At 37.2% G+C, this 64,317-nt stretch overlaps 2 protein-coding genes across 2 annotated transcripts; one reads left to right on the top strand and one right to left on the bottom strand.

The window, feature by feature from the left end:
• The first annotated feature begins 9,516 nt into the window (after window positions 1-9,516).
• LOC134755819 (uncharacterized) lies at window positions 9,517-30,590 on the top strand. The gene is made up of 5 exons (XM_063692425.1): window positions 9,517-9,904; window positions 25,761-25,873; window positions 27,235-27,385; window positions 28,098-28,254; window positions 28,890-30,590. The coding sequence occupies exons 1-5, from the start codon at window positions 9,732-9,734 to the stop codon at window positions 29,811-29,813; spliced, it is 1,518 nt and encodes a 505-aa protein (XP_063548495.1). The 5' UTR covers window positions 9,517-9,731; the 3' UTR covers window positions 29,814-30,590.
• Window positions 30,515-36,831, bottom strand: LOC134755818 (HEAT repeat-containing protein 3). The gene is made up of 8 exons (XM_063692424.1): window positions 36,620-36,831; window positions 35,178-35,429; window positions 34,857-34,962; window positions 33,792-34,310; window positions 32,849-33,086; window positions 32,261-32,522; window positions 31,346-31,645; window positions 30,515-30,729 (listed from the first exon to the last, which is right to left on the bottom strand). Exons 1-8 carry the CDS (start codon window positions 36,749-36,751, stop codon window positions 30,619-30,621), a joined length of 1,920 nt encoding a protein of 639 aa, XP_063548494.1. The 5' UTR covers window positions 36,752-36,831; the 3' UTR covers window positions 30,515-30,618.
• Between the last annotated feature and the right edge of the window lie 27,486 nt (window positions 36,832-64,317).

Raw genomic sequence — 64,317 nt, 5'->3', positions numbered from 1 at the left:
CAGAGTTTTCTGTTATAATATCGTAAAAAAATTAGTGATTCCAGTGATGAAGATGATCTAGCGCCTGTGGATGTTGCACTTTCCTCGCTATAGTGAGGTGAAAAGTTTTGTGCAAATGTTTTTTACTTCTCGTGTGTTGAAACACTCGCTACGCTCAGGATTCTATTTTAGAACCACTCGCTTTGCTCATGGTTCAACTATAGAATCCTTTCGCTTGCTCGTGTTTCAATTCTACACTTGCGGGTAAAATACAACATTGCACCCTTGTATAACAAATAACTATTGTTTCTTCGATTATATATTTCAAAGAATCATACTTTTTAATTTAGAGCGCATAGGCGCAGAGGTCGTCAATTGCGGTTCAACGCGGAAACGCAGCGAGCGTGATGGGCACCTTTGCGTCGGGAACGACGCGGGGTGGGTTATTCGAGTAGTTTTTATAGGTTACTTTAGTTTTATTTATAGTTAAGGTTTTTTTTTATAGATTATTTTTAGTTCTTAGATATTTTTTAAGTATTGTGTAAGATTTAATTTGAAGTGATAAGGATTGAATAATAAATATTGTGTGAATTCAATAAATCATATTATTTAATTAAATACAATTCAGAATATGTATATATGTAAAGACTGACTGTAGAATTATTATTCGTTGAGTATTAATTTTGTACGACACTACAGTTCACAGAATATTATTTTAAATTATTATTATACTAAATTACCTTTCACCTAGTATTCATTTAGATTGCCAGAAAAGTGGGTTAGTTAGGTTAAAACGGAAGCCGACCCCCCAAAAACTAAGAATATTACTAGAAATTAAAGACTATACCTAAAATTCGACTAAATAACTGTTCTGTATTTTAAATGTTGGTAAACCTTATTTATTAGAAGTAACTTTTCTACATATCGATGATTCTGTGATATAAAATTACATGAACAAATTGTCCTTGAAGCGAAACTAATGTTTTTAATTTTTTTGGTGAAACATACATAACTAATCTGAACTAAAATTATTTGAAGTAAATATTCTATATAAAAATTATTTTGCAATATGAAACTACTTGAATTTTTTTCTGTGAAACTTAAATCTACAGAAAAATCGTCGACAAAACAAAGGTAAACCTACTCAACACACATAAGTATTTATGTGGTTTCTTAATAATTATACTAATTATAACATCCAAAAACTCCAATCTTCTTCTGCCGTGCCTTATCCCTTTATTTCGGGTCGGCCCTCCTCGTTTTACGGCGCAAAGGCAGTCGGTCTTGGGTTGTCTGCTTGTCTAGTTGAGCTTGTTCTAGATCATTAGCAATGGTTGTCCACCACGTGGCGCACGGTCGTCCTCTACCTCTTTTTTTATCCGGGCTTTCTTTACAGCGTTGTTCTCGTCCCGTCGTATTACATGGCCGTACCATCGCATACGACTTTCCACCATCTAATTCACGATGGGAGCAACTTTAAAAGAGCCTCGGATATATTCATTCCGCACTCTGTCCAATCTTGTTACTCCGGCTGCCCACCGTAGCATTTTCATTTCAGTCGTGTGCATCTTTTGGTCGTGCTGCTTTTTGACGGCCTAGCACTCGGTACCGTACATCATGGCTGGTCTTACTGCCGTTTTGTAGACTTTACCCTTCAGCTGAATCCAAAAACTCCAATCCAAAAAAAAATAGAGACAATTTAAATTATGCCCATAAGTTTTAGTTCTAATTAAAGACTATTACTTAAAGGCGTACAAACGTGACACATATAGCTGAACTAAAAGTACGTGGTCCATCAAAGGTCGAACAAAACGTTAACAATGCATACACTGGCTGGCTGCCCCTAATGGCTGCTCACAAGGAATCGATAATCCCAAGGCGTGGACCCCATTTCAGGGGGTATTTTTGGTAGACAGTGGGTGGGCGCTATGGTTTGCGTGTTTCAGGTGGTAGGCATGATATTAATTAATGACAGAGTTTACCAAGTAGGAATGGTACCATAATAGTTATTTGTGCAACAAGAGAGGAAAGTTGGTTTTTCTTGCGAGTGTTTATTTTGAGTCCCGAGAAAGCGAAAGATTCTATAATTGAATCACGAGCGAAGCGAGTGATTCTAAGGTAGAATCTTGAGCGTAGCGAGGGACATAAACACGAGATGTAAAATAACTTTGCTCTCGTGTTGCACACATAATTTTTCACCTCAGTAGTGAGAACATATTAAAGGTTAAAATGTATTTCGAATTACACAGAATAAACAGAAAAAAAAGTATTATAATATGTACGATACGATACGAGACCGGACCGTACCGTACCGTACCGTAGTATGAAGTTCATGGCCTTCACTAAATTAAAAAGCTACATTGTTTCACTCCCTGGAGTGAGGAAAGTCGCACTTTCCTCACTCCAGGGAGTGACGAAAGTAGGCTTGTTCGAGCTGCTGAGGTGAAAAGGAACATTTGTCAGTTAGGAATTAGGATATCCCCTATTTTACTTTTGTCAAATACTAGGTACTGCCCCGAATATTTAATCTACTCGTTACTAAATTAAGCCACAAAAAATTTTTGAATATGTCAACCTAAACGTCATCTTCAAAGTAAATTTTCCAATATTTACACGAGCACAAGTTCCTTGTGTTGTGGGTGACGCGAACGAGTCATGCTAGATGACGTCATCTTCCATCATCATGCAGATATAGACAGCTAGTTAAATACGTACTGCTGCTATTTCCATCGCCTATGCAATCTACAGGCCTACGGTTTTTACAGCTTCAATTATTCACTTATGATGAGCGAGAGACAGATATCTGTTAGATTGGGATTGAGACAGTAATACACAAAGCGTTTTTAATACCGGTCGTTATGACAAATCGAAACTCATTTCTTAAGGAGAACCAGCATATTTATCTTTGATCCTGTACAACTATTTGAATGGAGAAATTTACACTCGTTAGATGTCAATTAAATTGGTTTGGCTGCAGCGATCAGCGAAGTGTCTTGTCAATTTTACTCGCATACATTACTGTCGTTTCTTCTACTATCAGCTACTACCTAGCATTTGTTTACCATGAAAATGCCGCATCAACGTTGAAAATAGATTATTAGACCTGTACCAATAACTTCTGAGGTTATAAGAATATTAATGTTGCTTATTTTTTATATATAGTTTCCAGACCATATACTAAACCTAAAAATAATGTTTTGTGTCATCCTAGGTATTTGCTTAGGTAGAAATTTAGGTATTTCTTTTTTCAATCAGCATTCTGTAAAAAAAATATTCGAGACGAAATTCTTTGTTTCCCTGTAAAGGCAAAGTGGCTTCCGACGTACACACGCATTTTGTGTCATTTTCATCCACGGGTATAATGGCATTTAATAAATACCTAATATTGATCCTAAAACGCCTAAAAAAATATTAGAGTCGGTAAGTGAAGTGTTGTACTTTACAGAACATTGTTATATGTTATTCAAACAAATCTGTGTCAAATTCATCCACCGCTTTTATTTAAAAAAAAAAAAATTCTAATTAACACCCTGTATCTGCCACAAAAAAAAATTCATATTATTAAGTTTACGTCTACAATATTATAATACCACATTGAGACATCATTCATAATTTGGGTCATTTTGATCCACGGTTTTTTTGCTATCTGGCAAAATAAAACTCAATTGAGCAAGAAGGGCGTGCGCGGGGAAGGGTACCTACGCGGGTGGGGTTAGGTTAGGTTAGGTTAGGGGTGCTTATTATACTTGCCGCAATATCAGCTGGCGACTGAGATCTTAATACTATCTCCTTTACCCTTGTTAAGACCAACCAAGAGATGGCATTATGAGCTGTCTCGCCACTTAGTTTTGCGATACAGTGTATAGGTATTTATTTCATTCGGAGGCATAATTACATTGTCTTATCAATCTTACCGTAGTAGGTATATAAATATAATTAAAAATAAACTGTAGGCTGCACTCCTCATACTGACCAACATTTGTGACGTTCCTAATCAAAAGGTACCACTTTCTCTGACAGGTTATTTGTATAAAGATATAATCAAATTTCGTCTTTATGGTAAACGACAAAGTGGTACCTACCTTTTGATTGAGAATGTCACATCAGCGACTTAAAAATTACTTTTGTTTCGATTTTTAGTAGACTTTTTAAGTTTATTTTAAGACGCAATTTATTGTGATTTTTGTTATGTTTAAGCGTGGCAAGCAACATTAATTACATTGATGATGATGTTCATTAAATACAATATTTTTTCATACTATACTGAACTGTCACCCTATACATGAGAATGAACAGCGCCCTCTTGACAATGATCATATATTACTGGTCAGGCTTTAATATGTGTCATAATTTAGTAAAGTCCCCTTTGTGGATTCTAAGTTTCCGAGTTACAGCAGTTTAGTGAAAGCGTTTTTTTTAAATATAAATTAAGGGTTGAATAAAGGGGAACGAAAATTTAATTATTTTTGCGCTACGACGCACGGTTTAGGAGATACAGCCGTATATAGATTTTTTTCTTTTTCTTTTTACGTTTTTAAATCTTAATTAATGGCTTCTTAAGGGGAACGAAAATTTGATTATTTTTCGCTACCATGCACGGTTTAGGAGATACATCCCTAAAGGTTTTTTTGTTGTTTTTTTTTTCTTTTTTTTGTCATTGCGTTTTTTGTTATTACTTTGGGGTTTCATAAAAGGGAACGAAAATTTTATTATTTTTGCGCTACGACGCACGGTTTAGGAGATACAGCCCTAAAATGATTTTTTTCTCTTTTTCTTTTTTGCGTTTTTAAATCTTAATTAGGGGCTTCTTAAAGGGGAACGGATATTGATTATTTTTGCGCTACGATGCACGGTTTAGGAGATACTATAAAGTTTTTTTGTTATTATTTTTTTCTTTCTTTTTCTTGTGTTTTTGTATATTATTTTGGAGCTTCATAAAGGGGAACGAAAATTTTATTATTTTTGCGCTACGACGCATGGTTTAGGAGATACAGCCCTATAAAGTTTTTTTTTTTTAATTTTGCGTTTTTTTAAATATAAATTATGGGTTGCATAAAGGGGAACGAAAATTTTATTGTTTTTGCGGTACCACGCACGGTTTAGGAGATACAGCGCTATAAAGTTTTTTTTCCTGGTTTTAAATTATTTTTGCGCTACGACGCATGGTTTAAGAGATACAGCCCTATAATGTTTTTTTTAAAATTTTGCGTTTTTTTTTAAATATAAATTATGGGTTGCATAAAGGGGAACGAAAATTTTATTATTTTTGCGCTACTACGCATGGTTTAGGAGATACAGCCCTAAAATTTTTTTTTTTTAATTTTGCGTTTTTTTTAAATATAAATTATGGGTTGCATACAGGGGAACGAAAATTTTATTGTTTTTGCGGTACCACGCACGGTTTAGGAGATACAGCTCTATAAAGTTTTTTTTCCTGGTATTTTTTTGTTTTTTTTTTAGTATTAATTATTATTTGTATCTCCTTGGATATCACGGGCCTATAAATCCCGGTCTTTTGATAGGCTTGCGTGGGGATATAGATCCAACACGTAGAGGCCCCTTGGAGAGCTTTAATGTCATGTAGAACGCCTGCTGGAACCCGTTCACAGGCGCAACAATAGACACCCATGAACCGGTCGCAGCAGGCATTGGGACTATTGCAGAAAAAGTGAACAGTATACCGGTCTATGGATTGAAGTTTGGGTGGGCAATGAGACTGGGCTATTGTAAAGAACTCCGGACACCTGCCATAACAATGTTAATACACGTTATCGCGGCAGGTGGTGACTTGCCGCTGACTAGATGGGCCCCTGAAACTGCCGTCGTGAAGACGACCAGGAGCAACACCGGTGTGAGCGGCTCAGGGGTGTCGAGAGGTGTGCGCCGCTTTCTACCCAGTGACTGTTAACAGCCACTGTGCCAACTCGCGTCTTATGCATCTTTCACTTCCACCCCTGGAGCATATAGCTCTTACGACTCCCCTCTGGACGGCCAATGAAGGCAAGCCAGAGCTGAGAGTCCTGCGGGTCCCATTGGGGTCCACTCCGACCGACGAAGACACGCCGGAGACGGAGACCCTGACCGACTCTCTGGAGCACTCGGGTCCGTGGGGTCGTCACTCCCCAACAGCTCGCCACAAGCTGCCCTGCGGGCAATAATTAATATTATTATTACGGGTTTCTTAAAGGGTTTTTTTTTAATTATTTTTGCGCTACGACGCATGGTTTAGGAGATACAGCCCTATAATGATTTTTTTTTAAATTTTGCGTTTTTTTTTAAAATATAAATTATGGGTTGCATAAAGGGGAACGAAAATTTTATTATTTTTGCGCCACCACGCACGGTTTAGGAGATATTATATCTATATATATATATATATATATATATATATATATATAGCTATAATAGCTCTATAAAGTTTTTTTTCCTGGTTTTTTTTTTAAGTTTTAATTAAGAGTTTCTTAAAGGGGAACGAAAATTTGATTATTTTTGTGCTACGATGCACGGTTTAGGAGATGCAGCCCTATAAAGATTTTTTTTGTTGTTTTTTTTTTTTCATTGTGTTTTTTGTATATTATTTTGGGGTTCCGTAAAGGGGAACGAAAATTTTGTTCTTTTTGCGCTACCACGCACGGTTTAGGAGATATAGCTCTATAAAGATTTTTTCCTGTTTTTTTTTGTTTTTTTTTAAGTATTAATTAAGGGATCCTTAAAGGGGAACGAAAAATTGATTATTTTTGCGCTACGATGCACGATTTAGGAGATGCAGCCCTATAAAGATTTTTTTTTGTTTTTTTTTCATTGTGTTTTTTGTATATTAGTTTGGGGTTCCACAAAGGGGAACAAAAATTTGATTATTTTTGCGCTACGGCGGTTTAGGAGATACAGCCCTATAAAGTTTTTTTTGTTTTTTTTTTCATTGTGTTTTTTGTATATTACTTTGGGGTTCCGTAAGGGGGAACGAAAATTTTATTATTTTTGCGCTACGACGCACGGTTTAGGAGATACAGCCCTAAAATGATTTTATTTCCTCTTTTTCTTTTTTGCTTTTTTCAATCTTAATTAGGGGTTTCTTAAAGGGATTTTTTTAATTATTTTTGCGCTACGATGCACAGTGTAGGAGATACAGCCCTATAAAGTTTTTTTGTTATTTTTTTTCTTTTTTTTTCATTGTGTTTTTAGTATATTACTTTGGGGCTTCATAAAGGGGAACGAAATTTTTATTATTTTTGCGCCACCACGCACGGTTTAGGAGATATTATATCTATATATATAGCTATAATAGCTCTATAAAGTTTTTTTCCTGGTTTTTTTAAAAGTTTTAATTAAGGGTTTCTTAAGGGGAACGAAAATTTGATTATTTTTGTGCTACGATGCACGGTTTAGGAGATGCAGCCCTATAAAGATTTTTTCCTCTTTTTTTTCTTTTTTGCGTTTTTAAATCTTAATTAGGGGCTTCTTAAAGGGGAGCGAAAATTTGATTTTTTTTGCGCTACGATGCACGATATAGGCGATACAGCTAATACAGCCCTATAAAGATTTTGTTTCTTTTTTTTTTCATTGTATTTTTCATGTATTACTTTTGGGTTACATAAAGGGGAACGAAAATTTTATTATATTTGCGCTACGACGCATGGTTTAGGAGATACAGTCCTATATATTTTTTTACAATGCATGTGCTCGAAAAGTGCGTTTCCTACGGAGCCATATCGTGCGGAAAGTACTGCTTTTCCGCACTAGTGCTTTTTGTTTTCAATTTTTTTTTTACAGTACATATGGTGCTACTTTCTCGCACTAGTGCGGAAAAGAGCACTTACCGTGCATATGTCGAAAGTTTAAAGGGCCATAATTATGTACTGTAAAACGTACGATACACGTGCGAATAGGTAATTCGCAACTCGTGTCGATTTAAAACACTCCTTTTAATAATTAAACTTATTTGCCATGACATGTTTTTTTATTTACTCGCACAATGCATAGTAAAACATTGTATGATACACGTGCGTAAAGATGATTTCCGCACTTGTTGCATAAATAGCAATTTTTTTATCAAAGAATGAAAGAAAGTCACGGTATTAATAACCAAATTTTACTTTAGTGGTACCTTTTCCCTATCACTGTCACAAATGTATGTGGCGTTCACGTAAACGCGATATTTTTAAGATTTCCCTGCGCAATGTTGCCAGCTCGCTCGCAAATCAAACATGTACTTACAGTTCTTTTGCATAATGGTGACACTGTACAATATCTATGAGTTTTAAATAGGTAAAAGATAATTCGACGCATTCTTTGCTTGCTTGTTGCTTGTTGTTGTGTTGTTTGCGTAACTTCTTTGAATAAGTTGCGTTAATTTGGCGCACAGGCGAAGTAAACATGCGTTGCGTACGGCAAGGTCACGCCGCGGCCCCACCCTGCACGGCCTCCGTTGCTCATTCAGACCGCCCGCTAGCTTCGTTTGAACGCAAATAATATTTTTGTAATATTTGTTTATGCAGTGGATGCAAGTGACACAAATTCATACATCTTATTTATCCCGCATTTCAAATTAATAAGATGTAAACTCTAATATCTTTAATATTCTTTTGTAACGGTGACAGCCTGTTACAACAAAATCATCAAATATCTTATGAAGCTATGCCTTAATAAGACACAAAATCATTTAATGGACCTATTTAAACGATTAAATTCGACCTAAGTAATTTTTTTTAACTCTAATTTTTTTTTGTGTCATTTATAATATTATGACATAGTATCAGATTGCAGTGGACGTAATTGACACAAACTATGTTTTCACACTAAAAACACTATCCTAAATGCAACACAGTTACATGTTTTCTCTCGAATATTTTTTTCTCCAAGATAATTCAAAATAAAAAATAATTACCACAAAATAACAAATTACTAGAAAAGCAAATTATATATATGACACAAAACAAAATGTAAGATTTACATCTTAACAAAGTATTCAAAAGCGAAAACAGAATTGACTTTAATATTTTTATAACCTAGGGGTCAAAATATAGCCAGCGGTACAGGTCTATATATGTATAGTTATACGATACCAAGTTTCCTCCGAGTTAAACCATGTTCTCAAATAACGACCTCAGTAAGCAATTGGTCCGCATGCAACGCAATGACTTGGTAATTAACAGCGTAATTTGATATTGTTTAGTAATTACAAGTTATTATTTTTATTCACTCATACCATACTTAACTATACATACAGATATGGACTATCCAGTACTTTTTTTAATTAGTAGTTTTTTTAGATCTTTATCCTTTACGAAACAATAGTGTTCGGATATTTGAGAGGCGTGCTCGGAGGCGAAACCAACACGTAGAGGCCCTTTTGACACTCGGAAGTCGGAATCTTAGCGGTGAAGATACTTGTAAAGGTCGTTAAACAAAGACTCTCTCGTTCGTCAAATTAAATTAAGGTACACGTTTATTATGAAGGAGCGGCGCGCTGTGAACCATGCGCTAGGATGACGAAGTCGCATGTGATATCAGCAGGCCGTCCCAGGCTGGTGGTGGCGCGCTGGCGCGGCGTGGTAGTGTGCCTCCGTCCGCGACGCAGAGCGCCGCGACGCCCGCGCTCTCACGGCGTAAACAAACCTTAAACAATCACTTATCTCGCCGCGATTAAACGATACCACTATCAGACCGTGATAACTCAGTGTGATAACAGATAAGGACCCCGAGTGCTCTACCTTCACTTTTGTGTATTATGTAAAACAAGGATTTTGTGAACCATGGCAGCGACGACGGGCCGCAAGAGCTACTCCATTCACGACTACCCAGAACACCTGAATCCCTTTTATGAGGAAGACAACCATAACAAGGTCCGATTCTGGACTATCGGCCGAAAGCTCAGCAGAACGAATAGCATCAGTTTTTCTGGGATTAAGGACCTGAAAAATTCATGGTAAGTAAGTTTTTAGTATGTTATCAATAACAGGGGTGCGAAACTCCTCTCTTCGAGCAAACTCGGCTCCGTTCAGCTCAGCATTGCTCCGAGCAATAATTAGGGTTGGCACAACTTGACATCCCTTTGCGTGCACGAACACAGATAAGATAATGACTTGAATTTTGACAACCCTAAATAGCCGAAAGGGATAGTGCCATATATTAGAAAGTGATAGCATGATTCGACCCTGAACCGCTGTCAAACTTCGGTTTTGTAGGAAGTTTCCTTTCTGTACGGTAGTACTATTATTTATTCTGTGTCAATAAGGAATACATAAACACCTGTGTTACGGTCATGTAGAGGTGACGCTCTATGTTACTAACTTAGATAGCTACCATTATAAGTACCTAAAATAGCAAACAGCTATAGGTACCTTACACCTATTAAATTTAATGTTTGCAAGCCGGCTATCCGGACGTAGTCTTTGACCCTCATTGTTTGCTAGTTACGATAAATAACTTGCTATTGAAATTAGAAATTTATAATTCACGTCCTTGTCCCCTCGACTTTACTCCAAACTAGCTTGGCTATGACGAATCGATTCACGAAAATCCCTGTGATGGTCAAAGTTAGCTATTTAGCACCTACAGGGAAACGCCTCGGCTATGTAATATTACAAGACTTACCTACAACAAATCTTATCTAATGACTCCAAAGTAATATTGAAATGAAGTATTGATATCTGATTTCTAACTTCAGGTGTGTTAGGAACACGACTTTTCCTCGTTCCAAGGAGAAACTTGCTTGAACCGATGTGTGCACGCACTGCGGTTTTAATATCAATCGTATATTATTGATACGTTCTAGGTATAATTGTTTAAAATTAAAATTGCTCAAGACTGTAATACAGCCTTGATTAAACTTTCCTGGTTTATATTTTTTTATTGGGTGACATTTAAATGACGTATTTCTGTAGCCGCTATAACAACAAATACTAAAAACAGAATAAAATAAATATTTAAGTGGGGCTCCCATACAACAAACGTGATTTTTCCGCTGTCTGTCCGTCCGTCTGTCCCTATGTATGATTAAATCTTTAAAACTACGCAACGGATCTTGATGCGGTTTTTTTTAATAAATAGAGTGATTCAAGAGAAAGGTTAAGGTACCTATAGGACCAACCCCGAAATCGCCAAAAAAAATTGACTCCCATACAAAATATCAACATCAGACCAGCCAAAATACAAAATCATAAAACAGCCCATTTTTTTCGCGATTTCGGGGTTGATCCCATAGTAAAAGTAGTTCAGTATGACCTATAACATAATATTCACAGTTTACATCGTAAAGTATTGCAGGTGACTAAAAAAACTTCCTGTATATTCTCTTCATCTGCAGCATCCTTTGCATTTTGCACCATACCTAAATAGTCAAATAAAATATTTACTGTGTAGTAATAATAAAATTCGAGTAAAATAAACATTTAAGTAGAAGCAGTATTTAGTAAGTACCTAGGTACACTGAAGAGTGTTACGCATTCATAAAATTCGGTCGATATATATATTTACTGACTCGTAATTATATACCTACCTATTAGTATTATCAACAAACACTAGGGTCTGAATAATGCAAGTGTGATCGCCGATATTTATAGAACTGAAGTCATTCTCGGCAATTGTGATGTCTTATATAAGTACTTATGTACCTACTTACAATACTTTACTTTTGTTTTATGATACAAACAAAGGAGTTACTCAAACATGTTAATTGCCGACTTAATTATTAATATTTATTGTTACGTTCATTGATATAATGTTCGGAAACTTGAACAATACTTAATGCCTTTCTGAGTTGATATTTATTTTTTCAATCTAAGATACAGGATTTTTCTAGTTCAGGTAGAAGTCTTTAAAAGACGTATTTTATAAGATATTCTTTATGTCTTTCATAATAATAATAAGATTTATTATTATTATTTTTCATAGGCATTATTAGGTATTATACAATCGGCCTGACAATTAAGGCGGTTCCCTGAGCCAGAAGGCGAAAAATCTCCTTATATGATCATGTTTTTCTAAGAGGCGTTGATATTTGTAGACGTGGAAAAAATATATGTAGTTCTTGACTATATTATCTTTAACAACATAGCTTCCGATACGCGAATTATGACACTTCGCTCGATACAATTAATTCCCAAAGTAAACTCTAATTAGGACTTTTAATCCTACTTTACTCGGTTATTTATTATGTGATACTATAAACAAAAAAAAAAACAAAAAACAATCAACATAAATAGTAATTTCATAGCTTTAGAATTTCGATATTGTAAGGCAACGTTTTTAAAATAAATAAAAACCGACAAAATTCGATCAAAATTGACACTTGGCGCGTATGTTCTTTCCCGTTCTTTCTTGCGAAATGTGACAAAGACAGCGGCAAACCGATGGAACGGCCTTAAGTCGCTGCCGTCGCTGGACACTTTAGCACTGTTGATTTATCTAATTGACACCTGCCACCACAACAACCTGCTCAGTTTCAAATTCATTATCTGAGGCATTAGAGCGACATAGTACTAACTACTAAAGTATTCAGGGTTTTCTTCTCCATCGTACAGTTGCCATCAGATATATCGGAGCGGCCAAGGTGCTCACAAATATCGGAATTCGGAACCCGCCTCTATCGTCAAGGCGCAATAGAGTGTGTGTTCAAATATTTTTTAATACAGTTGCTCAAAAAGTGCTACTTTTCGTGGCTGTTTAGCGTGCGGAAAGTTGGTTTTCGCGAACTAGTGCTTTTTAATTTTCCAATTTTTTTAAATTTTAACTTGTTCCAATTCATGACTACTTATTGATGAGTGTTAATATTATAGTTTCCTTTAAACGTCGTAGTCAACATAAAAACCTACTGTTAATGTAAGAATACGAAAAATATGCATATTTCATATTTTATTACGTACCTCTTCATCATTATAAGTATTATAACACGTTAATTTTTTAATGTTGAAAAACCGTTGTTAATAAGTTGTCTGAATGGAACGGAACGCCTGTCAAAGAAGAGGCGTATTTTCTTACTGCAAGAATGTTTTAAGTTTCCAAAGGCAACATTCGATATTGTTTTTATAAATATACGATACACAAATAACCGTAAATAACGATATTTAGGTAATAATAGTACAATGTTTTAATATTTACAATTGTTTCTGTCTTATAGAAGATGCATTTGAAAAAAAAACTTTCATTGAAGTGGGTTTAATAATAATAACTAAATCTATTCTAGTCGAATAAAAGCTAGAAAAACACCTCTTCATAATGTCAATGTCAATGATGTCAGTGTCACAAAATTAATAATATAAAATTTTCTAATTCCATTCCTTACTTGTTGCTTTTCTTATTTTTTCGCAACTGTATTAAAAAACGTCGTTCGATACACGTGCGGATATGTCATTCTGTAATGACATACTTTCCGCACTAGCATCGAAATGTACTATTACAGTACATACGGTGCTACTTTCTCGCACTAGTGCGTAAAAGAGCACTTTTCGTGCATATGTCGAAAGTTTAATTTAAAGGGCCATATGTACTGTAAAACGTTGTACGATACACGTGCGATTCGTGCGAATAAGTAATTCGCAACTCGTGTCGATTTAAAACACTCCCTGCTGCGGTCGTGTTTTAATTTATCGCCAGTCGTTTCGAATTTCCTCTTTTTCGCACTTGTATCGTAAATAACTATTTGAGCACCTCGGCCGCTCCGATATATATATCCGATAATTAGGATTCAACTGCATAATCGTATTGACTATCTATTGTGTTGTGTCATATGTCCATCACTACATAGTATAAAAGCTGTCTGTCTGTCCCTATGTATGCTTAGATATTAAAACTACGCAACGGATTTTGATGCGGTTTTTTTTTAATAGATAGAGTGGAAGGTTTATATGTATAAAGTATAATACAGCATTGCACCCGTGCGAAGCCGGGGCGGGTCGCTATTACAGTGTAGTAGTATAGTATAGTAGTAGTGTAGTAGTACAGTGTAGTATAGTGTAGTAGTAGTGTAGTAGTATAGTGTAGTATAGTATAGTAGTAGTGTAGTAGTAGTAACGGTGTCTGTGGCGTTTATTAAAAATACCTTGTGCTTCGGATTTTGGGAAAGAGACCGACGAACGACAATATTCTTAAAATTAAAATTAGATCGTGTTAAAATTACGAGCATCCGCACTTTTTGGTGATCCCGTCCGCATGAATATATAGGGCCACATCTTATTTTATCAAATTTGAATCACGACACAAGTCTAACGTGATTGGTTTTATTATTATTAATTGCAATTGATGGTCCAGTTTCAATAAGGATGAATACACACATTACTAAAAATAATGTCAAGTATAAATTTTCAGCTCTTCCTTATTGAAATCTGTAACGTAAATTAATTTAATGATAAAATTATTTTCACCACACCTGCTGGTAAAGGCCATCTTGATTGTTCAAAAACTGATGAGAAAGTTGCATTTTATCCACACGTGTGGCCAAGTAATCAAATGCAAATTTTGAGTTGTTTCCTTATGTTGGCTGGTAGAATTGACTGTTAAATGATAAATATTTAATCACATTTATTTTGAATTGATTTGGTTTGATTTTGTTTGATATTTTACAATTACTATTTTCCCCGCCGGTAATGAAAACACTTAGGTAGGTTATTATTTTTATTGTTTAATTTGTTTTCCGGTTAAGGTATAGAAAATCAGTACCTCTATAATCATTATGATTTGTGTCCTAATTACTTAATTTCTCTAATCTAATAATACATAAGAAATTATCTATGACGCGTTTAAACAATTACAGTAATCCAATGATTAAACAATTTACTTAGTAAGTACGAAACATCAAACAAAGTAATATAATGTTTTTAGTACACCAGACGCACGCTGGCTCTGGGCCAAGCGCATAACATTAATTATAACCAGAGTTTACCTACGAGTATTGAAACAAATACTTTCAGATGGTTGTGTCTACCTCATTCATGAACAGTTGACCCATTTTATGGATATCAATTACGAGTGTCTTAAACAATTTTATTTATATAATATTTTTGTACTCATAGAGCCGCTCTATCGATATTATACAGAATGTGTCAAAAATAGTGGGGATCCGTTTAATTACGGGGCACAGATATTTGGTATCGTATTTATTAGAAAAAAGTAGAAGAAAAAAATTTTTGACGCGAAAAATTTATGACCTTTGTATAGAGGGTTGGCTGACTTTGAAGTCCTGAGTCCTGACCCATAGAAAAAAAAAATTAGCGTCAAAAATAATTTTCTTCTATTTTTTCCTAATCAGGACACGATACCGAATATGCGCTTAAACGGATCCCCACTATTTTTGTTACACCCTGTGCCGCGATGTAATACTATGTATGTATTGAAATAGGAAAAACGTAAAAAGACCACCGCGCCATGACCGCGCCGAATGAAGTAGAAACAAATGCGAATGGGGAATATTATAAAAGAATATTGCTGCAAATGCACTTAGTTGGCAGAACAATATGGCCCGGGCCAAAGATTCTAAGATCCATCCAGAGGGCCATCTATCCAAGCGCACTGTTTTTCAGGATATAGATACCTCAAGTACTTAAACCATTAGCGTGCCTAACCAATCGATAAAAAATATATTGAAGTCTACTCGACCAATCATATTGTCGCATTGCTCGTTCTGTCCCTCACGGGCTCACGCGTATTGTGGAAATAAAAGCTTCCAAGGCAGATAGATATATATCGTTTGGAAAAAGAAATGTTGGAATCAGTTGAAAACCGTGGGCTGGGCAGGTGCCCTTATCATTGAATGATTATCAGATTAGTTACCCCGAAGAGTGAGATTCGGCTTCGGCTATATTTCCGAAAGTTATAAAGATAGACGAAAGGCATTGATGTCAAAAGATGCAGGAGTTCCAGGGTATCGTATCTTACCAAATTTTTGAAAATCGATATAAAATATTTAATAGAATATCGAAATGGTGGGGAAAAACGACTAAATTTTCCGAATTTCCGTCCATGGTCTAGGGTCACGGGTCTAGGGTCCAGGGGCCGGGGTCTAGAGTCCAGGGTCTAGTGTTTAGGATCTCGGGTCTAGGGCTGGAACTCCTATTTAAATGGACGAGCAGATGGCTGAACTAGATATAAGTAGGTACTAACAAGTAGGTACTTTTTAGGGTTCCGTACCCAAAGGCTAAAAACGGGACCCTATTACTAAGACTCCGCTGTCCGCCTGTCCGTCTGTTCGTCTGTCTGTCACCAGGCTGTATCTCATGAACCGTGATAGCTAAACAGTTGAAATTTTCACAGATGATGTATTTCTGTTGCTCCTATAACACCAAATGAAGGGTACACGGAAAGAACAAAGACAAGAAAGTCACTTTTTACGGAAACTGAGATTTTCATCTCAAAATGTAGAGCTCTTAATGAACTATTAGTTATATCTTTTGCTACCACTGAATAATATATGTAACACAACTTTGTTTACAATCCATGTGCTCGAAAAGTGCGTTTCCTACGGAGCCATATCAAGCGGAAAGTACTACTTTTCCGCACTAGTGCGGAAAAGAGCACTTTTCCATTTACTCGCACAATGCATAGTAAAACATTGTATGATACACGTGCGTAAAGATGATTTCCGCACTTGTTGCATAAATAGCTCTTTTAGTTAAAAAAGACCTGGTCACGGAATTACCATACATTTTGACATTGTTCCAAATTTTAAAACTGCGATTACTCAAAATGTTACTAAAGTGACTAGACATGTTCTTTCCGTGAACCCTTCAAATACTAAAAAGTACGGAACCCTAGGTGCGCGAGTCCGACTTGCACTTGGCCGGTTTTTTGTTTATTTTTGATATTCATTTTCAATGTCATCCGATAGTTGCGAGTAGTGCGAAATCTGTAAAATTTTTAACCGACTTCAAGATTTCAAAAGGAGGAGGTTCTCAATTCGGTTGAATGTTTTTTTTATGTTTGTTACTCCATAACTCTTTTTTTTTATTGTAAGTATATATAGTTGGTCAAACCAAATTGGCAGTAAATAAGAGCAAATAAAACTATGCTCATCCTTTTCTTTCGGGTGCTAGTACTAGTTAAGATAAAGATAATATGATTCTCTCTGTCTATGTTTGAAATAAGACAGTCCTTTGACAAACTATACATACAGATTGGTCCCGTTTTTGTCAAAATGCAGTTCTGATGATGAGATCCATGAGGAATCGAGAGAACTCCTCAAACGTTAAAGGCATACATATAGTGATTTTAGTATTTTCATCAACAAATCAAGCATTTACATTTAAAAAGTGACATTTGATGAAGTGGTACTGCTGATGATGATCAGAACGGAACTCTTCAATGACGCATAGTTCACGTTTGGCGATTTGTCCTCTTCGTTGTTTGTTAAGCAAGTTAAGTTTTCAAGACACATTTTTGTCAAGCTCGAGTTCTGATGATGGGATCCATAAGGAACCGAGGGAACTCCTCAAATGTGAAAGGCATACATATAGTGATTTTTTGTATTTTCATCAACAAATCCAGCATTAACATAAAAAAGTGACATTTGATGAAGTGGAACTGCTGATGATGATCAGAATGGAACTCTTCAAGGACACATAGTTCACATTTGGTGATTTATTCTCTTCGTTATGGACCCAGACCCAAACTTGGACCTGGACTTTTTTTGAACTGCGATCCTCACAGAACCGAACTGCTATCAGAAAAGTGGGTTAGATTAGGTTAAAACTGTGACCCTTACAGAAACGAAATGCTATCAGAACATTGGGTTAGGTTAGGTTAGAACTGTGACCCTTACAGAAACGAAATGCTACTAGAAAAGTGGGTGGTTTTGCCTCCTTTTAGTTAGGCAAAAGATGCTGTCTTTTTCATTTCATTGTCTGGAGTGCACCATCAACAATAAGTAACCTTTCAACGGCATCCCCTATTGAAGTCGGTTTTTTTCTTAAAAATTATTTAATGCGTTAATAACATAAACCGACCAAGAGCGTATGACATACTTAGGTATTTACTACATTGTGAACTGTGTTTTAATAAATCCTAAATAATATTATGTATGTATGTATGTATATACTTTATTGTACATAAAAAATAACAAAACGAAAAACACAGTCACAGAAAAAATGAAACACAACAAGGCGAACTTATCCCTGTATGGGATCTCTTCCAGTTAACCTTTGAGGAAATGAGTTTAACCAAAAGTAACGACGAATAACAAACAAAAACAACAGTGTACAATCAAGTTTTGAATACACATTGCTACAAATAAACATAAATAGAAATATAATAATAATAGTATTTTAAAAAAAATGCATATATACATAAATAAATATATACCCTAAATAAAAATAAATAAATACTCAATATATAATATAAATAAATAGATATGAATTCGAACTAAAAAAGTAAAGATAAAAAAAGTACTAATCGAAGAAAAACAAAATTACCTATCTATCGGAAAGCCACAGTTTTTTAAGCCGCTCCTTGAGTGATGCTACAGATTGGGATTGCCTCACGGACATCGGTATCTCGTTCCATAGCTTAACGGCGAGGACAGTAAAAGTTTTTTGTATGTGCGCGTCATATTGGATGGGATTGCGAGTGAAAGATTGGCGCTTGATCGAAGACGGTGACCACTACCAGAAGCTAAGAAACTAAATCTTTCGGAAAGGTAAAGTGGCGAAGCAGGATTGAATAGAACATTGAAAAGCAATGACAGGACATGCACATCTCGTCGACGACGAATCGGAAGCCAGCCAAGCTGAGATCGGAACTGGGATACATGATCAAACTTACGCAGACCGTTTGTCCAGTAGCTCCTCATTAAGGTCCAAAAAAGCAGTATCAGCGTAGTCTAACAAAGGAAGTAAAAGTGAACAAGCAAGAGTTATTTTCGTTTGAAGAGGAAGAAAATTTTAAAGACGCTTCAGTGAGTGGAGAGACGCAAAAAGTTTATTGCTAATGCCTGAAATATGAGCTGACCAGGACAAGGTTCGATCAATGATGATACCCAAATTCTTAACTGTAGAAGAAAAAGGGATAATTGTTCCATCAAAAAGTATTTTGGGTACCACCATCTCCGACAATTTGGACACAAAGTAAGGACCACCAATGACAATCGCTTGCGATTTCTTTGCATTAACTTTGCATTCTGTTCTGTTTCCAATCGTTTATTTGATAGTTATTTAAAAATGACATAATTACGACGCCATGCGCCTAAAAATTAGTTACTACTTAATTCTATAAAGCAGGTTGAGGGAGAACTGGGATAACATGTCCAGAAGTCACAGAAGCGTCCTGACCACGCCATACCCATTTGGAAACAATAATAAGCATGCATCATTCCGCACCTATACCTACGTAGGTATCTACAGGCATGTTTTATGCATTTGCATAAATTAACAAACTTATATTCTTGCGTTATAGTGTTGCCAAACAATGGGGAGACTGATGATCCTTCAATACAACTATTATACAAGCAATTACTACACTTACATATATAGCCTTCATACATAGTTTACATAGACCTGTTTTGGATACGTATCTGTTCGGTTGTTTGAATGTCTAACGCCCATAGGTAAATTGTGAAACAGGGCCAACTAAATTAAAACTATTCTAATAAGATAACGTCAAGTGTGGGTATGACAACGAATTACAAATACCAGCCTGATCCAAACAACCCAGAAAAAAGGGGGACGCATGAATGGTCTCGAGATAAGAGGGTGATCGTGCCGAAATACCTCTTTTGACTGGATGCTGGAATATATTGTGTTGTGGTTGTATGGTAGGCCTACCCCGATTTAAAGTGCGGGGAGCGGGGAGACATTTGTGTAAAGTCTAGTCCCATTGCATTAAGAGGAAAGGGGACGGCCGTTTCTCCATACAAACGTAGTCCTCATTTTCCTCTCTGGATATTGACATTATGGAATTTTTTTTTATAACTTGATGTGTATTAACCATAGCTATGCCGCTACGATTGATTTTTTTGATTATTGTAGAAATTAGAAGCAAAAAACAGATTTCATACAAATTTTAAAATGCTCCTAAGCTCCTAACTCTTGTAATAATTAAAAATTCGAAAAAAATCGAACAAATTGTGTCAAAATATTTACAATAATATAGGACTACGTTTGTATGAAAAGAAAAGGTGATTTCGCGCCGATCCTCCACTTTCGTCTTAAGACACTTTGTCTTCTTCTTCCTCGGTTCCTCATGGCTGAGGGTCGCGACCACATGAGGTCGTTATTTTGTGCACCAAGGCTCTCCATTCTGCACGATTTCCCACCTTCCTGATAATAGGCGTCTGTGTAGATCCCTGGCAGGCCTTCTTGACAGTGGGTACCCAGCGGGTTGGTGGATGTCCACTACCCCGTCCTCCATCCACCATGCCAACCATAATGCGCTATCAGGCACTTGTACTTCTTCTGTTTTTCTTTGTTGAACGACTCGAAATCTTCAGTAAGTGGATAGATAATATTTGTTATGCAACGGGATGCAATGCAAACCGCGTGAGTCTTAAGTCACTCAAGTGGTCATCTGACCGGATCATACAGTTTCAATCATGTTCCATTTATTCGTTCGCACACTTTGTCACGATTTTATTAGGTACTCGCGTGATAACATTGATAACTATTAGGTAATGATCTAATTATGATGTGACAATCCTGACATCGTAGGTCACAAACTGAGCACGCTACTTAGGTGGTAAGTAAATTGTTTTCCTAGGACAACACATTCTGAGGATGCAAGGTATTGTCAAAAACGATTATCTTAATATTTATTATATATAGGTATACTTATGATCATGCAATATTGTTGGAAGTTCTTACCCGTATAAAATGTTACAAGTAGGATGTACCTACCTAAGGTATCAGGTGCTAGCTCCAAGAGACATCGTTTCGGATAATCCAAAAGGACTTGAAGAATAAAATCAATAAAGGAGTGTACAGGTTTGTACAGGTAACGCGCATGTATCACCCATGGAGTTGCAGGCATCTATAGGCGGTGACCGCTTTCCATAAGGATGGCCGTATGCTTATTTGCCACCGACGTGGTATTAAAAAACCGGCCAAGTGCGAGTCGGACTCGCGTTCCAAGGGTTCCGTATATTACACAATTTAAACAATGTATTTTTTGTGTGAAACGTGAGTGAAATGTCTTTACACAACCCGTAGGGGTCGGATCAAAAACTAAGTAATTAAGTCCGACTCACGCTTGACTGCAATTTCTAATAGGTTTTCCTGTAATATATAGGTAAAGGTCTATTATGCTTATTTTTTCAAAATTTTAGACCCAGTAGTTTCGGAGATAAAGGGGGGAATTGTCATTTTTTGCCTATTTTCTTGAATAACTTCTAAATTGTTTATCCTAAAATTATAAAAAAAATATATTTGAGATTCTCACAATGAGCTCTTTAATTTGATATGTAACACGATATAGTTTGAAAATCTATATTTTTTAATTTTCTCATTTACCCCCCAAAAGTGACCCCATGTTAAAAATTCATTTGTTTGCGTTACATGTCCGTCTTTGGGTCACAAATTTACATATGTATACCCAATTTCAACCTAATTGGTCCAGTAGTTTCGGAGAAAATAGGCTGTGACAGACAGACAGACAGGCAGACGCACGAGTGATCCTATAAGGGTTCCGTTTTTTCCTTTTAAGGTACGGAACCCTAAAAAATGCCGTCTATTCAGCCTGCCAACAGCTCGACTTCGATAACATTCAAGTACCTATTGAACAACTAACACGTAACTCTTAACCTGCATACAATGTTTAATTTTGTTCTGTTAGGAATTACTTGATAGCTCACACGATAATGATACGCGCCATTTGTTTAGTAGAATTCTGATAAAACACAATCGGCTCTCATATGAAAACTTTACGATATAGCGTAACTAATATTAAATATTTATAGTAGTAGATAACTAATATTATTATTTGTGGTAATTGACTGGATTTTTAAATTGTAGGAGTATAAAACTCACGACGAGATTGCATGACTTTTTTACGAGCCATAAGTAATTTTATAAACACCTCTAGTTCAAACCGTAGCTGCTTCATTACCAACACAGAGGTCGCGTGCTGCACACAATTAAGTTGCGAAATACATCGAAAAAAACCGAAGTACTGCATTAATGAGAGACAAAGTTTTTTTTTACTTTTTCTTTTTTTAAATTACTTAATTAGACGTACTGGTACCTTCCGGCTTATCTTATTTTTAATTAGGTACATTCAGCATCAATAGTAGCGAATAAAACAACGCGCCAAAATTATCTGCCATCCTAAGACTTTTCCGAATAGAGTTATACGTATATCTTTACAGTTCGCGTTTAACACGAACGTTTTTCAAATATATAGTTTTTCCATACAAACGTAGTCCTAACACAATTTAATGTATATCAACCACAGCGATGCCCCTTCCCTTCGTTTTTGTTTATCGAATTTATAAGTATTACAATAAGAGTTACATGCATTTAACAATTTTTATAAAATTTGTTTTGCGCTCCTTTGTATTTGATGGTAATTGTACCTACCTACAGTATTTTCTAGGATATCAAACGTAAATAAATGTAGATAATTTATATTCACAATACATGTTTTATTTAATTAGTTTTATTACATTGCCAAAAGCTGTTTATTTCCTTTACAAACAATCAATTTGAACTGATGATGACAAAATTCTCATACACATTAATTAGCTCATCAACAAGTGGAATAGTTATAGTTCAAGACCGGGTCAATCTGGCTATCTGCACGACCTAGCGGATTTATTAATGTCATGCAGTTGCAACGAATCTTATTCACAAATCACACTAAACAGCCAACCAATATAAGTTTGGTCTGCGATAAAACACGGTAGATACTGATCTCGAAGTCAAGTTATACGAGACTTGGCTCACAATAGTTAAATTGGTATGTGAATTAACAGTTTGTTTACAGAAACTGCACGGACGTGATTATGTCTCAGACGTTTATGCTATCAAGGTTTTATTGCCGGCGATGATGACTGATTATGATAACATAAATGTAAAATGGGGCATAATGGACATGTTATGTGGTTGCAGATCAATTCAAGAGATGGCGTGAGATATGGACTAATCCGTCTACGATATTTTTCTAGGCACAACAGGCAAGAGGCGCCAGCTTTTGTAACATAAAGTAGGTAGTTATACCTAGTTAACTAGGCACCAATGTTTAGGCAAATAAACTTAACTATGGGCATAGTTGGTCACGGTACAGGTGGTACAGGCGATAATAAACATGATTCTCCCTGCATAACCCGCCTTTCATATGTAAGTATTTGCAGAATTCTTACATGGATCCGAAGGTTACGGGATTTATTTTCTGATATGAGTTATATGACTATCAAGTTATTTTAAGAACACGTCATATTAACCAACTTTATTATTTTATCGCTTAGTACGGTACGGTCACGGTCATAACAAACATGCAAACTCTCTTCACTTCATTCGAACGGCAAGGGGTCGTCCATTAATTACATGTCGAACTTTTTCATAGGAAAAAGATAGGTCGTTAATACGTATTGTCACACTTGGTATGACATTTGCTGGCTTATTTTACAGGAAACTCTTAAAGTGCATAGATGTGACATGATATCTCTTATCTCATATTGTAATTATTTGTGTAATATTTGTTGTCAATTACTTATTTCATGACAGTAAAAAACTAAATGATTTATCTCATTGTTATAAATTTTGTAGTTTGTCTTTTTATTGATTTATGTAATTACTATTTATTATATTGTAATATGGATACCACATAAGTGCCTTGGTGTAATACTGTTAACCTATGTGTAAAGTTTAATAAATAAATAAAATCATGAGTATCATGAGTAACTTCAATAGTGTAGGTATGTCCTAAAAATCATCGCACTAGAAATTAATAGGGAATGGTGTGGACATATCCTAAACTCGTATTTAAAATGCGCAAATTTTTATATTAAAGTCAAATTAATTGGGAAAAATTTACTGAACCTTAAGGAAAACTTTACAGGAATTACAAAAAATCCTTTTCGGTAACCGCCAACACATTTCAATGTGAGAATTTGAGAAGTCTCGCAATTTTGAAAACTTTTCGTCGGCACATAAATCATACCAATATACCGTACCGATACAGCTAGGGCAATGCCCACTGAGGTAGGCATCCGTCACGGCACAATTGCGACCGCTCAAGTGGAATCAAGTGCACTAAACTCTGCTGTTGTGCCTGTTGTGCCTGCAGACATCCGCCACGCGGGTAACTGTCTAACTGTGTCATTCAATGTCATTGGGTCCTTCGCATGTACAGTCAGCTGCAGAGAGAGGTGACCCCCCCCCCCCTGCAAACAAATTTCTATACAGGGGGGGTCACCTCTCTCTGCAGCTGACTGTACATAAATAATACCAATGAAATCGCTTTGAGATCCTCACTTGGCGTTTGGTAGGTTTATACTTATTGAAATTTGTATTCCTAGTATTAGTTTCATGATTGTTCTACAATCGAGACCGAGGGTTATGATGAAGAAGAATCTAGACGAATAAAAACAGTGTGATTTGTTTATGTTGTAATATGGATATCATGTCCGAAATAAAAGCTTTTGAATTTTAAAATTTTTACAACCCTGAGCTCCCCCGTCAGTCCAACCAGGAGGAGGATTACTGTTTATTTTCGGTTTAAAAAAATAGAAAAGTCGGTTTTAATTAACGACATAGCGTCAATTGCACTATTGTGCCAGTAGTAGAGCCTTGTTAACAGTCGACAACGTCATACGGCAAAAATTGCCTGAAAACGGGACATTTTATTATTTTGCATTGGTAATAAAGTTTGTGTTGATTTATCCTTTTACACAAAAGCAAAGCACAGCAAAAAAAGTAAAAAAAAAAATTGTCCAATGGGGTACGTAGAATAGCAAAGGCCTGATACTAAATAGTCAATATAATAGACATCCGTAACTTAACATTGTGCAAAGACAATTTCTTAATAGGTAGCAGATTAATTCGAGACGTCACAATATCTCTGTGAAAGTTGGTAATTAGTGAGTCATAGTAGTGTTTACGAAGACTTATATAGATATGACAGCTTTAATAATGCCTTTGTTACAACAAGTAATTAAATATTTACCTCATCTTGCTAACTCAAGATGACGCGTGGCACTGCGAAAATTATTCTAAGCCTGAGTCACACATACTTTAAATAGGTAGCTAGGTAGTCTATAGGTGCTTTTTGTTATATATTACTTTCTAATAATGGCCGCCGTTATTAGACTATTCATTATTACTCGTTCTCGGACTGTCTCGGGGTGTCTCGACGAGTGTGTACAGCCGGCATTAAATCAATAATGGGTGCCATTATTAGACGATTTATGTATTAGAGTTAAGTAATATATAACAAAATAATGTACCCAATAGGTACTTATTTAAAGTGTGTGTGACTCAGGATCAGAATATGGCCCCAAGAGAACAAATAGGTCCCTACTCATATTTCCCGCAATACTCGTATGCACAAACAATTTCTGCATTATGATTGGATTCGGCGATACAGTAGTCTACTGAGTAGACTAATTGTTTTGCGGGTAATATTATAAGCCGTTACACACTTTGTTTTAAAAATGATTACTTATACCTAAGTCACACTAAATCATTAATTACACCTCCGTTTTGTTAAAAAAACTAAAGATAATTATACATATAGTAGGTAGCATAATACCTATATCATATATTATATACCTAGCCTTGTTCCTAACTGTAGGACGTAGGTACCTACACCTACAGGTTGACGGTGAAAAAATTGAATTAATATTCAAGACAAACTTATCTTCTTTCCAGGTCACTCCGCTCGTTTATGAGAAAGGACAAGAAGAAGCAGTCGCCAGACAGCAAGCTCAACCAGCAGGTGAACGGCGACAGCAGCCCCGTGGTCTACCGCCGCGCGCTGCAATGTAAGATGCACGTTCGGAAACTATGAACTGACAATAAAACTTGCACTAATACCGCTTGATCATTTTCATTACTAATTTACCCCATTAATAGATGAGCTTAGTATTAAACATGTTTAAGGGACGTAAATAAATCCCTACCGTTAGAAAGGACAAGTTAAAGCACTCGTAAGACAATACGCTTAAGTGAACGACTACAACAGTCGCTCGTTAAAATGGAAGATGCAAGTTTAGAAACTTTACGATCATTTTCATTTCTAATTTACCGTATAATTGCTTTGCTGAAGTAAGTAAATTCCCAATGTCAGAAAGGAGAAGTCGAACAAACACACTGAAGCAAGAGGTACCTATAACCGCGAAAATCAAAGTTCGTAAATTTCGAGCAACGCTCTCTCTGTCACTCTGATTACGCCTTAATTAGAGTAAAAGAGAAAGATGCCTGAAATTTGCGAACTCGGTGTTCGCGGTAGCTATGCAGTTCCTAAACTTTTAATGTTGCATTGAACCTTACACTAAACGTTGATACTAAATAAGTAGTAAATATCGCTCCTCATGAGAGTCATGAGCTGCACTTGCAAATGATAGTAAATACCTACCTGTGACTACAGTGAAGAATTAAATAATAGAGAAAATATTATTACCTACACAATACCATTCATTTCCAGTTATGTAGCTAAGTTAAGCTCATGCTTCTATACCTACTAGTATTACCCTTATCTAATAAAGTGGCGTCATTCTGAGCATACATAGCGTGTACTTGTGCAATGTAGGTGAGAGAACCGTGTCCTCGATTATTTAAGTACATACATCTGATTCTTTACCGGCTACTAAACTAAACAAGAAATTGCTAAATAACGTTAAGATGGCGATTCCCGGCTGCTCAGATAGGTACGGTGACGGTGCTGGTGTCGACCTCTCACCTCGAAGACAAAAAATAATGTGCTGTCACAACGAGGTCCACAGGAAAATAAACTAATAGCTGAATCAAAGACTTAACTACTGCAAAACTTAGATTAGACAGTATTGTTGTCCTTAAGTAAGAAAGGGAAACTTACGTACCTACCTATGCATCGCGGGTGTAGCGCAAAGAATAATTTAATACAAGTTTACGTAAATATTTAAATACCTGTTGAGGCGTGCAACAGCAGATGCCAAACAGAGCCAGTAGTCGTAACTTCTATAGAAAATGTTTTCAACGCTTTAAGTTAGTATACAGCCTTCTTTACCACTAGGGGGCGCAAGAATCTCTGCAAAACACACGGGGGTACAAAAAGTTTGATAACCCATCTTCAGAACAGGAGGCGGGGTCGTTACTCCTTTCACGTAACACGACGTATGTATTAGTAATTAGTTACGTTCTGCAGACACATCGACGTCGTCAGGGGCGCGCAGCACCGTCGGGTCCCCGGAGCACGCGGACCGCTACATCTACGGGGGCTCCATCACGCCGCTGCCGCGCTCGCGGTTTCAGGAGCGCCTGCGCAGCCCTAGCAACTATGAGGCCAACTCACTCAGGTAATCGCATCTTTCTTTATATATTCTTATACTTACTTTTATTTTTCAAAATTGTGGAATTTCCACATACCTAGAATAAATTCAAAAACTTCTCATACTTTTCTAAGGGGAACGAAATTTTCCATTTCCAGAATGGATACTTTATTTCTTGTAAAAATTTCCCGAATTTTTTTCGGGAAAGTTTCCGCGACTAGCACATCTGTATTTAGGTATAAGATTGTACTATATATACAGACGGACAGACGCGAAGGAGTTTTCATCTGAAATCAACCAACGCTACCGAATTTAGCGTAATGTTTAGTGTAATGTCCACTAAATTTTATTGAATGCGGGCACCTTCCTTGTACACTACACATAGTAGAACCAGATGTAAAAGTTATCTCAAATGTATTTGCTAATTGCTAGTTTACAGTAAACAGAAGTTTCACTGTGTGTATAATCTGGTGCCTTTCGGCTCTATATCTTTGTCAAGTGTGCGTCGCGGCAAATGGTCCCGCGCACTCACTGTACCTACTGTCGTACCCAGTGTGATATTATAACAGTGACTACAGTGAACGATTGTTCCGGTGAGTTTGTCTTACCTAACTGTGAATTACTTTATATAGGTAAGATTCACGACATACGTACCTAATTGAAGGCTTTGGGATTATTATGCTGGTCCCGTTGTAGGTCAAACTTGTAAAAACCTAACCGTCACCGCTATATTTTCCAGCACGACACCCCGCATGGCCCGCAGCGAGGTGTCGGGCTCCCGGCTAAGCGTGGAGAGCACGAACCCATTCGACGATGCCCCGATACCGCCCGTGCGCGCCTCCCGACGCAAGAAGAAACGCGCACCGATGCCGCCACAAGGCACGGCCGATACCTCCGTAAGTTAACAACCCACGCTATCTCCAAGTCCTATATAGTCATAATCCTTTTAGACGATTTTCTAAATCCTAGCGCCCGAAAATCCTTAGAATAGGAGATATTACTGCAATGTTCTGCCACCAGAGTGCAGCACTAGCCTTTTTAGTAAACCATAGAGTAACTTATACATACTGTACATTTAACATTGATGCATCAAGGCGGTTTGTTCACAGAGGACCTACCGGGAAACGCAAATCCGAAATTTCGCTATCTGCCTCTTTATCCCTCGAATAGCAAGACAGCAAGAGAGAGACAGAGATGTTAGATAACGAAATTTCGATTTTCTTGTTTGTAGTGGCGCCCCCCTGCGCAGAGTTTCGCGTAATATTCCCTATTTTAGCAATCTTGTATGTACATATGTGGGTGTTTGTGGGGTTATCCATCGTAGCATCAGAACTAAGTACTTTATTATTACTCGTACTTTTGTGAGTAGGTTACATTTTTAAACAGACTTCCAAAATAGAGAATGTTCTTGAAACAGAAAAAAATCTTAATCGTGAAAAATGTTAACACTTTTAGTCTGTTACTTAAATATGTACAATGGAATCGGAAGATAAATATTAACCACGATTAACCATGTAATTTCAAATTGCAGGCAAGCAGCATAAACACCACATTGAACATCAGCGAAGTTGAAGAAAAAGCTCCCAAGAAAGATCCGGATTTGGAAGCCGAAGATGTAAACTTAAACGTAGAACTTAAAATAGTTGAGGACGAGGAGATGAAAACCAAAGATAAGGAAACAGAGAAACCTCCAGATGTCGTTCAAGATACAATTGTAGAAGCTGTAAAGTATTCCACAACCGAAGCTGTCCTTAAAGATACAACGATAGACATTTCAAAAGAAACTACAGAAACAACACAAGTTTCAAATAATATCTCGGTCACGGCACCCGTTTTGACTCATCAGGATTCTGACGATGTCGTGGTTAGGAGCGCAGAAAACGGACTACACGAGACTAAATTGAGCAACGCGGATTCGGAAGGCGACATTCTTGATAAGGTATCGTTCCCCAAAGTTGACATTACCAAATATAGAAGAAATTCCAGCGTCAACGAAGACGAAATTCGACTCAGAAGAGGTAACTTAGAAGATTACCACACTCTTGCAAATAAGAGAAGCAAGAGTCTCACTAATACCTCGGATCCAGTTTACGTGGCATATGACGTCAATCTTAATGAAAGCAGATCTGACAGAGATCTAAATGGCAACGACGAGCCCCAAAAAGTAATTTGTAAGCTCTATAACGAAGCGGTGAGAAAACAAAGTGTCGATAATTCTATTTCCAGTACTGAAAAAGAATTTATCGAAATCGATAGAGCTACAAGGGAGCTTGAAAGGGAAATCAGTAAGTTGAACTCGGCTTTAATAGACGATGAAGACATACTGGGTGCGCCTCGGCTGTCTGTCACTGATATAAAGCGCAGATTTGACAACAATAATTCCTCGCCCCCTAATCCTATACCAAAGCCTAGAAGAAGTCATTATGGGGGTAACTCACCTGACCACGTCATCTAAGGTTAAGAGGACGTTTTAACAATGTAAAACGCAGGAGTTACCTGTGGCAACAATGCTAGTGGTATTTTTATTCCCAGTAGTAATTGACCAATATAATCCGAGAATGATATTGAAAATTAAACAACACGAGAGGCCGTTTTAAAAATTCTTGCAACGTGCCTACATAATACATGAGAGGGTCTCTTTCTACGCAAAGAAGTTGAAAAGACACTGTTGCGTTAATTAGATATTAGGTACATGCGTTTATTTTATTTATACAACTAACTACATTGGGGAAAGTAGTTACTATGTACTTTATAGACTTGCGATTATGAATTGTCATATATGTTCCATCAATTTTTTAAATGATTAATTTTGGATCTCACAAATCAACATTCAGAATGCAGTAGTTTGTACATATTTATTAGAAAGGTGTGAACTATATCATAAATAGTGAGAACTCGGGCTGATGGTAGAAGTTTTGCCATAAATAATTATAGTAATATATCAGTGTAGTGTAAGTTTTTCAATGTGATAATTTCATTTCCTTTCCATAATTTTATTTATGTTGATTTATTAATAATGGTAGGCTAGTAGAAACACTTATTCTAGAACGTAATACCTACATATATCAAAAGCAAACTGTTTCTAATGTTGCTCGTTGTTTAATAAATTATTATTTTAATAGTGGTGATATAATTATTTTTATTGAAACCAACAAATAAGATTTACTTAGATAACTTTAATAAAATTATACTACAAGTAGTAATTTTTGTAAAATATATTGGACTATGTGTACACATATTCTTCATTGTATATAAACATTTCATAACTTACTTATTCTTCCTTTCTTATACTTAATAAATCTTGGTAAATTTGAAGTGACAGTGCTGACGAGAACTTTATATTCCTTTGGTAGCTTCTTTTGCTGCCTTGCCTGAAATCACACGATATTCTATATTTTTCCTTATGATTATATTGCATTTTTTATTTATACTCTAAATTAATTTAGTCTGAAGTATTCAGTTTGGATCCCTTGCCAAATATATAACATCACTAACAAGGAGTGCAATAAATATTTTTATGATTACTTTCATAATTATTAAAACATAGCATAGCCAGCCCAACAGGGACCTTATATAATAGTAATAGTGTTCATAGTAATTTTAACCAGGGCGCGAGGTCCCCACAAAAAGGTGTAGTTTCTATTACAAAATACTTTGCCGCTAGCAGCACTACCTACTGAGTTGACTCCTACGCCATTTTATTCCACAACAGCCCATGTTTACCAACAATGTAAACGCAACTAAAATAAGCAAACACGCTCCCATACTAATTTAGTATGAGAGCGTCTATATTTGATATGCACCTTAAACGATCAATACACTAATAAACGATAGCATGTTTGGTTATATTGATGTTTGAATGTTTGTTCCTCAAACATACAAAAAACTGATTAAACAGATTAGACTGTGGTACCTATATAGATAGCCAGAGGTTATTCTTTTATTCTAATTGTAATAATGATTTTAATTCATAATATAATATCATACCTTATTCTTGAGTACTGGTGATAACGCATTCAATTTTTCTACAAGATTCAGTTTAGCAGCCAGCGCATCTGTTTCATCTTCTGAAAATAAATCAATGATAGTGTCCACTGCCTCCGCTAGCACCCAGACTTCGTTCTCTTTATGTGCTTGGTCTAATATGAAGTCTGTGATGGTGCATATTACGTTTACCGAAGCGTCGTTCAAGGTGTTCACCAGTAGGAGAGCCAGCAGGCCGATCATACGGATCAGATTGGATCGTATTTCGGGGGCAGTACATTCGCGGATGCCTGTTAACATCATCTGAAATTAAAGGATATTGGTTAGATGAATTAAATGTCCTCTCAAAAAATCGCTATGTGTGAATTAATGTTACTTGCTACACATTTTTTTATATATATTTATCGCAAACGACTTTAATGCACCTTGTGATAAAGCTTGAACTTGTGACGGGGAGAGATAGATTTAAAAAAGCAGTCAATATAAAGTCTGTCGTGTGTACCGTATAGTATAGTCGGAATAAGGTAAGAAGTAAATTTTGGCAATTATTATTCTTATTGTTATTTAATGTTATTTAGTGCTGTCTGTTTTTGTTTGTCTCTTTCTGTTTTTATTCCACTAACACTTAGTTTTTAATCTTAATTGTTACTAACCATTATGAGCCATTGTTGTCTTTTATATAAATAAATTGAAATTGAAATTATGAATTTACCCTCATGTATATGAAACTGAGGGTCAATTCATAACTGTCAAAATTTGCTTCTTGCGTTTCTCCGACTATAGCGTCAAAACTAATGAGTCGATTCGTTTTTATGACATGGAAACATAGACTACATTTTTAACCGACCTTGAGGGAGAATGAGTAATATAGAGGTCAGTTTTTATACGTTTCTAGGAAAATTTAAATAAGTAATATACCTCCAAATCAGAGACAGCCAAGTCACTGAATAGAACATTATCAGTGTTTCCATTCTCCCTCAGCTTTATTTTATCTAACGACGCTCTCATAACAGCAGTGGCTGACTCCAAAAGGACAGCGTCGGAGTTCTGTTTAAAAACCATCTTGCCCGCCTCCACCCAAAGCTTGTATACGCCGTTTACCCCTCCAAGGTTCTCTATGGGTAAACTTGATAACATGTTGTTCATGCATAGCAGAGATCGTGTTTGTAGATTTTGAAGTCTGGAAAACAAAACCACCGATTTTATTTTGATAGAGTTGAGCCAAGACAAGTTTACAGCGATTTTGATAGCCCAGACTGTGCAAGGTTATTGTAAACGTCAATTATGACGACGAAATTATGACGTATAAATAACACTTGCCTGTGGTGTCAAAATCGTTGAAGAGTTATCTTAGTCTAACTCTAGTACTTTCGCATGAGCTGTAAAAAGTCAACAGCAGCAGTGAGATCACTTTTATCACTAACAATAATTGTATCTCTTTAGTGGACCACTTTTAGAAAATTTCCAAGAAGATGGAAGAAGAAATTAAAGTCCTAAGGTACTTACTTTTTACAGAGCAATGCTGAGCCCTCATATTCTTTTAATATCATCAACACATTTTCCGCAGGTAACTGCGTTTTCGCCCACACCTTGTCAAATATTTCCAGTGACACCAGGGCCTCCAAAATTTCAGTCGGTAATTTATCTTCAGGCAACATAGTTTCATCACCATTACAATTCAGGTCATCATCAGGCAGGTCTTCACTGTCTGATGACTCCCCACCATCCACAGAGTCTTCTGCGTCTGAAATAAGAAAAACCGGCCAAGTGCGAGTCGGACTCGCGCACGAAGGGTTCCGTACCATTACGGAAAAAAACAGCAAAAAAATCACGTCTGTTGTATGGGCGCCCCATTTAAATATAAATATTATTCTTTTTTAGTATTTGTTGTTATAGCGGCAACAGAAATACATCATCTGTGAAAATTTTAGCTGTCTAGCTATCACGGTTCATGAGATACAGCCTGGTGACAGACAGACAGATGGACAGCGGAGTCTTAGTAATAGGGTCCCGTTTTTACCCTTTGGGTACGGAACCCTAAAAACAAATGAGAAATCTCTATGATCTTAAAGATTAGTGTGAGTAGTGTGACAATACTATGAATTAAATTAAATACTTCTACTATTGTCTAAGCAACTGACAGCACGCCGCCCGGTCGGGCGACCTAGGTACCGATGGGCGGATGTGGTGGACGCTGATCTGCGCGAGCTCCAGGTCCAAGACTGGCGAGAAACTACACAGGACCGGGATCAGTGGCGAACTGTCGTGTCGGAGGCCAAGACACACTTTGGGTCGCTGCGCCAGAGGAGTAGTAAGTAGTACTATTGTCTAAGCCTAAGAGCCTACAAATAACACATTTAAAACTAAACATCTTGCTAGATTGTAAACCTAGCAACGTTTTTATGATAAATTATTATGCTAAAATAAACTGTAACTACAGCAAGCTTACCTTCACTAGAACAAATATTGGCTACAATCTCCACAGCACTCTGCTGTGCATCCAACATTTGTGTGACAGATTTTATGTGATTTTCCAATGCTTGAGCCACTTTTCCTTTTGGCGCTGTAATCTTACCAGCTCCATCAGGCAATGGCACAATACTGGAAAGCTGATTACATGCTGTTCTATGATCTACAGAGAGAGTATTGGCCAGAATCGCCATAATCTGGTGAATAACATTGCCAGGCAGACTGGTTATATTTCCACCACATGTGTTAATGGTCACTCCGGCAGCAACAGTCTTCACTAAAAGCATTGCAGGCTCATTGCTCTCTAATGATAGTAACTCCTGTAACTGCTTTTCCGAGTTCGACTTTATTTTCTCCATAGCTTGGGGATTATCTTCTACAACCACTATAAGACATTGTAACACTGCAGTTACAATGTCATTACCAAAAGTTGTCAAATCCAGGTATCTGGGTAATATGTCTAATATTCTTGACTGTCCGAGGTACTTGATAGCTAGATCTGCAAGAAAGGCCAATTATTGTTTGTTATATAAATATAAATGATTGTTTGTCATCAAGATACAATCATATTGGAGCATTCCACGAATTTGTCTACCTTTGTCCTGTACAAATGTGCATTTTCAAGACAGCAGCAATGCAGGTATAGTTCTTTTTCTGTTACAATGGATGTTAAAAATGCTCAGTATAATAATCATCAACATGAAACATTGATAAAATGTAGGTAATATACGAAATAAAATGCTTTTGTATAGAACAGCTCATGCAGGGGTCGGAAACCGGTATTTGCTCCATACAAAAATACCGATATTATTACGTTCTTTTTCGTTCTTTTGTTTATAATTTCATTTTTAATGGGACGTTTTAATAATGCAAAATTGTTCCCTAAATACATGAGTCAGTCCTACGTAATGAGCATAAAAAAATTCAAAATATTCGGCTATTTTGGGGTTTTTAAAAAATACCGGTTCCGAGCCCTGGCTCATGGAATGCCCCACATACCCATTCAAAGAAATTGTAAATATTCTATAATAGGATTAATAGGTACCTGAGCTTTCACACAAGTTCCAAAGCAGGTTAATACACTGAATAATTGTATCCATATCCTCGTCTTTAGATGCAGAACTGGACTCTGGTGTAAAGGATTCTGTATGCTGAAAAATAAATCGGGTATGTGTAATGAATTGTAAGCTGTAACAAATAGGGTTCTCAAAGTGATTATTCTGAATATAACCAGATTTAGAACTGGTTTCTATTTGTGTGATTTGCATAAAAGTATGTTTTACCAAACACACTGTCCAAATGTTTTCTTAAGGCATTTAGTGTAATCACTGTTGAATCAAAGACACTAAATCTCAAAATTGTGTACCTCATGAAAGTAACATATTAGTGTGGTCATGGCATCTTGCTCAAGCAGTCCCTCACAGGCCTCATATCCCGCAGCAGAGAAGTTCCGCAGCGCTCCAGCAGCGGCATTCCTGACAGAACTGGCCTGATCTAGCAACAGTGGAGCTACCACTTTGATTAGACCTTTGTTTAGAACAAGTTCAATATTTTCCGGAGTTTCTATTAACATGGCAAAAGTTTGGAGACCGCAATATTTCTCCTCCACATTGGCAGCCTGTAATTTAATAACAATCCAATTAAAAAACATTGGAAAAAATTAAATTATTGTTAAATGTTTTGGTTTGTCAGCTGGAAATGCTGAAAAGGCCTAAGATAAATAAAATATTTGCTGAGCAATAATGTAATTTATTCATTAATATAAAACGATATAAATTTTTTAAATAGAAAGATTGTCATGGCTTATTTTAATAGAAAAGTATAGTAAACTTATAATAAAAAAATACAAACAGAGCAATATGTTGGTTAATGATGGGTTGCCATAATGAAAATTATTGTTTAGTTAGAAGTTAATATAAAATCAGTGAAAATTATGTTTACAAATAGCCCACTTTCTCATTGAATACTGCTATGATATTTTGAGTTAAAATGCAAATTGTATTCGAGTTCTCCTTGCTCTGCCTCTTCCAGTTACATCTTACAGGTTAACCTTTCGAGACCTGTCGGCTCCCTGGGCTAGCCATATTTACTAGAATATGGGTCTCGAAAGGTTAATCACACTTGTTATTCCATACACGCATACAGGGTGTAATAGCTGATAGTAATATTGAACCCACGGGAGTATTGGATTTTTTTTAATTCAAATTATAGCTAAATTTATATAGATTTATATAGGTATATAGATTTTGCTACAAAAATTCTAATTAAGTATGTTATTTAGTTATAGCTATATAATAAATAAATATTATAGGACATTCTAACACAGATTGACTGTCCCACGGTTAAGCCCAAGGAGGCTTGTGTTATGGGTACTCAGACAACGATATATATAATATATAAATACTTAAATACATAGAAAACACCCATGACTCAGGAACAAATATCTGTGCTCATCACACAAATAAATGCCCTTACCGGGATTCGAACCCAGGACCATCGGCTTCACAGGCAGGGTCACTACCCACTAGGCCAGACCGGTCGTCACTACCGTATCAATGTACTCACGTATATCAATATTAATATTTATCAAGTAATTTAACAGCTACTATTATTTAATTTTATTGTACAGTATTCTAACCTAGATAACCCTAGGATCAATGGAACAGCAAAAAATCTAGTAAAATATCACAAATACTTTTGAGTATTAAAAAAGGCGGCGCTATGTCTCCAAATTATAAGAATAACTATTGAATGGGCATATGAATTAATGTTGGAGATAAGAGAAGGTAAAATAATTTGGATTCTTACCTGTAACTGATCGAGGATAGTTTGAACTACGTTTTCTTTCGAATTCACCATCACTTCTTCTTCTTCATCGGAATTCTGAGCAACTACATTTTGCCTGACCTTCGTACGCTTGGGTTTTCTTATTTTACCCATGTTGTTAATTTAAAAAGCAGGAGTTTTAGTTGAACTGGAGGTTAGCTGGTTAGCAGTGTTGACACCAACCAAGCCATGCGTTTGCGTACTTTTGACAGTTTTGACTTTGACAACAATGATATGAATGACAATGACATCCCAGAGGCGTATTTTCTTTTATTGACACGTATGACAAATATTTTTCACGGGAACGGGTAAACATTTATAGTCTGTTAAGCCATTCCGTCAGTAGAAAAAAGCGGCAAAATTAAAAATGTAATAGGCGCAAAGGGTTATCGTCCCATATAAAATTTGAATTTCGCGCCTTATTCAGTGACAAAGTAGTTTTATTTATCATGCTAGAAATATCAAACTGTATTTGAAGTAAAATCAAGTCAGAAGTTTGAGTAATATATAGTTGGTCAAACCAATTTGTCAGTCAGTAACAACCAGGAAAATTATACTCATCCCTTTCTTTTGGGTGCTAGTACTAGTGTAAGACAAAGATAGTATGATTCTCTCTGTCTATGTTTGAAATGAGACAGTCCTTTGACAAACTATATTCTTCTTTCGAAAGTGAAAGTATACAACTATCCACACAGCAGGCCTATAACCGCGAACATCAAAGTTCGCAAATTGCGGGTTATATACCCGTAGGGGATATTACTGCAATGTTCTATCACCAGAGTGCAGCACTGTGCCGCCAGCACAAGCCTTTTTAGTAAACCTTAAGGGCCCTCCACACTCATGCGAGAATCACGGCGCGAATCGCGCATGTGTGGAGGGCCCTATAGAGTAACTTATACATACTGCCCCTTTAACAGGTTTTTGACAAGTTTTCAGAGATAATAAAATATGACATTGATGCATCAAGGCGGTTTTATGGATGGTATAGAATAGAAAGGATGTCAATCTCTTATGGCAGAATTGTTGCAAAAGTGACCAGCTTTCAGCTGTAAATAATAGTTCCTAATCTCTCCGGTGGCGCTAGGTAGGCTCTGAGACCAAAGAGTATTGTAATATATAGGAGACTCTAGGACATAAACCATAGAGGTATAATAATGTTTTTTTTTAAATTCTTTATTCATTTATAGAGGGTTTTAAAGTTTTAAACAAATGCCACCCTCAAGGTATAATAATGTAGAGATGAAATGGGGGAGGGGCAGCAAATAACCCGACCAAATTACGTAGGTTGTTTCTGGTATGTTGTCAGGAATGTTAAAACGTGTTTTTAATTTTGTCGCATTGCGTATGTTCTGTCCCTCACGGTCGCACGGGTGCACATCTATATAAAAAACCGGCCATGTGCGAGTCGGACTCGCGCGCCGAGGGTTCCGTGCTTTTTAGTATCTGTTGTTATAGCAGCAACAGAACTACATCAACGGGTTTAAATTTCAACTGTCTAGCTATGACGGTTCATGAGATACAGCCTGGTGACAGACAGACAGACGGACAGCGGAGTCTTAGTAATAGGGTCCCGTTTTTACCCTTTGGGTACGGAACCGTAATACTAGGTGCATGGTCTAGGTACTTCAGTGTATGGTGGCGCCGCCTATTTACTGTTTTTTATGGTCACTTTTTGTACATGAAGATTCGTTTCCATCTACCTTTCATAGGCGGTTTGCTTACAGAAGATCTACCAGGAAACGTGAATCCGAAATTTCGCTATCTGCCTCTTTATTGCTCGAATATGCAAGAGTGACAGAGATGTTAGATAACGAAATTTCGATTTTCTTGTATCCCGATAGACCCTCAGATTGTGGTAGCGGTGCCCCCTACGCAGAGTTTCGCGCAATATTCCCTGACCAGCTTTCATAAAAAAAATAGTTAGTTCCTATTCTCTCCGGTGGCGCTAGGTAGGCTTTGAGACCAAAGAGTTTAGGAGACTCTATGACATGAACTATGGTTATGGTGGTGCCTCTATGAGGCATAATAATGTAGAGATGAAAATGGGGGAGGGGCAGCAAATAACCCGACCAAATTACGTAGTTTGTTCCTGGTATGTCGTTAGGAATGTTACGTGTTTTTAATTTTGTCGCATTGCGTATGTTCGGTCGCGGGTGCACATCTATATAAAATACTAGGTGTATGGTACTTCAGTGTATGGTGGCGCCGCCTATTTACTGTTTTTTGATGGACACTTTTTATATACAGGATGGAATTTCTAAATGGGTCAGTGAGGGCAGCTACCAGATGCCGTGCTGCTACGCGTAAACGGTTTTAGAAGACCTTCCCTCGATTTCAAGTTAATGAAGATTGGCGTTTACAGATTTTGAAAAAAACATACAGGGGATGCGAGAAAGTTAATTTTTGACAACCTTTTTTTTATGGCAATCGATCCCATTCCTATCCTGGATCAAAAGCTTGTATGGGACCAAAAAAATAAACGGCTAGAAAAGCCACAAATCGAGGAAAATTGTTCCCATACAATTTGTATGAAAAGGAAACTTTTATTTTTCACATGCTTTTTTTTATGCCAATCGATTCCATTCCTATCCAGTATCAATAGTTTCCTAGGGGTCAACTTACGGTAAGTAATGTATTAAAAAGCCACAAATTAAAAAAAAAACTTTTTCCATACATTGACTACACATCAAGGAGAAAACGTGAAATTTTATTCACAGTTTTCTATCTCGCCCATCAGTCCTACAGTAATGTCTTCATACAGTATTATGGTCCTTAAACGTAACAGGACACCCCCCCCCCCCGTGGACTGCGCGATTGTAAAGCTCCCTCCACACCCACAGTATTCGTGCGCGAATCGCGGCGCGAAGCCCCGAACACGAGTGTGGAGTCGATTTCGCAATCCTGCGACGCCCGCTCCATGCTCGCGCATCTAATTGTACAATATATGATAAGTATAATAACATTTTATTTGTACCCATCTTATTGTGGTCTAAATACATATGATACGATCTCATCAAGTTGTTTATTCTACTTGACACACTTCTTGTGCCTTCTTTAAATTCATCATGTGTCAGGTAATTGCGTATGCGACATTGCAATGCATCTCATTTGAGTTTTATGGGATACAGTATTGTTATTATGTGGTTTTTTTTTCTCCTTAAGTAACAATTTGTATGAGTGTATGTAGTGTCTTATTCGACTATAAAGCACCTATTTCGAAGGCAATGTTACCTACCAAGTAATAGCTCTAGGATAAATGGAAGGATAATTTGACTGGTATAGACAAAGAGTTAAGTACCTGAGGCAATAGGTCGACCGTATGTACCTATTTTACAATATTGGTGCAGTCAGCAAAATTACCTCGCGTACTTGTATATAAGTACGCGATTATCTACAATTCCTGCATACAAAATGGTAAGACACTGAAAATGTGCCGCAAAAAAGCTTTGGTAAGTGTAGGTACCTACAAATAATACTTATTCCAACATCTAATAATAACCCGGTGTAAAATAATGAATATTGTATTACGTATCTATACGTAGTAACTCCAAGGAAACAACGACATTCCATCGAGTTAAATTGAACAATGAAGATAACGGCCCCTTAAATCTAAGCCACACAATCCTAGTTGTGTTGTACACTATTTATTAATCTGTGGTTGTACCTATAAGTAACAAACAACTGACTTTAAATCGGTTCATTGGAGAACGGAGACTTGTTAATTTAACTACTACTTAAACTTTGGTCAAAAAGCATCAGTGATGCCTTTTATATGTTTGATTGAATCAGCACTAAAGAATGCTAGTTGAAGTCTCTTATTTGGAGCAACCCAACCAGTCTGTGAACCCAAAATCCTCCTGAAAAAGGGATACATGCTGATACCTGATACACATACGATAATATTTACACATACATGATACCTATATCACTTATACTTTCTCCATGAATAGGTTCTTATCCAGTTAGGTGTATAGTAGCCGTAGGTTGGTGATGGTTTCTCTACCCCACCCCACCACCCCGAGGTGAATGATCGCTCGAGAACTATTATCAAAGAGTTGATTGCAGAAGAGAAGTAGTCTAATAAAAAATGTTGGTAGTATATAGGTACCTCAAATTTGAAGTAGAATGCCGCAGTACGGCCCCATACAGGTTGTCAAAAGTTAACGTTTGACAGTTACCACAAAATATTAGCGCCATCTAGTTCCGCTGTCAAACTCGGGGGCACGAATTTTACTTGAACTTATACCTCTTCTAATCTACAATCAATAACTCTTTGCTATTATAAAATAATATCTTAATAAGACTTCATCATATTTGCCCAACTGGGTTGGTTGTGTTACTTGTGTTGCATCTCTTTCTTTAGTTAAACAAAAAAATAACCATATAATTTACGCAAAAGGAAAAGGACTAAGTGAATTGGTGCCGTTGACAATCTCTAATCTACTCTGTACTATGTGTAAGCAAAGAGGATATAATATTATAGAGCGGTACTGTCATAGTAAATTTTGTAACCACTGTAAATTCACTGCCATCTATCGACACACTTTAAAACTAAAAATGAATATTTATAAAAATACGATAAAATGTATTTAAATATGGATAAATGATTTTTTTTAATTTGCATTTATTATTTTGACCCATGTTCTTTCACTGATATGCGTTAAAATTGTTAAATAACAAACGAAACCGTCAGCGCCCTCTATACGAGAGTAGGCCAAAGGTAGTAGCGACATCTAATCGAGAATCAAATTTTCGTCATTTTCGAGGCACGTTTCTTCCTGTTTCTTCCTTAGACTGTATCCATCTATTACGGAGTTATATCTATCTTTGGTGTAAGTTAAAGTCCTATACAAAATGTGTGTTATGGAGGTATCTGGCAATCGGAAGTGATTATCCAGCGGCATGTTTCGGCCGGGCCGCATCCCCCAATGTAATTGCCTGAATTGGTTCAACCCGCAGGGGGCGGCGACAGCCTGACGTGCATCGGCTGCCTCCTCAACCACCCAGATACAACTAAATAAAGAAAGATTCATCTGTAAAACTGAACTTATACTGTTCCCAAGAAGGTTCAAATTAAAAAGTCAACAACCAGCAAGAGGAGACCAAGTTGATTGCGGCGGCCACAGAACTGATATTACCGATACGACGTTGACTCATCTGTTATTATTCAGCTAAATTCCGCCTTCACAAATTGCACGAAAATCGCCGTAGTCAAATTACTGCTTACTGAGAATTGGAGTCATTATCGATAATGGCCGTTGAAACTAAATAGTATAGTGGCTCCTGTAGATACGATACCTAACGTATTTCGAATTCAACCTTACCTAATACAAAAATACTTACCTACTTCGATTGCTCATCAGCATCCCGAATGTGACTTTGCCTCTGATATATATATATGAGTTGGCGCCAGCACGCTTTGTCTTGTGCGATGATCTCCCAGTGTTTGTTAGGGTTCCGTACCCAAAGGGTAAAAACGGGACCCTATTACTAAGACTCCGCTGTCCGTCTGTCTGTCTGTCACCAGGCTGTATCTCATGAACCGTGATAGCTAGACAGTTGAAATTTTGACGGATGATGTATTTGTGTTGCCGCTATAACAACAAATACTAAAAAGTACGGAACCCTCGGTGCGCGAGTCCGACTCGCACTTGGCCGGGTTTTTTTAAATACATATTGGAAATAAAGCAAACGGTAACGAATGCTTATATGTTATATCACCTACTTCAACCAATTATATGTTCAGTTTATGAAGCATATTACGTGATGATTACATCATGGCCTATAGTTTTTCTCGGATTACTGCCTTTGTAAACGGAAACTAAGGATTAGACAGAATAGTTTATCTTGAGTCGTCCTGTATCAGCACAGCACACATTGTTAACTGAACATATCTAATTAGGTACGTCCACGATCGCGGAGATAAGCTCCGTATTGTCGGGCTGGGGATGTTGATAATGGGGGCGAGATTGAATTGGATGAGCAAACAGGGAAGCGACGGGTCGGCGCCGGGAAGTGCCTGGCTTTATATTCCCCCTGCACAGGCGACACCAATACTCAGGCAAGCTAGTGTAACTACAAACTCGAGCTTCGTAACAACTATTCATAATTTAAGGTCATACTTATACTGGCCCCTCAGGGAGCACTCGGTACGAATAGGTACCTACAGAGCCTGTTCAATAAGCGCTGTGCACATTAGGACTTACATTAGGGTTTTCAGAACAGGGATCTACCTATTCACAAGCTACCTATATATTGATTACGTATTTAACTTAATAGAAGTTGTGTTAACATCCAGTTAAATTATTAAATTGACGTGTAGTAAAGTGCGAATGTATCGTACAGATACATTGTTTAATTAATAATTATAATTCTGATAGTGTTACGAAATATTTGACAAAGAAACGATAGGATACGGTCTGATACAAAAAAGCTAACACCAAATAATATCGTGTGACGTAATTTCTGGAAACGGTTAGTACTTAACATAAGTTACTATATAGCTGAATAAAATTCATCTAAAGCAACTGTTGCCAAAGTTCTAACTCAACTCAACTCTGAAGTTGCTGGAATTCAGCACAGTCAGCGTCTAGTGTGAACATGCCTTTCATGGAGAACGTTGGAGTTTGCTCGACAAATGTGTAAGCTTCGGAAAAGTTAAGTAAGACGCTGTGACTCGAACTTGTGGGTAGCGGGGGAACGGAAATCCTAATATAGAGCAATTTTGAAAATAATATCATTAACAATATTTTTTTAATTTTTCAATTTTACAAAGTGACACAGTTCTACTTCAATACCTATTTCACGAGACTTATGGAACTATACTGCAGATACGGTACATATTAATCATAAAATGATACGTAATATCCATATATCGAACGGGAAATACCTCTTTAACCCTTTAACTGCGCCTTTCATCTGTTGGTATAGTTTGTTTAGTTTTTGACACAAAATATCAAGATTGTATCCTTCAGATACGATATACCCTATCGATTTTTCTTTGTACAATATACCACAAATGATACGTAATATCTTATTATCTAACCCTAAGAAAGCAATTTTGAAAATAATTACATTTAGATTTTTTTTTTAATTTCTCAATATTGTAATATTGAAAAATTATACACATGAAAAACATTAAAAAAAAATCTTAAAAAAAAATATTTTCTAAATTGCTGTCTTGGGGTTAGATATCAAGATATTACGTATTATTTATGGTATATAGTACAAAAAAAAAATCAGTAAGGTACATAATGTACATATATCGTATCTTGATATTTTGTGTCAAAAACAAAACAAACTATACCAACCGATGAAAAGGCGCAGTTAAAGGGTTAAGAGGTATTTCCCGTTCGATATATGGATATTACGTATCATTTTATGATTAATATATACCGTATCTGCAGTACAGTTCCATAAGTCTAGTGAAATAGGTATTGAAGTAGAATTGTGTCACTTTGTAAAATTGAAAAATTCAAAAAAAAATGTTAATGATATTATTTTCAAAATTGCTTTCTTGGGGTTCGATATCAAGATATTACGTATCATTTGTGGTATATTGTACAAAAAAAAATCTCTATGGTATATCGTAGCTGGAGGATACAACCTTGATATTTTGTGTCAATAACTAAACAAATTATACCAACTGATGAAAAGGCGCAGTTAAAGGGTTAAAGAGGTTTTTCCCGTTGGATATATGGATATTACGTATCATTTTATGATTAATATGTACCGTATCTGCAGTATAGTTCCATAAGTCTCGTGAAATAGGTATTGAAGTAGAACTGTGTCACTTTGTAAAATTGAAAAATTAAAAAAAAATTGCTAATGATATTATTTTCATAATTGCTTTCTTGGGGTTAGACATGAGGATATCACATATCATTTGTGGTATATTGTACAAAAAAAAATCAGCCATATCGTGTCTGGAGGAGCCCAAACTTGGTATGTTTCTGAAAATTCTTTTTGTTTTAATTTAAAAAAAAATGCCCGAAATGTAATGATGTGATATATTTTTAGAATCGCCTCAAAAAGCCCTTTCGTATATATATACCACACTTGATAGGTTTTGAAAAAAATTTTTTTTTTCATACAAAAATAATAATGTTTTACCACTCCCCCCCGCAGCGAAATTTTTTTAGGAACTTCGGGTCAAAATTTTTGTTTTGGCTTCTAGTATGTGTGTGCCAAAAGGCTAACCTGTACATCGATTTGCGGTATTCCTTTGAAATTGGGGTCGAGCGGCTTCCGCTACATCGTCATCGTCGTTAACTGATAAATGTTTCAAGTACCCGAAAATTGAAAAACACATTGTTTACATTTATTTAACTACCTAAAGATACAGACTATAAGGCAAAGTATGTTTATAAATGGAAGAAAAAACTGAGTAAACCAAAAGGAACATTGTTTTAACCGACTTCAAAAAAGGAGGAGGTTCGTCCGTATTTTTTTTTGTATGTATGTTACCTCATAACTCCGTCATTGGTGAACCGATTTGGAAAATTGTTTTTTTTGTTTGAATGTGTATTGTCCCAAGTTGGTCCCGTTTTTGTCAAAACCCAGTTCTGATGAATCCAGGGAACGGGTCCATATTGGGTTGCATACAAATGAAAGTCATATCTTTGATACGCATAACCACTTGTGTCATATAATCATCATTGCGCATACAAATCATTAGTCATATTATATTGTGTCAATTTAAAAAAATTATTGGAACAAATTAAATAAAAATATAGTAACAAAACTTATAAACTAAACGTAACTAAAATATACTACCTATCCTAAACCTTAACTAAAATAAAAATTCACCCCTCGGTAAGGTGCCGTAGATGCTGGCAGCATTACCCCGCTGAATTGCAATACTAATGCGCTGTGCGAGGAAGCTGCCAGCCCTACGATCCCCAGTCACATCCACCAGCCTCTTTGATAATGCTCCGAAAAATTTCAGGGCACCGCAGGGCACGGGCCGAGTGTTTCCACACCAAAAGGGGTAAAAAGATATTCTTGGCCGACACAGCTGTACTTGGCCCTTTTTCTCCGCTCAGCCGCATCCGCAGCCGCACCCGATGAGACGGAAGTGCCATGAAGATGGGACGGGGCTAGTGTATCCACGCAAGTAGCGTCCCACACCAACACCCGCCCCATCTCCCACGGAATCAATGACATTCCGTCCGGCCTCTTACCATCGTCCCTGAGGACGCCGGAAGGCTCCAGCAAATTGTGTCATACATTTTTAGCCATAATATTTGATGCCATACTTAGCAGTTGTCATACACTTTTTGGTCATATACATTTTAATTATAATGAATCAAATGTCATACAAACTAAAAGCATATTTCATCATCATCATCATGTCAGCCGATAGACGTCCACTGCTGGACATAGGCCTCCCAAAGCATATTTATCGATACTTAATACGTAATAAATATAACGTTTTGTACCATAATAATTTTGAACCATAATGATTTAAGGCATACTATGTTATTGATAGCCGTACATATACCCACCTCCATAACGTCTAAATGAAAATGATAAGCAACGTTAGAAACTCCTCGAAAAACCTGTTCCCTAATGACAATGAATTTTTTGACATGCCACTTACCTTATAACATAATGATAAATTATGAATTTGAAATATTTAAATTAATACATGAAACATATAAATAATTATAAATTCTAAATATAATATAGTTAAATGAATGTAACAAATAAACATATATGTAATGAATCATAAATATAATTGTCATTAAGACTGTCTGCCTAAAAAAACCTCAACTTTACCACGTGTATGTAGATTGTAGGTTTAATATGTATAACACATAAACAGACCTGTAACGATTGTTATTATTAAACTTTCATTTTCTCCGTCCAAACACTTAATTCGACGGAGCCCCGCTCACGCGGGGCTCCTTTTCTGCGTGGCCTTATCCTTCGGATAAGTAAAGAAACTGTGAAAGAAACCTAACGAACCTAACCTACCTACTATTTAAATAAATCTATATCTATGATAAGTTTCTTTTATAAAACCGTTACTCCTACTGGAGGGGGCTCCTCTCCTTCGATCTCCTCTCTTTGTGTGGTTATATAAATATGACTGAAGTAATATTTGCTTCATGGGTTCCTTATACTACTCTTTGGGTTCCTCACAACCATACATTTTTATTATTCATGCTTTTTACCATTAATAAAAAAAACATATTATGACCACTTGACTAAAAAAAATATGACATAACTCATTTATAAATGACAAAGACCCAGTTATACTCAGGAATAATTCTGACTAAAGATTTTTATGACTTACAATTTTATGCATAAAGTGTTATGACAATTAAAAATATGACAAAAGTTATTATGCGACCAGAGGGCGCCCCCCTCCGGCGTTGCCCTTGAGTTAGGTAAGTAATTCCCGTTAAAACTGGCACTGATGGGAGTGATGGCCATGGTGATCAGTCCAGGCAGCACCTAAAAAACTAGCTCCGCCACGCTATAATATCTAAGTACAGCTCTCTCTTGGTTCGCCTAAACTTTGACATGTTGGCCATTTATTCGTCGGCATTAGAGATCACCTATAATACTTAAGTGTCACCCAAACTGTACACAAAAATAAAAGGTGTCGCTAAAATCAAAAGCCACGATAAATAATTGCTGTAGGTAAATTTACGTATATCGACGAAATTCCTTTTACATAAATATCAGATTAATGCGTAGCTAATAAAAGGCTTGGGCGCGAGAGGCGGCGCCTTTGACCGAGCAACTCATTTACATGTTTCAAAATCTGGCCGCGCAGGTCAATGATTCCCATGTATTGCGCGACCGCAGGCGAGCTCAGTTCTTGCGCATACAAGTGTAACATGATCTCGATATTTGTTACCACTATTCATATCGAAGAACGCACATAATTTTGGATACCTTGAGTTTAAAACTTGCTATTGCACGGTAAGCGGTTAGAATGACAAGCCAGGCCTCACCAACTTGACGCTAGTGCTGTCTGCATCACCTGTCGACATTCAAATTATTTTTAAATACATGCATTGATTCTGTGATTGCTTTTTAAGAACGAGTTTTTGTTTTATTTTTATTTGGCGTTAGATGATTTTTAAAATGATGCAACTTCCTATTTTACAAATTATTTGGTTTTAGACGGTGGCTTCCACGTAGATAATCAACTGGGTTACTAAACTCATGGCCTTTTCCTGCTCCGTGTAATTATCACATGTTAATGAGCTATAAAATAGATAATTATCCATGACCAACATCGATAAATTGTAGGTCCCTACAAGAAAAATAGTAAATTATTTTAGTTTCTACAACAGTCTTCAGTAAGTAGTTTCACTACGTATACATTATTGGAAACAAGTAAATAGGTACCTACGGCAGAAGATAAAAATAAGCGTTACGACATTATTGGAGCCGAAAACTTTTGTTTATTTTGAGTTTACGTGGAGTAAACAAGATAAGAGAGATGTTAGTCCAATGGGATACCCAAAATAGCTTGCAAAAAAGAATCGATGTGTTGTCTACGGTACGTCGTGACGTCACTAAAGTGCAGCGCGCGGCGCCCGGTAGCCGGCTCTCCGGCTTTCTTCATAAATCAAAAAGTTGTTTTTGTGTGTTATCTGCGGATAATCGGGTGCTGCTACCGAAATGCCGGCCCGCTCGCCCCGCTCCCCCACCACCCGGATGGACATTAACTTTTTGTCGATTTTTTATGGGAATTAAAACTTAACAAACTGATAATCATTAACGTGCCCGCTATCTGCCGCTGCCTGAGCCTCAGTAAATTGAAGCCATTAGGGATTTTTGTAGAATAGATAAAATAAGATAGCTACATGTTATAAACGGTGATAGACAAACTTATAATAGGGAAACATGACTACAGCCTATTGGAATGTGCAGCGTCAATTTACTAAAAGCGCCAGCATGCTCAAATTTAGGAGTTTAGATTTTTTGCCCCTTATTTGCGTCTTCTTAAAATTCTTAAATGCATAAAACCTGTTTCAATATCAAGCTAGACACATTTTTATAACTCATGGATCAAAATTTGACGCTGGTATTTTAACTATCCTCTCGTTGCTTTAATATGGGAACAATTTAGTTGGTAAATTTGCATATTAAATGGCCGACAAGAATGCACTTTGATACTTGATTAATTCAGTCGTGGTTTAGGTGCACATCAATTCAAGTGATGTCGTTCTGAGCGTGTCGTGCTCGAGCATTCGGCGCGCGTCGAGCGCCGAGCCGGCGCGGCAGCGCGGGCGCGACGTGTCAGCACATCTACTCCGGCTAATTGCACCCCCGCAGCGTGATGGATGCTCCATCCCCCCGCCCGCTTCACCCACCCCGCGGCACACCCCACAGGGGTCGTTCCCAAAAATTCCATTATCAGCCGCCCGCGGCCGACGCCCGTTTCATTTGACACCGCCGACTATTACAATCGCGCTGCATAGCCGGCTGCGGCTGCACTCAATACGACTTTTCGGAATCCAAGAACAAACAGGTTGTTAATGGTTTTATGAGATTATGCTAAACTTGCTAAAGTAAAAAGGTTTCAAAGCATAGCGATGGGCATTGAAAATTGAAATGGAATCTGGCTTGCAAAGCCAGAAAGCATGAACACAACCGCAGTAAATATGCGACCAGTCGAGCGTGAAGTCTCGGTGGCCAAGTAGCGTTTGCCAGAAAGGCTTTATTGCCTTTATAAAACAATATCGAACTTCGTAGTGCAAAGCTAAAAATTTAAAACAATGGAGACCATAGAAACAAGCTAATAATATCAATTCTAGAAGCTACAAAGCCAGACGTTGATGCAGAGGCGCCATCCTAAAACCTACTTTTATAGACATGTAAGGTTTATGGTTCCAACAATGAAACGCCCAAAACATTCTAAAACTACCATTATTATTTTATGGGGCTATTTTAACGACGAAGCCGAATCCATAACAGCAGGCCAGCCGTAAGCCCGTAACCGTAAAAGATGGTCCCTAGATAATTCCAATATTTATTTTATTGGATGACTTACCTGAATTCTTTTATAAAATGTATTAAACCATGGATTCATCATGTAAAGATCTTTCGCTGCAAATTACCGCATAAAACATTGGTAAGGTAATATGTAGTACCTAAACTAACTATCCCTACCAGTGATGGGTATAGATGGAAAAACAATCCATGTATCCCTACCAGTGGAGACAGCCCGGTAGGGATAGGTGGAACAGGGGAAGATTATGTTGAAGAAGAAGAATGTCTCCATATGAATTCATTTCCAAGTTTATAATTAAAAGAAAGCAAGGAGTGTAGAGTTAGGCCGAGATAAGTACAACGATTTTGATAGCACACGCAGTGCAAGTGTTATTTTAAACGTCAAAATTCTATGAAATTATGACGTATAAATAACACTTGAACTGCGTATGCTATCAAAATACTTGCAGACTTATCTTGGTCTAACTCTACAATACAATGGTAGATCCAACTACATGATATTAAATTTGGCACAGGGATGAAAGGTGTAGGTAGATACACAAGGGGTTTAGGGTTGTAGGGGTGTCAGTTCAAGACAGTTGGGTATTGATTACGTTTTACGAGCAGCGAGTATTTCGTCAACAATCCGCCCTCTTCCGGTTGATCGAATGGAACGGAAGCGAAAAAAGGTCAATATTTAGACAGAAATGATTATAGACCCGCGACCGGACGCGAATCGCTCACCGGCGCTAATAAATGTAAAGAACAGGATGCGATTTTCGACGGAATCATGTTAACTCGTCTGTTCTCAGCGTTCTCAGACAAACGCGACAAAAACTGTATGTTTTATTTAAGGCTGGGATCGACGCATTGAACGGATATCGAGCCCTGCGGCCCTGAATGCGCCAGGACGAGCTTGAATCGGGGCCGGGCGTACTTCCGCAACACAATCTGATCCTGTGCTTTTCAACCGAACGCTGTTTACACTCTCATAAAAAACTGATTTGGAATATTTCGAAGAACATTTTGTTCGTTATTCTTATAGAAACTTTCGTAATTTCATCAAGCAAAGTTTGATACGTTAATATAGCAAATGTAGCTAACGCAAAGATAGTACTTTACGTACACTTTCTATTCTAGATTCAAAACAGAGATAAGTATGAACGCGGCAGGCGCCATCCGCATCGGCGCCAGTTCAGAGACTTCAAAGGGCCTACCGCGAACACCGAAGCACATCTTTCTCTGTTACTCTAATTACGCCTTAATTGGAATAAAAGAGAAAGATGCTCGCAATTTGCGCACTTCGGTGTTCACGGTAGGTGTCAGACTGTGGCAAAAGTACTTGCCATTGCCACACATAGTAACCTTACCATATTGATTGTTTACTTTTCAATAGCATTCCTATTTTATCATACTTATCCAAATAAAAGCAGTACCTTTTCATGTGGATAATGTGGTTAAATAAGAAAATTAACCTTTATTTCCCTTAACTTTTGGGTACATACCCAAACACAAAACTGTGTTCACTTCTTTTCTGTAGACATCTACATTCTACAGGAAAGAAGTGAACACAGTGTTGTGTTTTGTGTTGTTGTATTTGTGTTATATATAAGTGCTCCCAAGTTTAATCTATTTTAACAATAATTCTTTCTCTGTTTATCTTACGGCTATCTTATGTATCTTATATACACATGATGATAATGTAATAAATAGAGAGAAAAGCGGGCGCATTCGCGTCAAGAAAGGAAACAAAATAAATAATAACCTTTATCTTTCTTTAGCTATCGTCTGTGTCATATCGGTGCTTTAATTATATCCACAAAAGAATGCCTAACATCAAAGACCACGAAATTCATTACTTACAAGGCAGTTGCGCTGAAATGTGTCTTTTTGGGCAGTATGCAACCCAATATGGACACGTTCCAGATGTTTGGGTTTTACCTTGAATTCTATATATATGTATAGTAGTTAACGCAAGAAAAATCATTTTTTAGGGTTCCGTACCCAAAGGGTAAAAACGGGACGCTATTACTAAGACTCCGCTGTCCGTCTGTCCGTCTGTCTGTCTGTCTGTCACCAGGCTGTATCTTATGAACCGTGATAGCTAGACAGTTAAAATATTCACAGATGATGTATTTCTGTTGCCGCTATAACAACAAATACTAAAAACAGAATAATATAATATTTAAATGGGGCTCCCATACAACAAACGTGATTTTTTTGCTGTTTTTTTTTTCCGTAATGGTACGGAACCCTTCGTGCGCGAGTCCGACTCGCACTTGGCCGGTTTTTTTTCCGGCTCCGTTGAAATGAGAAACTACCTGATAGAGGATAGTATAAAAAGAGCTCACTAGCCATTGCTGAAAAGTGAAAATAATCATTCGGTCATCTCATCGTAATTTTAAACGACTGTCAACGTTTTTTACAAATCCCAGCAAAGTAAGTACCTAGTAGTACCTATGTACATAACGTGTTTCCGTCGAAAATTCCAAGTCGGCAAATTATACACGTGAACTTTCATACAATAATTACAGTCGCACCCGCCGTTATAAATGTTTAGAAATTTCCTAGAAAGTGGCCTCATCGGCAGTCTTAAGACTCGTAAGCCGCGCCGCCTCTCCCGCGGCGCTCCGAGTGGTACCTACATTCAAACCTGTAATTTGAATATGGAAGGCGGCCCCGCGGACTCCGGCCATACGACCGGCTCGTTAAATAAACCACGTGGACTAGCCCTAAGAAGGAAATCGTTCCAAATTGGATCCGACTTCGGAACGTCATTTATCTCACTCGCATGTAGCTTTTACTAAAGCCTGACCAGAAATATATATACTGATAAGAATAGTATAAAAAATTTTTTTCCAGTGAAATTCCGCAACATGGCGCGTGATCATATAATTCTGGTCAGAGTGGTCAGGCTTTACTTATTTTTAACCGACTTCAAGATTTCAAAAGGAGGAGGTTCTCAATTCGGTTGTATGTTTTTTTTTTTAATGTTTGTTACTCCATAACTCCGTTATTTCTGGACCGATTTTGAAAATTTTTTTTTTGATTGTAAGTATATGTATATACATACAGATTGGTCCCATTTTTGTCAAAACGCAGTTCTGATGATGGGATCCATGAGGAATCGAGGGAACTCCTCAAATGTTAAAGGCATACATATAGTGATTTTAGTATTTTCATCAACAAATCAAGCATTTACATTTAAAAAAGTGACATTTGATGAAGTGGAGCTGCTGATGATGATCAGAAATATCAGAATGGAACTCTTTAATTACGCATAGTTCACGTTTGGCGATTTGTCTTCTTTTTATGTTTGTTAAGCAGGTTAAGTTTTCAAGACCATTTTTGTCAAGCTCGAGTTCTGATGATGGGATCCATAAGGAACCAAGGGAACTCCTCAAATGTGAAAGGCATACATATAGTGATTTTTGTATTTTCATCAACAAATCCAGCATTTACATAAAAAGTGACATTTGATGAAGTGGAACTGCTGATGATGATCAGAGTGGAACTCTTCAACGACATATAGTTCACGTTTAGCGATTTATTCTCTTCGTTATGGACCCAGACCCAAACTTGGACCTGGACTTTTTTTTGAACTGCGATCCTCACAGAACCAAACTGTAATCAGATAATTTTTAAGAAAAAAAAACCGACTTCAATGGGGGATGCCGCTGAAAGTTCACTTATTGTTGATGGTGCGCTCTTAGATTCCAGACAATGAAATGAAAAAGACAGAATCTTTTGCCTAATTATGTAGAAATGGAGGTAAAACCACCCACTTTTCTAGTAGCATTTCGTTTCTGTAAGGGTCGCAGTTCTAACCTTACCTAACCTACTTTTCTGATAGCATTTCGTTTCTGTAAGGTTCACAGCTCTAACCTAACCTAACGTACTTTTCTGATAGCAGTTCTGTTCTGTGAGAATCGCAGTTCAAAAAAACCCACTCTTCTAGTAGCATTTCCGGGTCCGGGTCTGGGTCCGGATCTGAGTCCGGGTCCGTGTCCGGCTGTCCGGGTCCAAGTTTGCGTCAGAGTTCGGTCCGGGTCCGGATCCGAGTTGGGGTCCATGTCCAGACCCGGGTCCGGGTCCAAGTCCGGGTCCAAGTTTGGGTCTGGGTCCATAAGGAAGAGAACAATTCGCCAAACGTGAACTATGTGTCATTGAAGAGTGCCATTCTGATCATCATCAGCAATTCCACTTCATAAAATGTCACTTTTTTTAATGTAAATGCTGGATTTGTTGATGAAAATACAAAAATCACTATATGTATGCCTTTCACATTTGAGGAGTTCCCTCGGTTCCTCGTGGGTCTCATCATCAGAACTCGAGCTTGACAAAAATATGTCTTAAAAACTTAAGTTGCTTAACAAACATAAAGAAGAGGACAAATCGCCAAACGTAAACTATGCGTCATTAAAGAGTTTCATTTTGGTCATCATCAGCAGTTCCACTTCATCAAATGTCACTTTTTAAAATGGAAATGCTGGATTTGTTGATAAAAATACAAAAATCACTATATGTGTGCCTTTCACATTTGAGGAGTTCCCTCGATTCCTCATGGATCCCATCATCAGAACTCGAGCTTGACAAAAATGTTTCTTGAAACCTAACTTGCTTAACAAACATAACGAAGAGGACAAATCGCCAAACGTGAACTATGCGTCATTGAAGAGTTCCGTTCTGATCATCATCAGCAGTTCCACTTCATCAAATGTCACCTTTTTAAATGTGAGTGCTTAATTTGTTGATGAAAATACTAAAATCACTATATGTATGCCTTTAACATTTGAGGAGTTCCCTCGATTCCTCATGGATCCCATCATCAGAACTGCTGTTTGACAATAACGGGACCAATCTGCATGTATATACTTACAATCAAAAAAAGAATTTTCAAAATCAGTCCAGAAATGACGGAGTCATGGAGTACAAACATATTAAAAAAAAAAAAACCATACAACCGAATTGAGAACCTCCTCCTTTGAAATCTTGAAGTCGGTTAAAAAGTGGGTTAGGTTAGGTTAGAACTGTGACCCTTACACAAACGAAATGCTATCAGAACATTGGGTTAGGTTAAGTTAGAACTGTGACCCTTACAGAAACGAAATGCTACTAGAAAAGTGGGTGGCTTTACCTCCTTTTAGTTAGGCAAAAGATGCTGTCTTTTTAATTTCATTGTCTGGAGTGCACCATCAACAATAAGTAACCTTTCAACGGCATCCCCCATTGAAGTCGGTTTTTTTTTCTTAAAAATTATACTTTCCATATCGACAATCTTTAATTCTGCCTTGCGACGCAATGCCTTTAACCAGAAAGATATATACATATAACGAAACAATGCATTGCAATCTAGTTGGAAGGGCTTGAATTAAAACAATAACTTGATAGATCTGTACAACAAAATGATCCTTCGAACCGTATCTCTAGTACCGAGTATGTGCAAATAGATTTCAGATCTATGATTTTGAAATTTATTATCCAGAGTAAAAGTAAAACAAAAGTTGATTTAATACAAAGTCTCTAATGGGTAAACAAGGGTTCATCCATTGGCTCTCTGTCACCCACAGCACTTAAACTAAAATGGCACTGAAGATGACACGTTCGTAGAATGTCGGAAATAGCGGTTCCGAGTAACTCTTACATCGGAACTCTTGCCGCCGTCCCGTGTTTAGGTATTTATATCGTAATCTGATGGCGAATGCCGTGAGCTCCGAACGTAAGTATCTTGTATAATATCACTGATGTTTGCTTAGAAATCTTAGAATAGCCGGCTGTGAGTATTATTTTACAGCCGTCTAACTTATTAGTTTACAATTGCTTGAACTGCTACAATAGCAGGATTGGAATGAATCAATGAAATACATATATATCATTGTATTGTAGCAATTCCCTTCCAAAATCAGTGAATTGGAAATAGGAATTCATATTCAACGGATATTCGATCGATCGATATCGATATCGAGGTTACGGGTAAACAACTCCGATCTACAGGGAGACTACGCACATCAGTGCCGCGTCGCATGGCACTTTCAGCCAAAAATCCGAGGGTGATAGGGCCAACGTTTTATGAGCGTCTACCTACAACGTTGCGAACAGAACCATCTGACGAACATTTGAACGCCAATTGAGATCCTTTTTATTGGATAATCCATTATATTCTGTAAAAGAATATATGGAAATGACGTCTAATATTATCAATAGATTTAATTAATTATATGATATGATATTGCTTACCTATTCTTATATTGTAATGCATTGTACTATATAATTTAACGACCATTACGAGATACCTAGGTATAACTAGCCATATTGACATATTTTTCGTAGCATGGTTATTACATTGTATATTTATTTCCCATTGACTTTGTGATGAATTTTTATCTGTATTAACATTTGTATATAATAAGTGACGATCATATTATAAATTCGTATAGATTAAGTTAAAATAATTTATAATGTAATTTAATATTATGAAATAAATAAATCTAAATCTATTGTCAGTTACATACCTTTATTTATTTACACCTGTCCCGGTGTCTGTTTCTGTTTGTAAGTAAGTATGATGTACCTAATCAAATATAGCCAGATATATTTGACCTACAACAATATTTGCATTTCAAGCAGATTTGATAATTTTTTTTTTTTTTTTTCTTTAGCCTACTAAGTGTCCCACTGCTGGGCAAAGGCCTCTCCCCTTGATTTCCACGACTCCCGATTTGGTGTTTCCTCCGGCCAGTTGTTCAGGAAGCTGTCCAGGTCATCCCGCCATCTCCGTTTGGGCCTGCCCCGTCCACGTCCCTCTACCGGCATCCACTTGGTTGCTAAGCTAGCCCACCTCTCCGGATGCATGCGATGGACGTGACCGGCCCAGTCCCATTTGAGCCTAGCGGTTTTCTCGCCTACGTCAGCGATGCCGGTTTTTGAGCGCAGCGTGGTGTTTCTTATGCGATCAGCTAGTTTAACACCTAGAATGCTGCGCTCCATAGCGCGTTGGCAAACCTTTAGTTTGGACTTCTGGATCTCTGTGAGTGACCAAGTTTGGGCGCCGTAGGTTAGAACAGGCAGAACACACATGTCAACGAGTTTGCGCTTCAGTGACAATGGAAGGTTACCCTTCATTAGCTCTTTCATAGACCAGTAGCTCTTCCAGGCATTTTGAACACGGCGCTCAACTTCCTTGTCTTGCCTGTTACTGAAAGAAACTAGCTGGCCCAAGTAGATGTACTCGTCAACATAATGTATGATCTGCCCGTCTACCTCGACACTATCTCGTGTCTTGCTATTGGTCATCACCTTTGTCTTTGATTTGATAATACAGTGTGTAAATCCAATACGGGCAATAAATCAAATCAGACATCGAATTTACCCGTGTAATCATGAATTAAGAAGTTTTTTTAGGTTGTTACACTTAATTATTTTATGACCCCGTAATTATTTTTTGAAATTTTACCGAGCAGCAATGTACTGCAAACATTACGAGACATAACATGACATGAACTTCCACGTCCCCTTTTCACCCCCTTAAAGGATGACTTCTGGGATAAAAACTACCCTATGTCCTTCCCCGGGACTCCGGGCTGAAACTATCTCTATACCAAATTTCAACCGTGAGCTTTAGCGTTTTAGATCTACGAATACGAACGACTTGGATAATTTGGCTCAAGGTATACCACTAGTACCCGCACCCGCAACCCGCAATTAGTGGACTTGGGAACAGGGGGCGAAGTCAAATGACAATCCTTAATAGAAAACGCCAATCGAAACACAAATATAATAGGTACACATAGGTATATGGAAATGATACGACTCCAGGTCAGGAGACAAAATGTGTGAGATTGTTGGGATTGTAATCAATTTAAAAGCAATTTTTGAAATAAATTTGAACTGGTAGTTTATTCGTCAATTATCAAGTGTTGTATTTGTCATTAAGTCGTCAACGAGCATCGGCTTTAATTTTAGTCGCAGCCTGCCTAACCCTAATCGAGCGAGCAGATGTGGGCCACCGAGAGAGAACAACAGGCGCCGACCGCAGCGCGTGTCGCGCCGCGCCGGTGCGCTCATCAAACGCCTTTATTACGCACATGTCTCATTTGTTTATTTATAATAATTAATATCACACAACAGTGCATTGAAAGATTTAAAGTAGCAACTTGCAGTTGTGAATTTATTGTGGCGAACGATCTGCAGGTGTGTTTGGTAGCAAGAGCTCGGAGACCCTTAAGGTCGGCCTTTGCGGCGCTCGCTCGCCGGCGTGCGCGGCGTGCGCGGCGACTTCAAAGCTAGCCGCGGGTCGACGCACGCGGCTCTCGATCCTCCCGCCTGCCCCTTGCGGCCCTCGCCTTCCTCACAACAATATCTACGCCTCGATTCGTTTGGCCGCCTGGCCCTGCGCAAAATACAGCCGTACGCTCAAAGAAAACAACCGTCTTTGAACCGGTTATTGTTTAAAAACGAAACGACCAAGTTTTAATGGCCATAAATTGCTCCAACGAAATATCGTTTTGCGCCTTGTTATTCTACGAAACGTTTGCCTTCCGCATTATCTGTGTTGCTCAAGCGAATAGCAAACATACCCATTGGTAGGTAATTACGTTCTTCAAAAGTAGGTATTTGTGTACAAAAAGTAGGACACAAAAACTTGTAAGTAGGTACCTAATAGTATGTACCTACCTAAGTTTTAAAAACTCGATATATTTTATTTGTTAACCAGATTTATAATATGCAATGTTAATAGTGTTAATACGTACCTAATGTAGTTTAATAAGCGAGTTATGAATGCAATTAGCAATTTATATGGCTGCTTTGATGTGGTGCTACTCGAATTTGGCAATGTAGTCCAGGAGCCCGTAAAAATAACTTAAAGTAAATGTAAGCAATTGAAATAGTACATTTCGATGCTAGTGCGGAAAGTATGTCATTACCTCACGAGTACTAAAAACAACAAGTAAGGAATAAAAACAATATCGAATGTTGCCTTTGGAAATTTAAATAGCTTGCAGTAAGAAAAAACGCCTCTTCTTTGTTTGACAGACGTTTCGGCAACTATTCCTACCTCTACCTTCCATAGCTATTCCGTTCCATTCAGACAACTTATTAAGAACGGTTTTTCAATCTTCAATATTAAAAAATAAATGTGTTATAATGATGAAGAGGTAAGTAATAAAATATGAAATATGTATATTTTTCGTATTCTTACATTAACAGTAGGTTTTTATGTTGGTTACGACGTTTAATTTAAAGGAAACTAATATTAACACTCATCAATAAGTAGTCATGAATTGGAACAAGTATAAATTTAAAAAAAATTGGAAAAATGAAAAGCACTAGTTCGCGAAAACCAACTTTCCGCACGCTAAACAGCTACGTAAAGTAGCACTTTTTGAGCAACTGTATTATTAAAAAAAATATTAACACCGTTTTTTATTTTTAATATAGGTCTACTTACTTGGTAGGAGAATATTAGAATAGTTCATATTAAATAAAATAAATAATAAATATTATAGGACATCAACTGTACCTAGTATACTTACCTACACAGATCGACCTAGTCCCACAGTAAGCTCAATAAGGCCAGTATTGTATTGTAGGTACTAGACGACGATATATCTATATATAAATACAAATACATATACAATACAATAATACAATAAGTTAATAAAATAAACCAAACCAGTTTGGTCATTTGTATTTAAGTGATACTATAAACTTATAGGTAGTGATAGAGTCTTGACGTGGGTAATTTTAAGCAGTTTTTTTTTTTTTTCATGTTTTGGAAACGTCAATTTCAAGGGAACAAATTAAAACCCCGTCTTTAGTCCGCAAATTCCCCGTCCATGTCACATTTGTGCACACCCCAGTATGATTGTATTGTATTGTAGTTCGGGCGATTTTCCGCAACTCGACGACTGGCGCCTATTTTGCGTATTGCGTATTGCCCAGTATGATATGTCACATATTAGTCCTTTCACATTTTTTAGGGTTCCGTACCCAAAGGGTAAAAACGGGACCCTATTACTAAGACTCCGCTGTCTGTCTGTCCGTCTGTCACCAGGCTGTATCTCATGAACCGTGATCGCTAGACAGTTGACACAGATGATGTATTTCTGTTGCCGCTATAACAACAAATACTAAAAACGGAATAAAATAAATATTTAAGGAGGGCTCCCATACAACAAACGTGATTTTTTTGCCGTTTTTTGCGTAATGGTACGGAACCCTTCGTGCGCCAGTCCGACTCGCACTTGGTTACTTACCTACCTATATTCGTCCCGTAAATTATTGCATTATGGAATAAATGTATTTCTTCTTTCTTCTTCTTCTTCTTTATTAGACTAAATTTAACCCTGTATTATTTAGACTGCATCAATACATATGTGGATATATCGTAAATTAAACCAAAAGCCACCATTAGTCCAAAAAACTACCAAAGATGGCCGAATGTCATAGTGACACATGTCATTGTTATTGTGGCGTTCCAGATGTAACCAACCTGTAGAAAGTAATAAAAAAATATTATTTTGCTATCAAGTATATACTTAAAATTGATAGAAATCATACTAGGTTGTAGATAATTTACAGTAATAAGAAACAAAAACTCAACAATGGAAATCACCACGACGAGCACAGAAAACAATCGAGCAATCCGAACGTCAGATGTCGAATGAAGTGACAATAGGAGATGTCATGGCCGCCATAGAGCCACCATAAGCACCATAAAGTCTATCTCACACGATAAGTTGTGATTTGTTTAAATATTCATAAAAATATAATACGCACATTATGAGAATAATATTTGGTACCGAATGTTGTTAACACCTGAAATAATGCCATTGTAATATTTTATTTATTTAATCTTAATTGCACAAAAGAATATACAATCGTACAAAAGGCGGACTTAATGCTATGAGGCATTCTCTACCAGTCAACCTTCATTATCATCATATTAACTTTTCTTCTGCAAAATAGTTTTAAATAAATATATATTGGTGTGACTAGTATTTATATAAAATTGTTTATTTTAAACTGTTGAATAAAAATTGATCTTTATAATTATAAATAAGAACATTAGTTACATACATCATTTAGAAAAGTAAAAATTCACTTTCGCTTAAATATTTAATTTTAATAGCAACACATTTTGGAATATTATGGCTTTCAGTTTACGTACTGTATGTATGTTTTACAACTTACAACCTAATGGAATAAAACCACTTACTTGGAGTCGATTTCAATAGGTACTTACATTACACCGTAACTTTACCTTAATCATTATTAAATAAGAAATAACCACGAAATAACAAAATAAAAGTTACAGCAACATTATCCTAAATACAACTTTAAATACTAGGTATATGCTAAAAATGTCTTTTAAATATATAGGTCATTGTTTATTAGTGTGCGAACTAGGTCACTTTTTCTTAGCCCAAAAAAAAATAATTGATTGAAATCGCCAATAGTATATAAGTATTAGCTGTTGCTGTTGCGCAGTTTGGTGGCACGGCCCACGGCACGGCATCGCAACGGGTTGAATTAATTAACAGTGCACCGCTTGGCGGCCGACGCGGGCGCTACTCACTGTCTTTATAACATAATTTGCACTTCGTGCGGTGAGATCAAAGCTCCTGCCGTCAATGTCGGCGCCTTTGATCACGGCGCGCCTTTGACTCGCGCCGCCACCGCCGGACACGCTTCGAAATACTCAATTTGTCGTTAGTTTTTTCATGACATGAGGTAGACTAGACACGGCTTTATGCGTGACTTAAACGTAGGGAAAACTTGGCCGTAATTTGTATCAAACACGGCATACATTATTTATTATTTTCGTCCAGCAATTTGCTTTCACTCCTAAACCGTTCATAAATAGACAACGATTTCGTTTACCGAAGTGTTTGAAAAAAAATTCGTCTTTCGTTATACCATATATATACCAGATTGACTAGTGTTGCCAGGAAATGTGATTTGCTGCTCTTGTAGAGGATAGAATTTCTGATTTACAACCAGCCGGCCTAGCCAAGGTCACAATCGCTATCGCTACGACAACGAAACGCTTTGTGTCTCTATCACTCGTCCATATTAGTGCGACAGTGACAGTTGCGTTTCGATCGCTACGAAGCGTAAGCGATTGACGTGTTGGCTAAGCGGCCTGGTGTGACATAATAGTACATTTCAGGGACCGGCCCGCTATCCCTTTTCGGGGTTTTATAAGGGTATTACATAAGGCTTAACTCACCATACCCTTTGCCAGACGAAACCCTTTGTTTTGCTTTTAAAAACCCTTATATAAAGCTACCACATTTGAGTAATCGGTAGCCCAAATACCCTTACAAAACCCTTATCATCCGCTCACCAACACCTTGCATATTGCTTATAAGGGTTAGCCTTATAAAGGGCTTCCATTTTAGCATATAAGCGTGCTAATTTAAGTCGTCTACCTTGTTCATAAAGCACACATTACTTCGAATCCGAGCGATCGTCGGCGGCGACGGCGGCGTTCTTTGACTAGGCACGTATTTTCTTTCCTTTTCATACACTACCGTAGATATATACTAATCCTGTCTCTTTCACGCAAAGGGAAACCTTTATAAAAAGCGCTTAAAGATAAGGGTAACCCTTATTAAGAGCTAGCCTTATTTTTGGTTAGCTTTTCGATAAGGGTTAGTCAAAGGTAAGGGTATGAATGGGCTTGCAGTTCAAAAGGGAAAGTCTTTCAATGTGTTAGCCTTGTTTAAGTGTCGCCCATTGAAAGGGTTTTATCGCGGAAAGGGTTGTCCGGTCCCTGGTACATTTCGATGCTAGTGCGGAAAGTATGTCATTATTACACGAGTACCGAGATATCTCTATGACTACGGTTATTAAGAAACAATAAAAGTACATTTAATATTCTTTCAAACGACATCTCACACGAACTGATCGGTCCCATAGCACTCAAGATGTAAACAAATACCAATGATGGTCGGTACGAAAATCGTGAAGGAGACGACTTTTGTTTAATCTGCCCCTTATCTATTGTCAAGAATTTGCAAAAACAACAGACAAGTAAGTATGGCTTCTATTTACGAAAGCGTCGCTGCTGTAGTAATGCACGTTCGCAACCAACACTACACTTCCTGAACTGCAGAGGTATGCGGCGTACTGGCAACTTCTACAGCGCGGTGCCGACAAAGAGGTAAAATATAGACGTAATTAATTTGATGGCGCGCTTGGCGCTCGCAGCACGCCACGACCACGCCACCTTGCCGCGGAATCGGCTACGATACCATCGCATTTCGCCTCTCACCTTCAGCCCTTTTTTTTGATTATACCTATTTCTATGAAATCATTTTATTTTGGCGTCGCACAGTATTCACTTCACTATAGTATTCACTTGACTCACACTACACTAAAGCCCTAGTGAATCCTAGGTTCCATGAATTTGAATAGGTATCCAATTTCATTAATGCCAACATTGTAAATACCTAAGTTACAATTCATACGTATTCAACGCAACACCTTGTACATCTTGGTAAAAGATAGGTGTGCAATAAAGAATGTGCCGCGGGTTCAAGAAAAACAACGAATAGAAGGTATTTTATAATAATGACTAGTACATACGAATATTACGAATAAACACAAATGGTGCGTAATGGAATAGTAGTAATAAACAAGAGGAGACGACGCAGCACAGCAAAGGCTGTGCCGGCTGCAGCGGCGAGATCAAACGCGAGATGAGAATCATCGCCGCCGCCGGCGCGGGCTCAAGACTCACGCCCTTTTTATTTCTTACGTATAATTTTAACAGCTTTGCCTTATCTCATTTGAACGTTTCCTTCATCTTGATAGATATTGTTACTTATTATTACCACATTGTAGGGCAAGGCTCAAAAACATAAACTAGATAGATAGGCAATTATTATATCGTAAAAAAACTATCGTATCATGGTCATAGTAGTCAAAACAAAGATACAAAGTAATGTATATGTATGTAATGTAAGCTTACAAATAATAATTAAGAAGTCTGCTTTGATGTCGAAGCGATTGATATTTTATAATGCAGCACAAATAAGGAACCAGAAGCTATAGTTTTTTTACAAAGGTCAGTGATGCAAAGTTGGCAATTGATATGGCACGTGACGCCGGATCGTTTGAAGTCGCTTTATACCCGTAATGGTTTGTCTGTCTGCACGGCTCTCGCTGTGATATAGCCGCTCCAAAGAGTGCCGACAAAGGGCATAGCAGTAGCACAAAGCTATTGATATTATAAAATCCCTTTGATGGTAGCCGGTAACGTATTGCATCCCTATGGGAACTGCACGACGCAACGGCCCGACCCGCCGCCCGGCCAACCCCCTGTGCTGTGTATGCACGATAAAGTTACGACTCCGGAAAAGTATGCATGTCCATTGTCTTCCTAGGAAGTCCCCCTTGGCAGTTTTAAAGGTATATATCGGCGCTCGTATCGTTATGTTTTAATCTCAGCTTTCATACAGTAATTCGTAGTCAGTTCTGTACATTTTCGACCGTAAATCTCTCCACTTCGACTCGAACCTATTATTAAAACTGAATTTCGTAGAGCGTTATATAATAACTAATAATCACACTTCGTGGCTATTAAGTCGGAATCACTTTTTGAGATCGTCCGATATGGGAGAGAACAGGTTTTGAATGTTTTGATACAAGAAAAATAAGTATTGTGCCGCGAGGTGAGAGGGACGATGGAGGTAGGTACGTAATCTTACGTTATT

Source organism: Cydia strobilella, chromosome 3 (genome assembly GCF_947568885.1).
Source record: "Cydia strobilella chromosome 3, ilCydStro3.1, whole genome shotgun sequence".
In the NCBI taxonomy this organism is placed as follows: domain Eukaryota; kingdom Metazoa; phylum Arthropoda; class Insecta; order Lepidoptera; family Tortricidae; genus Cydia; species Cydia strobilella.
Note: the sequence above shows the minus strand (reverse complement) of the source record. Positions and strands in the feature narration are given on the sequence as shown.

Bases quoted from the DNA above. Each gene is read 5' to 3' on its own strand.
- LOC134755819 (XM_063692425.1), top strand. From the start codon at position 9,732: ATGGCAGCGACGACGGGCCGCAAGAGCTACTCCATTCACGACTACCCA. The intron at 9,905-25,760 runs GTAAGTAAGTTT...TCTTCTTTCCAG, and splicing joins AAGGACCTGAAAAATTCATG to GTCACTCCGCTCGTTTATGA. The intron at 28,255-28,889 runs GTAAGTTAACAA...TTCAAATTGCAG, and splicing joins AAGGCACGGCCGATACCTCC to GCAAGCAGCATAAACACCAC.
- LOC134755818 (XM_063692424.1), bottom strand. From the start codon at position 36,751: ATGGGTAAAATAAGAAAACCCAAGCGTACGAAGGTCAGGCAAAATGTA. The intron at 34,311-34,856 runs GTACCTATTAAT...CCTTTCTTGCAG, and splicing joins GAACTTGTGTGAAAGCTCAG to ATCTAGCTATCAAGTACCTC. The intron at 30,730-31,345 runs GTATGATATTAT...GTGTGATTTCAG, and splicing joins CACCAGTACTCAAGAATAAG to GCAAGGCAGCAAAAGAAGCT.